At 34.0% G+C, this 72,089-nt stretch overlaps 2 protein-coding genes and 1 pseudogene across 2 annotated transcripts; 2 read left to right on the top strand and 1 right to left on the bottom strand.

The window, feature by feature from the left end:
* The first annotated feature begins 19,396 nt into the window (after positions 1 to 19,396).
* LOC120212361 lies at positions 19,397 to 55,540 on the top strand. Its single transcript, XM_039210699.1, has 23 exons — positions 19,397 to 19,407; positions 27,987 to 27,991; positions 41,982 to 42,222; positions 42,294 to 42,356; positions 42,460 to 42,629; positions 42,712 to 42,793; positions 42,877 to 42,954; positions 43,036 to 43,095; positions 43,183 to 43,287; positions 43,637 to 43,747; positions 45,050 to 45,091; positions 45,244 to 45,357; positions 45,433 to 45,620; positions 46,150 to 46,319; positions 46,395 to 46,516; positions 46,676 to 46,718; positions 46,805 to 46,896; positions 48,352 to 48,400; positions 48,900 to 48,970; positions 49,107 to 49,226; positions 50,166 to 50,266; positions 54,609 to 54,654; positions 55,156 to 55,540. Exons 3-23 carry the CDS (start codon positions 42,103 to 42,105, stop codon positions 55,198 to 55,200), a joined length of 1,992 nt encoding a protein of 663 aa, XP_039066630.1. The 5' UTR covers positions 19,397 to 19,407; positions 27,987 to 27,991; positions 41,982 to 42,102; the 3' UTR covers positions 55,201 to 55,540.
* Positions 55,541 to 57,816: 2,276 nt separating this feature from the next.
* On the top strand, positions 57,817 to 59,429 carry LOC120212314 (annotated as a pseudogene).
* A 397-nt stretch (positions 59,430 to 59,826) lies between these two features.
* LOC120212372 (cyclin-dependent kinase B1-2-like) lies at positions 59,827 to 61,931 on the bottom strand. Its single transcript, XM_039210705.1, has 3 exons — positions 61,224 to 61,931; positions 60,992 to 61,130; positions 59,827 to 59,971 (listed from the first exon to the last, which is right to left on the bottom strand). Exons 1-3 carry the CDS (start codon positions 61,913 to 61,915, stop codon positions 59,879 to 59,881), a joined length of 924 nt encoding a protein of 307 aa, XP_039066636.1. The 5' UTR covers positions 61,916 to 61,931; the 3' UTR covers positions 59,827 to 59,878.
* Positions 61,932 to 72,089: the final 10,158 nt, after the last annotated feature.

Genomic DNA, 72,089 nt, shown 5'->3' with positions numbered 1-72,089 from the left:
TATAAAGGTGCATGTCATTAAAAAAGTGTCCAAATCCACCAAATTATAAACCTCAGTAATCATATTTGTATTGTATTTTAACGAATATTTGAATTTATTTTTATTTATATTTGAATGAATATTTCGTTTATCTATTTGTTTTTTGAATGCTTGTGATGGATTTACGCATTTGATTTGAAATAAATCAAACAGAATTTGTATACATTAACTAAATAAAATTAAACCATCATTTGACTAAAGAAATTTTATTTAATATTAATTTTTCATACAAAATAGGGATTGTTTACAATTCTTATTGGTGCCAGAGTATTATGGAATGATAATGTCAAGATGCACGTCGATTTTGTAATGGTCGTTGTGGTTGCTTAAGAGTTTGGTATTTAACCTCTTCATTCCTTGAGGGCATATGGTATGGTGTCGTAAATATAAGCCTAGCACTCTACTCTCTCATCTTTGGTGAAAACGTAGAATGAAAAATTGTGATATTTGACATCATAGATGTCATTTTACCAAAATCATACATTGATCCAATTATGAGAAAGTATATGGGTAACTAAGGATGAATAAACTCAGGTATGTATGTCTCGACAACATAATCATCAAACGTTTGATGAAATGATTTTGCATCGCCTAAAGGTTGTGATGAGTTATTATCCACAGGTGTTATTTCCACTTCATGGTAAGATGAACTCCCAGTCCCATTCGATATAGATTTTTTTGGCTTTATCAATATTTTCTTATATTGTAATAATGGTCACATTTCTCTCATTGTTGTCAAGTACGACTTTCCACTATCATAATAATAGGTAAGGTATGTTGAAGTCTAAAAATCAAAGTCATCATCTTGAATGAGAGTAAGAGATGACAATTATGAAGCTATGTTGTTCTAAACATTAATGTAGTTCACATGCTTCTCAACCTAATTCTCATTTTGCTTACTCCATTTATCTAATTTGTAGAGGTCCGCATGGTTGTATGGAATTTGCGAAATAGGCTTGTGGAAGAAAAACTGCCATAACACTCTATTTGAAAACTGGAACTCAACAATAGCAAAATGGATCAACGATGTAACCGCGCACCAATATTGACAATCATCCCAAAAATATTGTGGCACACACGCAATAATTTATTTATCTACGTACGACCTTCAAATAAACTGTAAAATTTTAAAAATTATATAAATTAATTGTAAATAAATACATATAAAATAAAATTTATGGTAAATTATATATTTACTACCTAAACTATCAATTTTAGTCTATTTTAGTACCTAAACTTTCAAAACAATTACAACCATACCAAAAGTTTAGTTTTTATTTCATTTTAGTACATCATCATTAAAAACTTTAGTTTTTGTTTCATCTTAGTAACTTCATTCAAAATTTAACGTTAAATTTTGAAAAGATTAAAAGTTTAGTAACTAAAATGGACGAAAATTGATAGTTTAGGTACTAAACGTGTTAAGTTTTTTAACGACATGGTACTAAAATAAAATGAAAACTAAACATTAGGTATGATTTGGGAAAAATGAAAGTTTTGGTACTAAATCATACCAAAACAAATAGTATAAGTATTAAATGCATAATTTACCCTAAAATCCAAATCTAAATAATAAAAGAAGTTACTTTAAAATTCAATTCATCAAATTATATATACCTCATTTCTAATTTTAATGTCAATCTTCAACTTGAACTTTTTAAATATTATTATTATGCACCAACCCTATTTTTTTATTTTATGCATGTATCTGGATATTAATAAAAAAATATTTCTTAATTATTTTTAATCAAAATGAAACTCGGTGTCAAGACCATTATTGTAGTAACATCATAGATCAATTAATTTTCATTGTATTAGTATTATTTACGATTAATGATTGCTTGAACATTTCACAGTACAAGAACGCTAATATCATCAAGGAGTGTCACATGAGAGACGTATGGAGCGTAGTGCATCTCCAATTAAACCAAAGTGTTTCACAGGGAACACCATGCGTCTTTGGTCTGAAAAGGTGTGTTGCACCGACTACAGTACATTTTAAGTGTTCACTTAATATTCCATGCGTTCATCTGTGAAGTTGTAGCATGCATGATAACTTACATGGCTTTCATTGCAACAATAATGGTACCATTATTGGTCACCAATAATGCTGCAATAATGTAGCAATATTGTTGGTTAGTGGGTGGGTAGAAAGTTTTGTAATATATGTGAGTGTTATGAGAGGATGGATAACTGAGAAAATAAGAAAGAAGAGAAAATAAATGATACGAGAATAGAAGAAATAAGGGAAAATAGAAAGAAAGAAGAAGAAACAAGGTTGAAGGTAATTTTGAATTTTTATTTAAATTATTTTATTCAAACATTAATACATATAATTTTTTTATATTTTTGATTTGGTATATTAATTTTTTAAATTAATCCATGTTGAATTAAGTTTAGTTTTAAAAAATATCTTTTTTAAATGAAAAGGGGCCAAACAACCAAGTACATGAGACTAAAGTATTAGATAAGTTGGACCATAAAGTCTCTATGTATACAATCAACCACACGAAGGGGAAGAGTCAAAATGTGGCCAGTGGATCCATTTGGGTTTGGGGCTATTAGGAAATAAACGAGTAATTTCCCTATAACCTTATTAGTGAGAATACAAAATAAAAGCAGAAAAATAATACCTCAAATTGATAACGGAGTTCAGCCAATTATGCCTATGTCTCCGGACTGCTGCAGATCTTTTACTAAAGAGAGAAAAACTACAGGTGTTTACAAAACACTCACAACTCACAAGAAAGCTCTCTAGTATTGGGAGAAAGAAATGATTTGGGATGATTTTGAAGCTAAATGGGTAAGGGAATTTATAATTGAAGCTTAAGGACTAATCTTTGAAAATATACTAAAGTGTAGGGACTAAAGTGCAATATTCCCAAGCCAAAAAATAACAAAAACAACCACCGAAATTGGTGCATCTTTTCTTAACTTTCAACAATCTCCCACTTGAAGACTGATTTTAATATGTCTTTACACCTCGATTGATGCAGCAGCATTTCTGGTCTCGTTACTCTAACATGCCAAATGAAGCTGAACACAACTTCAGTTTGTCCGTAGTCACCGTCTTTGTTAACATATCTGCCGAATTTTGAGCTCCACTAGTCTTTGAAGGATTGTTCCTCACTTGAACATCCTCTGCAAGCCCCTGCTTCGACCCTTCTCTTAAGATGGTCTCTGAAACTATAGAACTTATTGTGCCACTGTCTAAGAGCTTGTTTTAAACTATACAAGCTCTTCTTCAACTTGCATACCAGGTTTTTCTAGTCTGCCTCTATGAAGCCTTCTGGCTGCTTCATATAGATTTCTTCCTCCAAATCACCATGAAGGAAAGTTGTCTTCATATCTAACTGCTCAAGATGTAGATTCTCTACATCAATTTTCAACATCAGTCTGATTATAGACAGTTTTACGACTGGAGAGAAAATTTCATTGTAGTCAATACCTTCTTTTTGTTGAAAACCTTTGACAACCAATATTGCTTTGTAGCGTTTACTCCCATCGTGTTCTTTTTTGATCTTATGGAGCGCTTTATTTCCTGGTGGTAATTCAGTTAATTCCCATGTCTGATTTTACATAAGCGAGTCCATCTCATCTTTCATGGAAGACTCCCACTTGACTGAATCATCCACTTGTATTGCTTCATCATAGCACTCTGGTTCACCATTGTCAGTCAGCTACAAGTAGGGCAAAGAAGGCGAATAACGCTGGTTAGTTTAGGAATTCTGGAGGAGCGTCTCAGTTCTGGTGTGCTTGGTTCTTCTTGAACTGCTTCAGGACTGATCTGAACATCATTTCCAGAATTCTCCTCAAACTCAACAAATTCTTTTGTTTTAGCTTTGGTAATGGAGTTACTTGATTCTAGGGTTGACATGTCTTTGTACATCACATTCTCATTGAAAATCACATCTCTGCTTCTGATGATCTTTCGATTTTCATAGTCCCAAAACCGGTAACCAAACTCATCACCACCATAACCAACGGTTTATTTCTTTCTTGCTCCAAACTTCATCTGGTATTCTACCATCCAAGGAAACTAAGGGCCCACGGTTGATCAGGTAAGCTACAGTTTTGATAGCTTCAGCCCATAGAAATTTGGGTAATTCGGCATGTATCATCATGCTTCTGGAACGTTCATTCAGAGTTCTGTTCATGCGCTCTGCTACGCCATTCTGTTGCAGTGCCATGGGAACTGTTGTCTCCATCTTGATCCCATTGTTTGCGCAGAAATCTATGAATCTCCTATATATGTACTCTCCTCCATTATCAACTCTCAACCGCTTGACTTTCATACCAATCTCATTTTCCACCATAGTCTTTCATTTTTGGAAGGTATTAAAGACTTATGATTTCTTCTTTAGAAAATAAACCCACACCTTCCTTGTAGAATCATCGATGAAGGTGACATAATATAGTGAGCCTGCAAGAGATGGAACTGGAGATAGTCCCCATACATCAGTATGAACCAACTTTAACTTTTCAGCCTTGGGTGTCTTGCCAATCTTTGCAAAATTGACTTTCTTTTGTTTACCAAAGGTGCAATCCTCACATAGTCCGACATCTATATTCTTTAGATTATGCAACTTCCTTTTTGACAAAAATGTCTTCATCCCTTTCTCGCTCATATGGCCAAGCCTTTGGTGCCATATGTTTGATTTTCCATCAGCATATGCTACTGCAATGATATTCTCTAAATTTGAGGTTACATAGAGAGTACCACTCTTCTTACCACTAGCAATAATGAGTGCTCCTTTGGTAATCTTCCATTCACAACCTGAAAAGGTTGTACTATATCATTCTCCATCAAGTTGTCCTAAAAAAATAAAATTTCTTTTGAGGCCAGGAATATGTCTCACTCCTTTCAGCTTCCAGGTGGTCTGGTTTGGCAACTTTAATCAGATGTCTCCTTTTCTGACGATCTTCAAGGTTTCATCATCAGCTAGATGAACCTTAACAAAATCACCACTGATATAGTTCTCCATGTTTCTTGGCATGGGGTGGAATGGAAAGATGCCCTTGAATCCAAGATCCATGGTTTAATCAGACTGTTGATGCTTAGAATCAAGGCATCACCTATCTCCTCTGTCATGTTGGCAGATTCCTGTGCGTCGATATCTTTCTTCGATACTCGGCAATCTCTTTTAAAATGACCCTCTTGCCACAATTATAACAATTATAATCTTTCTTTCCCGTTCTTGATTTTCCCCTTCTGGATTTCGATCTGCCACGATTTGAATTTCTTTCTGAAGTTCTCCCTCTAGACTCCGTGTGCAAGGCTGAGGAGCTTGATGCTTCACCTGATTCTCTCCGTCGAATTTCTTCACTCAATACTAGATCCCGAACATCGTCGAATTTCAATTTGTTATTTCCCGATGAGCTACTGACTACTGTAATAGTAGCATTCCAACTGCTGGTAGAGATGTAAGAGAATTAAAGCTCGAACTTGATCATCGAATTCAATTTCCATGGAACTCAACTGGGTTGTGATTGTGTTGAGTTCATTTAGATGTTGAGCCACTGATGCCCTTTCCGCCATCCGTGGCTTCTCATACATACTGGAGAAAACCGCCATAAGACCCGCCATGGTCTTTTCCTTTGCTATTTTGAAAGCAACATTACGGGATAACGTTAGTCGGGTAACTCCAAAGGCTTGTCTATCGAGAAGAGTCTGTCTTCATTCTTTAGGCCCTCTGGTTGCTTTCCTAAGAGAGGTTGATATAGATTTTTCTGGTACATAAAATCTTCAATCTGCATCTTCAAAAGCCAAAGTCCACACCATCGAACTTCTCAATTTTTACATTCCCTTCGTCTGCAGCCATCGCTTCCACTCGAATCTGGCTTCTTTTGGATCGTTTCTGATAATTCTTACGAACCACCATATATTAGAACACCTCTGTCGACAAACTCGTATCGCCGACCAAATTTTACTATTCACAAAATTTACTATTCATGTAAATAGTAACCTCGTAGAAAAACCAAAAAATATTCACAACCAAAACTTCTGATACCAGTTGTTGGGAAATAAACGAGTAATTTTCTTATAACCAAATTAGTGAGAATACGAAATAAAAGCGAAAAGATAATACCCGAAATTAATAACGGTGTTCAGTCAATTATGTCTACGTCTCCGGACTGCTGCAGATCTTTTACTAAAGAGAGAAAATTTACAGGTGTTTACAAAATACTCACAACTCACAAGAAAGCTCTCTATTATTGGGAGAAATAAATGATTTGAGATGATTTTAAAGCGAAATGGGTAAGAGTATTTATAGTTGAAGCTTAAAGACTAATCTTTAAAAATACCCTAAAGTGCAGGGACTAAAGTACAATATTCCTAAACCAAAATATCATCAAAAACAACCACTGATATCCCACCGAAATCGGTGCATCCATTATTGATTTTGTTGGTGCATCCTTTCTTGACTTTCAACAGGGGCCATCTTGGTAATGGAGTCTGTAGACACTAATTTTTCAGTTTGTTCTATTATTACTATTATTAATATACATTATTATTATTATATTATTATTATTATTAAATAAAAAATACAAACCCACAACCCATTTACAAAGGACCCGAGAAGGCCCAATGCATCTAGGGTTTCATCCTCAGCTCCCAGCTGCCTCAGTTCACAGCCGTTGGATCTGGTTATGATCCAACGATCCAGATACACCTAGACAAAACCCTAGGGTATCATAACCCTAGTGCTATGTTCATCCGCCACCTCCACGTTGACACTTCAGTTGCTGCCACACTGTCGCCGCTGCCACGATGCCAATTGAAGGCTCTAGAAAGCCCAGACGCACACGTCGCCCCAACGGTGAGTCACCACTAGAAGTTCGGTGACTCACCTGACTTCACCAATGGGACCAGTCCGAGGAGAGACTCTATGAGGCTATGAAAGCCTCATTGCACTTGCAAAGAAAAACAAATGGCAAGAACAGAACAGTAATCAAAACAACAACAAAAAAATCGAGAAAAGATTGAAGCCAAATCGACGACAAACCACCGTTGGTTCGAAGGTAAAAATTATAGATCTACGATATTAAGAGGTTTTTTTGGTAAAAATAATGTTGGATTTGGGTTCGTGTTGAAAAGAGGGTTATTTTGGGGTAACTTTAAAATTTACGGCCATCGTGGGTGGTGGCGGCCGGCCTTTCTCCGATTGGAGAAATTTAGAGAGAATAAAGAGGATTCTCTCTCTTAGAGAGAGAACCAGAAAGAAGAAATGAAGAAAATGGCCCAAAGGGGCTGGCTAAATAGGTTTATATAACCTCTCCCAAACGACCCCGTTTTTGAAAACCTTCATTTTGGTCACTGAAATCGACTTTTAATCATTTCAATTTAGTATTTAAATTTTATTTTATTATATTCTAGCCATTAACTATATATATATTTAAGGGTAAATATTTTATTTAGTTCCTAGTAATTTTAATAAATTTTATTTTAACCCGAATAATTAATATTAAGGCTAAATTACACTGTTTCTACATATCTTTTTAATAATTCAAATTAGGATCTTTAGGCTTTATATTTTATATTTTTGTCACTGATTTTTTTTAATAATTTTCATTTTGTCTATTAATTTATATATTTTATATTTTAATACTATAGTTTTAATATTATTTATTTCAGTCACTTTTTAGTTATATTTAATTTTATATGTTTAAAATATTTATTATTATTATTATTATTATTATTATTATTATTATTATTATTATTATTATTATTATGTAGTCATATAAACATATATAATAAATAATATTTGTTTACTTATTTTTTTATATAAAAATCCTATTTATAAATTTAATTTTATATAAATTACTTTTAAAAAAATAATCATATTTTAATATTTATTTATTTTTTAATATTAAGAAATGGGTTGTCTTAAAGCACCTAGAAGTCTTTTTTGATATTTTTAAATAAATAAATATCATATTTTTATAAATTATATATATTATTTTATTTTAATTATTTTTATAAAAATGTTTTATTAATATTTATTTATTTTTTAATATTAAGAAATGAGTTATCTTAAAGCACCTAGAAGTCATTTTCTGATATTTTTAAGTAAATAAATATCTTACTTATAAAAATAAAAATATCTATATATATTAATATATTTTCTTAAAATTATAAACAGAATTATGAATTAAATCTATTTTTGAATTCTTAAATTTCCAATAATAGAGACAATTTATAATTAATGAGTACCAATTTTGGGCATTGTGGGGGGTGCTAATCCTTCCCCAAACGTAACCGACCACGAATCCCTTTTTATTTCTAAAAAGAATGAATTTTTGGTTAAACGCAAACCAATTTATCTTTTAACTGATGTTTTCTTAAAAACTCTTTTAAAAGATAATTTTTACGTATTCGACCTACCTAACCCAAAAATGTCGATGGCGACTCCCAAAATATTTTTTTAAATCAGAATCATTTTTTATCCACATTATTTTTCCCGCCAAGTAAAATTTCGTGCCCGGGCGAAAACCGGTTACGACAGCTTGGTGACTCCTCTGGGGACCTGATCAAGCGTTAAAATCAATTATAAATTGTCTCTATTAATTAGAAATTAAAAAATCATATATTTAATTTATATTTTTTTTTCAAAATTTTTATATATACTTATTATTTTCATAATATTTATTTGTATATTATTTTTAATATTTTTATTTTATTTTCAAGTATTAAATTTCATTATTTATTTATTTGTCAGAGGTTTGAACATTTCTCCTCACACACAACACTTGCATTGCATAAACATAATCTCTATACTTGAGATTTGTCCCTTTTAAGTGGAAGTGAAAGTGGCGTCTTCGTGAGAATTTATTCTCCGTGTCAGACCTAGAAAACCTAGCAAGTAGCTTTCGGGGTTCATATGCTCTATGTCTTCGTGAGAATTTATTCTTCGTATCAGCCATAGAGAAATGTATCCCCTCGAATTGAACTCGATCCGTTTACGTCTGTGATGGACTAGGATTGAGGGTTTGGCAGCCAAGGGGCACCAACAAGGACAGTTCGAGTACCTTTACTCCTAGAACTGAAACCCTACATATAATAAACTCTAGAAATTCACCAGATCTAAGACAGTATTGAACCTCTGTCTGTAGGTGTACACAAAGGAGAAATAAGCTTTAGTTTTTAATTTTATTTTTATTTTCTTTTTCTGAATAAATGCATGTGAATTAGAAATCATGCAGTTAGGTTAATTTTTCCAAACAAAGCATGGAATTAGAAAGCAAGAGGCTAGGATTTATACTTTGATAGAATTTTTTCTTTCCATTAAGTGGTACTAACTAATTTATTTTTTCATTTCTTATTTTATTTTTCATACATGTTGTTTGCTCTAACTTGTTTATATTGATTTCTTTTGTTTGCATTGCATGATCATAGCATAACCAAAAGGTGTTGACTTGAAAGACTGTTCATCAAATTGGAAAGAATTCATAAGTGGACAAAAAGTTTTAAGATCGAACAAAATATGATGCAAACATGGAATGGCATCCTGAGGGAACTCCGAGGATAAAGGAGAGCTATGCACCCAAAGATCGTATGCCTGTTGAAGAACAAAAGGAGATACGATAAATAAGAGAGTAAATGTCCAAGATAATGGGTAGAATATCTGTTTTAGCCAAAGGAAAAAAGAACCCTGCACAAAAAGAGAGAGAGGTCAATGAACATAACCATGCCATCTCATATATACAAGGAACTTCTGATCCTAATCAATTTGAGAAAATACAGACAATCATCATTCGTATTCACAAATTGTCCGGAGATACCAAAGAAATGGTGACAACTGTAAAAGCTCATAAAGATGAGATGAAATCATGCAATCTGAAATCATCAAAATTTAATTTGCTCCCGATGTCTAAAACTCAAGTTCAATCCAAGAAAAAATGTGGTTCTCATTTTGATGTTATCCCTATATCATATAAAGAGTTATATGAGAAGCTACTTGAAGCGTAAGAAGTGGCTTCGTACTACATAAAACCATTCCAACCTCCGTATCCGAATTGGTATGACATCAACGTTTATTGTGAATATTATGCTGGAGCTCAAGGACATGCCATTGAGAATTGTTTTGACTTTAAACGTCGAGTCCAAAGTCTTTTGGATCATGGAACCTTACAATTTATTATAAATGATCGACCTAGTTTGGTAAATGAAGGTCCTGCTAGATTAATACCAAAAGTGGTCAAAGGTAAGAATATCGATAGGGGCGCCCAAAAAGAAGAAGATTTGCTAAGGTCTGAGGCTCAAATACGTCATTTAAAGATTGAAAACGATAAATTGAGCACCAAAATGGAAACCATGCATGAAGATTTCTAGAAGGTCAGTCAAACCTTTCAAAATGTTGGCTTATGATACACCCCAGAAGAGTGAATAACATGGGTCACCAAATTGAAAAAGAATTGCAACATAAATGAAAGACGAGCCAAGAAGTTTTCTCATGATTTATTAGTTGCAGAAGAAAAACGCAATACATCTGTCAGTGAATTAAAAAGATGTCAAGTCGAAAATCAAAGGTTGAATAGTGCTATAACCAACATGGAAGCATCATATCAGATCCATCAGCTTGAGATCGATACTGAATTAAAAACCACTATGTCCAAGAACAAGACATTGAAGAAATGTTTAGATTATTATGGAAATCTTGTACGAGAACTTCTTGAACATAAAGATTCTCTCACAAGAGAAAATGAACAACATTGTCTACAACTTCGAGAGTTGACACAAAAGATGAAGAAAAAAGACAATATCATGAAGAAGACTGTTGCTCAAGCAAACAATGTGGCTCATAAGCTGGTGGACTTAGCTGGCTTCACGAGAGAATTAAGGTAGATTGATAACTCCACACCTGAGCATGAGTGGAAGTTAATTTGGATTTTAAGGGAAATAGAGAAGTTAGGAGTGAAAGCTATCCCCTACATGTAAAAGTTTTGTTTGATGCACGGAAACTTTTGTGTTCAATGAAATCTGTTCTAAGATGATCACTCTTGAGTAACACCTTTTCATACATGCATTTGCATTTTGCATCTTTGCATTTTCATTTTGTATTCATATTTTTATGTTTACATCTTTGCATTGCACAATTTGCATTCTTATTTTTGGATTTATACATTTTCACATTTTTTATTTATTTAAGTATTGTTATATACATTAATTATAAAAACATAAAAATAATTCATGAAGGGTTTTGTAACAGTAAAATCGAGACCATTCATTCATATTATTATACATCATCATGAAAACAATGGAGCAATCTTATAAAAGACTACAAGATCAGTGGCTAGAATAATTGACAGGGTTACCTCAAGATACAAGGAAAGAAGCATTGGATTCAGTACCAGATGGATCAAATCAAATTACTCAGGGGATGGCATCTGATAAAGAAGAGATAAATGCTAAAGAGCAACCATGCTATCATATTGAAGAGTCGAGAATGATAACAAACCCTGTGGCATCCCACTTGAGCCCAAAGAATAGCCTCATTAATTATTCACAATATGAGGAGAGATTCAAAAGGAGTGATGAAGTAATCAGAAATATGAAAAGTGTTAATGCCTCTCACAAAGAACTAGAAGCAAGAGAGCTCAGCTTGGTTCCAGATTTGGTTATTCCCCATGAATTCAAAATGCCTGACTTTAAGAAATATGATGGCACCAGTTGTCCCCTAATCCACTTTAGAATGTTTTGCAGAAAAATGGAAAGATATTTAAATTTTGATGATTTGTTAATTCACTCCTTCCATGATAGCCTCATTGGACCAACAGTAGTCTAATACAATCATTTGACTCAAGAATAGATCAAGAGATGGGTTGATTTAGCTGATGCATTTTTGGGACAATATCGGTATGTTAAAGGCTTAGCTCCAACACGTATGGATCTTCAAGGAGTAAAAATGAAAGCCAATGAAGGGTTTAAGGAGTATGCCTTAAGATGGAGAGGAGTGGCAGCACAAGTTCAACCTCCCATGGTAGAAAAGTGATATCACATATGTTTTGAAATTTCCTTCCCGCTCCTTTCTTTGAGCTAATGCTGACAAATCTGACGAAGGAATTCGAGAATTTATTGATAAATGGAGAATTAATTGAAAATGTGATCAACAAAGGAAACTCAAAAGTCACATCCGAGAGCCCGACAGATCAAAGAGCGAAAGCTGATGATGTGAATGAATGTAGCATCTATAGTCTCCGCAATTGCAAAAGAAAAAGAGCAAGTAGTTATTCGGATCGACCAAAGAAAGTCACACGATCAAGAAATACTTTGAAGGTGTTCCAAACTTCTATTTTAGACTTGTACCCTCATTTGATTAAAGGTCAATACATCACACCAAGACCAATGAAGATGCTACCAAACCCTTCTGCTCATAGTTATGATCAAGATAATGTTTGTGATTTCCACTTAGGGGTATTAGGGCATTTCACAGGTAATTGTAGGTCACTGTTAAAAGAAATAGAGATGTTTGTTGACAAATGAATCTTAACACAAGAAATGATCAAGAAATGGGGGGCAAATAAAGATGAAAATCATGGGCCAAGTACACACCCAACATTCAAGGAATGATGAGGCATGATAAATAAATAAATGGAAGTTGTTATCTACCACTGTAGTATCTTTCTATTTTCAGCATCTTGTTTGAACTTGTCTTTTGTTCCTTTCTCTATCTTATTGTGCAATAAATAAACTTGTGTTGCTTTTATGGTTATTAAAAAGAAATAAAATTTTAATCTTGAAATTTTTTAGTATCAAATAGATTAAATATTCTTTTTCAAGAATTATAGATCTTTGGCAAGTGGTAAAATTATACCTTCTATCCAACGCCAATTACTTGACCCTTACTAAAACCAAATCTTGACCATACAAATATCTGAGACTCTGAAGTCATGTCTCTACCTGCTTTTGAGACACCAAATCCAAATGTTTACTTTCTTGGGTAGAGTTTATTGGTTTATAACATTCCACTACATTTTTCCTTCCAAATACAAAACCATCATAAACCAAAAGACCTCAAAAGAACCAAACTTTCAATCTTCCTGCAAGAAAAGACGAGATGAGGCATCATGGATCAACTTATCGAAGATAATTTTGAATGATTGGGGCATACTCAAAGAAGAAGAAAAAAGATTGATTTAGATAAATATATCATGCATTAATTATATTGTTTTCATGTAAATAAAGTTAATCCTGAATATTCATCCCCCTGGGGATGCCTCTTTTTACAAAAACTTATGTGTATGAAATGATTTTTTCTGATTCAACCCTCCACCTTGTAGGGCAAGAAGAAGGATATCTGCTCACAGGAATAAAGATTGTCAATTACGAAGGCAAATCTTCATGAAATGAAGATAGTTTTAAACTACAAGGTAGATCAAATGTAAAGTGCTTGAAGATCAATCCATTCAATAATAACGAAAGAATTTCCAAAATGAAAGAGGAAAATGAGATGCTCAAAGTAATTGAAGTCCTATACTCATCCATCAAAAAAAGGAAAAAATAAAAAAAGGAAAAAATTGAATCAATATGGGTGACTTATTGAGCCTCAAGCTACAAGGTTGATCAAGTGCAATCAATTCAAAAATTCATATTAAACAAGAAAAGCAAGAAATGATGAAGATGTGAAAAAATGGAAATGGGCCCATAAAATTGACAGTCTAGAGGGATCCAAAAGAAGAATGACAAGCAGCAAAGCAGATCCAAGTCAAGCAAGGCAAGATTGAAGGCATCAGAATAAATTGATCATTGGTTCAGTTACCCTTAAACACTTGTTTGGGCCTTCTTTCTTTCGTAACCATGAGCCCTGGCTTACATTACGTACCTGAAAAGTCCATTCTAATCATGCATGGATTTCTATGTGAAAGAGACTATCTTCAGATTTCATTCCGCCTCTCAGGATTGATTTTTTATTTGCAATTTTTTTTAATCTTGAATGCATGATATGAAAAATGATAAAAGGGGGTTCAAGATGTAAATTTTTAAATAACATCTTGGAACCAAAGGAGGATTCAAGTCAAAAATCTGAAAAGGCGGCTTGAATATCGAATGGTGCAACAACAACATAAGAGGCGATCTTAAGCTCTTGATAAAGCACCACACATCCCAAAGATTGCTGAGATTCTGGAACCAAGAAGTATCTCTATGAGATTAGCATAACAAATATTCCTTCAAAATAGTGGAAGCTCAAAGAGATATATATACTGGATCAACCTGAAATACCTTACTTTACCAGAATCAACCTACACCTTAAATCAGTCAATAATTTTGACACTTGCCTTAGGATTATGATTTTTTTATTTAAAAGTGTAGTTGATTTATTGGATATTCATTGAATTCATGCTTATGATTTGATTTTATTGTGAACCTGTGATAGGCAACATTTTACAAAATTCATTCATTCTTCGATGAAGAAAGGAGGAAAAACATTTTCAAACAAGAAAGTCTCAAATGAGAAAAGTCCTTGAAGCAAGTTTTTTATTCTACCTCTATTGAAGAGAGAAAATGAACGAGGCCAGAATAATGAAAAATTTCACTTTCTTGAAAGTAAGTGATCCAAGAAGTCAGAAAGTATGGAGAATTGAACTTATGACACTATCCTGTGACATTATTGGTAATCTATCAAGAAATATTATCACTTATCTCATGTTGATGGCTTCACCAGACAAATTATTTTCCCCAGTCATCAATCCATGTCTTTAGCAAATCCTCCAATCACAGATCTATAAGTCCCATTAAGGTGTATTATAGGAATGAACAAGTCCACTATTTGCACTATGGTTATACCAAGATGTTGGCTCAAGTCTTGATATATCATTGCAGCCTCTTCCATGCCAATCATTTTCTTTGTCAGGATTATATATTATGTCCTTCAGAAGATTATTGAACTTGAAATTAAGGACTTATGGCACAGAATAAGACATTGAAATAGATTATACACTTGTAGGCCTTTCATATTAGGTAACATTGGTTACATGATTCTAAAAGTAGATATAACCAGTTCTACTATCAACCAAACCTTTCCAGGGTTCAAGAAGAGTGGGATATAGCAGTGAGTATTTTGGAGCAACAGAAGAGACAATCATTGTACCAGTCATTGCAAAAAAATGCACCAACAAAAATCATCTAGTTCATACAGATGATGTTTATTTCTTCCAGTAAGATTATTACACGGGATGCCACCGACAAAAGGTCGAATATGTCAAATCTACTCATCAATTGCTCTAACCGATTACCAGTCAGTTCTTGCGCATCTATTTTCAAAGATATGCCAAGACAGTAGAAGGTAACCTTTGCATCACTGATCCCAGAGAAAAGAGACATGACATTGATATCACCGGGGAACATGTCTCTAGCAGATCCTCATCCTCGTGTATAGTTTTTAGGGAAACCTAAAAGCATTTCCACCTCATCAGGTTTAAATAGAACAACTTTATTCCTTCCAACCCATACCAGATTCCATTTTCGGCACTCATCAAGAACATACTTCTGGACACTCGAATGTGGCTCATCGTCATAAGCTTCAAGAGCCTTACGGATCATTTCTGTCAATTTGGCACTTCCTGTACATGTTTGTAAACAGTTAAACTTTGTTCTTGGATCCCAGGAATTCCACCATTTCTTTTTCAATAGAAAAACATCATGTATGATGCGTGGAGGAAGCATAATAAGAGGAATTTTTTTTCTCAATTGGCAGATTATGAATATAGCTCCTTTTCCGTACAACAGCACAAAAATACTTTGAATCTACAAATTCTAGCTCTACATCACATAAGTACCGTGATATTTTAGTCCAAACACCAAATAGAGCAAGTGCCACGTTCTCGTAGTAGAAATAAAGAGGCCCAATAGCATCTTCTGGAAGTATTCTTTGAGTTATCTGATCTGGTTCGGTAAGAACCCCAAAACCAATCATTGGATTTAGAAAATTAACTGCATGATCGTCTTCATTAGGAAGCTTCTTTTCAAGCTTCCTCTGCTTCTTCTTTTTCAAAAATCATAGCCCGAGTTTCGCTTTTTCTTGTAATTTGGGTCATTACATAATGGCTTCCTATCTTCTACCAGAAGAAGTGTGTCAGCAGCCTTAGCCATTTGAGCAGCACATATAAAATCTGTTAACTCTACAATTGATGAAACTGGACTACATCTCTCCATGGCTATTGAAGCCTCAGCCTCTGAGTATCCTATTTTCGTCAAGTATAACAGTTTATTCTCCTCATCAGAATCAGAATTCAGGATTTTCTCGGTATCAGAAGAACTATCAATATCTGTGAAATCATCCTGAAAGATTTCTTCATAATCAGATGAGTAGTTATCAAAATCAAGATGTTGCATGGAAAGTATATTCCAGAAATAGCCTTCACTAAAAACAAGGTTCACTATGTCAGCCTGGAATAAATTATCAAGCTATTTATACCACTCTGTCCGACTAGATCCCTCCAGATCCAAAAAGATGATCACCTCATTCAGAAGAGGCACATATCTCATACATTTCAGTCAGAATGATTGATTAATTCTTAAGTTCGTGACAACATGAAGAGAATTCCTCAAGTTACTTAACAACAGTTGTTTAGTGACATCAGAATGAGAGTATTCAAGATAAACATATTTGAGGCACGGATAAAGCCGCAAGTACCCACAACAGTACATTGTCAAAATTGGACCTCGTGTGGATCATGATATTGAAATCAAACAAACATTGAAAGTAAACCTTACAGTTTAGAAGGTTGGGGGCATTTTGAAGGCCCAATTCAGACAGATCCATGAGGGATATCTTGAAAGCCCATTTCAACCAGAAATAGAATGGCAGGGCATTTTGAAGGCTCATAATAATATGAATATTTGGGCATTCTTGGAGGCTCATCTCAGCAAGAAGTAATGTTGAGCACACTTTTGAATCTATATCAATAAATGTTGGGGCACTTTAAAGGTCACTTCAGACAGACCCATGTGGGACATTTTGAAGGCTCGGATTAACAAGAAACAAATGATAGAGCACGCTGAAAGCCCATTCCAATCATAATCAGGAATACTGACACTTTTTGAACGTTTGTATTAGCCAATGTTGGGGCATGATGAAAGTCCCATTTCAATCAGAAATTGAAATATTGGCACATTTTGAACGTCTGTATTAACAAATGTTGGGGCATGCTGAAAGCTCATTTCAATCAGAAATTGGAATAACATTTTGAACATTCATATCAGTAAATGATGGGGCATGCTGAAGGCCCACATCATTATATGTTAAAGATCATTACTTTGAGCAAATATTTCCAATAAGACAAAAAGGAATGAAGAATGAAAATAGTTAAACAGTGACAGTGGAACTGACTATACATAATTGCTTCGTTCATCAAGCAGTTGCATTAGGGTCATGTTGTTGAACAAATATTTATTCAGCAAGAATGGTTTCAAATACTCAATCTTCTTAACATGTATCATATGACAGCGTGTTCTTTGTTAAGCTACATCACAGTTTGCATAAATAAAGATGGTCTCCATGCAAATCATTCGATCCAGGGTTCAGTTCCTCAAGATCTCGACTTTGAATTTGGTCTTTTGTGTGTCGGTGATGATTATAAATATTTCTTTAAGGTTCCTGGCAGTTAATTTCAATCATACTGTTGGGGCTATGAAGATGTTTTTCACGACAGTTTTTGCTTACTTGATGACATTGAATAAAGAGGCTCAGCTTATGTTATTCTTATTCCCGTTGTTACTGGGGTTATCATCGCCAGTCAGACTGAACTGAGGTTTCATTTATTTGGGTTTATCATATGCGTTTCATCTACAGCAATAAGAATTCCATGAACCTCATTCTGTACATGGCTCCTATAATGGATGTGTTTCTACTTCCTACAACACTCATTATGGAAGAAAACGTGATCGATATCACACTTGTCCTTGTCAAAAATGATATCAAAATCAGTTGGTATCTTTTATTCAATTAGACACTAGCATATTTTGTGAATTTGACAAACTTTTTGGTCATACCAGCATCTCACTTGTATTCCCACTGAGTTTTGTTCTAAAATGGTCTTGTAACATCATACAAAAGCTTTGAACATATGAAAGAGCTTCACTGATGAGAAATATAGGCAGAAGCCACATAAAAGGAAGAATGTGTTGTCAAATGTTTTACTAACATCTGAGCAGAAACCACAAGAAATGATGAATGTGTTGTCAAATGCTTTACGAACATATGGGTAGAAACCATAGGAAATGATGAATATGTTGTCAAAATGCTTTACGGACATTTGAGCAGAAACCACATAAAAGGATGAATGTGTTGTCAAAATATTTTACGAACCAGTTATTCTGATGTTGAACCAATGTTGTGATCATATGGTTTCCATTTCTTGATCCAAGATGAAGTTTGTCTTCTTCAACCCCAATGTTAGAAGTGAGATGTGATGAAGATTTCTTTCCACAGAAGGGAATTTGAAAATTTTAACAACAAGAAACTAGTGGAGCCAACTAATGTGAACGACAGGTTATTGTTAAACATCTCGACATGATATGGTCCAAGTTGCCTTGTTCGAGATTTGATTAGATTTGGAGACACTAAAGCAATTAAGATAAAATCCTCCTTGTGATATGTTTCAAGAGTCAAATCAGAACAGACTCTACTCTCTTAATTAATCTCTGCTGAGTTTAGTATATCTACATTCTTCAAAAATGGTAGATTCTCTCTTCAAAGATGATAGATTCTCTTTTCAAAGATGAAAGCTTTATTGGATTTCTACACAAGTCCAGACTAAGAAAGCTGATGTTATCAAAGACAAAATGGGGCATCAAGGTCATAGTTCTGACTACGGCAAGAGTTCCATAAATGAAACATTTCTTCTGAGACTTAAATGAAGCAAAGAAAACACAAAGATACAAGTTGATCAAATGGTTCTTCAGCTTTATGGCATAGGTTGCTACACTGATATCCAGAGGTAACCCTGGAAATAAATGATCAAGTGAAGGAAGACCGAGTTCGCCACTTTGAAGTCAAATGAAGATTGCATCAACATTCATGCATTCATAAGAACATCATTTGCATAACAGAAAATGCATTACATTGCTACATTTAATTGCATTCAAACATAAGGTTTTGCAGATCTTCATATAAAAAAGAAGATTCATGATGAACAATACCTTACAAGAAGCAGGTAGAATTCAAAACCTCAAATGCAAGAATCACACAAACATCTGAAGAATAGATGGACGCAATCCACAAATGAAACATTATTTTAAAATGGGGCATGTTACCCAATCAACAAGTTATTTCAATAAGAAAACGATTTCCAAAATTTCTCATTTAATCTTTTCTGAAAATGAAATTGTTGAATAGTAAGAAAACGATTTTCATAGTTTCTTAGTTAGTAAACTATTTCCCACATCCATAAGACCTACAGTGTAGGATGTTTACAAAAAGCCTTCGGGAGCTTTTTGATTTTTAAAGCCTCCGGGTCATCTGTAAGACCTACAGTGCAAGATGATAAGACCTCAGGGTCATCCATAAGACCTACAGTTCAGGATGTTTTCAAAAAGCCTTCGGGATCTTTTTGATATTTTTAAAGCCTCCGGGTCATCTATAAGACCTACAGTGCAAGATGATAAGACCTCAGGGCCATCCATAAGACCTACAACGCATGATGTTTTCAAAAAAAACCCTTTGGGAGCTTTTTGATATTTTTAAAACCTCTGGGTCATCTGTAAGACCTACAGTGCAAGATGATAAGACCTCAGAGCCATCCATAAGACCTACAGCGCATGATGTTTTCAAAAAAAAAAAGCCTTCGGGAGCTTTTTGATATTTTCAAAGCCTCCGGGTCATCTGTAAGACCTACAGTGCAAGATAATAATACCTCATGGCCATTCATAAGACCTCTGGGCAAAATGTTTTCAACATTTTCATCCTACTCAAAAGAAGCCAAATGAAAAATTATTGTCTTTTTCGTCTTTTCTCTATTCTTGTTAACACAAGAATGAACAAAGAGGGGCAACTGTAGACACTAATTTTTCAGTTTGTTTTTATTATTATTATTATTATTATTATATACATTATTATTATTATTATTATTATTATTATTATTAAATAAAAAATACAAACCCACCGCCCATTTACAAAGGACCCGATCCAGGCCCAAACCCGAGAAGGCCCAATGCATCTAGGGTTTCATCCTCATCTCCCAACAGCCTCAGTTCACAGCCGTTGGATCTAGTTATGATCCAACGGTCCAGATACACCCAGACAAAACCCTAGGGTATCATAACCCTAGGGCTCTGTTCAGCCACCACCTCTATGTTGACGCTTCAGCTGCTGTCACACTGCCGCCGCTGCCACGACACCAATCGAAGGCTCCAGAAAACCCAGCCCCAGCCGCACACGTTGCCCCAACGGTGAGTCACCACTAGAAGTTCGGTGACTCACCTGAATTCACCCTTGGGACCAGTCCGATGAGTGTCTCTATAAGGCTATAAAAGCCTCATTGCACCTGCAAAGAAAAACAGAGGGCAAGAACAGCACAAAAACGAGAACCAAAATACAACAAACGGCGACAGAAGATAACAACAAATAAAAAACGAGCAGCAATCACAACCACGGTAACACCAACGACAGAAAACAACAAAAAACAACCGAGAGAATAGTGAAGAGACTTACCAGCGTCGTCGGAAGCCAAATTGACGTCAAACCACCGTTGGTTCGAAGGTAAAAATTGTAGATCTACGATATTAAGAGGTGTTTTTTTGTGAAAACAATATTGGATTTGGGTTCGTGTTGAAAAGAGTGTTATTTTGGGGTAACTTTGAAATTTCCGGCCACAGTGGGTGGTGGCCGGTGGTGGCTGCCGGTGTCGGAGCAAGACGGCCGACCTTTCTCCGGTTGGAGAAATTTAGAGAGGATTCTCTCTCTTAGAGAGAGAACCAAAAGAAGAAATTAAGAAAATGGCCCAAAGGGGCCGGTTAAATGGGTTTATATACCCTCTCCCAAACGACGCCATTTTTTATTTTATTATATTCTAGCCATTAACTATATATATATATAAGGGTAAATACTTTATTTAGTCCCTGGTAATTTTAATAAATTTTATTTTAACCTGAATAATTAATATTAAGGCTAAATTATACTGTTAGTACATATCTTTTTAACAATTCAAATTAGAATCTTTAGGTTTTATATTTTATATTTTTGTCACTGATTTTTTTTTAATAATTTTCATTTTGTCTATTAATTTATATGTTTTATATTTTAATACTATAGTTTTAATTTTATTTATTTTAGTCACTGTTTAGTTATATTTAATTTTATATGTTTAAAATATTTAATTATTATTATTATTATTATTATGTAGTCATATAAACATATAAAATAAATAATATTTGTTTACTTATTTTTTTAAATAAAAATCCTATTTATAAATTTATTTTTATATAAATTAATTTTAAAAAAATAATCATATTTTAATATTTATTTTTAATATTAAGAAATGGGATGTCTTAGAGCACCTAGAAGTCATTTTCTGATATTCTTAAATAAATAAATATCCTATTTTTATAAATTATATATTTTATTTTATTTTAATTATTTTTATAAAAATATTTTATTAATATTTATTTATTTTTTAATATTAAGAAATGGGTTGTATTAAAGCACCTAGAAGTCCTTTTATGATATTTCTAAGTAAATAAATATCTTATTTATAAAAATAAAAATATATATATTAATATATTTTCTTAAAATTATAAACAGAATTATGAATTAAATATATTTTTGAATTCTTAAATTTTCAATAATAAAGACAATTTATAATTAATGAGTACTAATTTTGGACGTTGTGGGTGCTAATCATTCCCCAAACGTAACCGACCATGAATACCTTTTTATTTCTAAAAAATAATGAATTTTTGGTTAAATGCAGATCAATTTATCTTTTAACTGATGTTTTGTTAAAAAAATCTTTTAAAAGATAATTTTTAGGTATTTGACTTATCTAATCCAAAAAGATCGATGACGACTCCAAAATATTTTTTAAATCTGAATCATTTTTTATTCACATTATTTTTCCCAGTCGACAGCAAAGTTAGCTTCAGGATGAATAAGGATAAACTCGACCATCCAGCCCCTGAAGGCCATGGAAGCAATCGCTCACACCATAAAAATCAAACTTGAATTGGCGTCATAGGAAGAGATGAGCTTATGAGCTTCAGCACAGTTGGTTTGGTATTGAAGGCACTCAAACCTAAGATTCCAAGTAGTGTGGAGACCGACCAAAATACCCCAGAGTTCTGCATGGAGAGGTTAAGGTATAACAATGAACTTGTGGAAACCAATAAGCCAATCACCATCGGAATTGCAGAGGAGGCCACCAGCGACACCATGACTCATATCAGGGTTGAAAGCGCCATCTGTATTTAACAATATCTAACCAATGGGGATGGGTTTCCATTAAATTTCTTTCGGTTGCATTAGCACCTGGTGACCCGAAGAGTAAAGAGGTGATGGACAGTAATGGGAAGCCCAAAGTATGCTATGATGGAGGAGAGTGTTGTTGGAGAGAGCATTGGTCGAGAAAATCGTTGAGTTTCGTCGTTTCCAAACCTGCAAAAGGAGAAAATAGAACATAATATTCCAATTAATGTTAGTGCCATAGAAAATGTTAGTGGGCGAAGATTTTGAATGAGTCAGTCTTGAAGGGGAAAAAAAATCAGGAATCTAGTGGGTCTGGGGGATAGATAGCTAAAGATTTTTAGTTATGTCACATCATCGGAGAATATGCAAGGTTGTTTCATCTTCAGAGCCACAAACATGACAAATGGGATCATCAGTAAGATGGCGATGCCAAAGGCTAAGGTTGGTGAGAATTTTATCCCTTAAGAAGAGCCAAAGGAAGTACCTGGTGCATTCAGGAACTGGGGCTTGCCAGATGAGATCCCATTTGTTATCCTGGGTGTCCCATTCACCAGAAGCCAAGTGGTGATAGGTCTAATTGATTGAGAAGCGACCTTTTTTGCCCAATCTCTAGTAACAACAATCATGACCAATGGAGAGGTCCAGATGATGAATATTCAGGATGTGATCAATAGTTTCAGGGAGAAGAAGATGGGATAAAAGATTTCAGTTTCAGGAACAATTTAGAAGGGTAACATCACAAACCAAGAGATCCTTATTAACAATGGCGTTGGGGTTTTGCCAGTTAAAGAGGAGACCAAGGTGAGGGATCTAATAGTCCGACCAAAAACGAATGAGACAACTATCACCAACCGACCAAGAAATAAACTCATGGAATCAAGGCCAAATGTTGGCAAGGGCTCGCCAAAGGTGGTATCAATTTGGATTGGCGATGGAAGAGGGGCAATGGTCGAGGACCTTGTATTTTTATCTAGGAAGGGAAATCTAGTAGCTATCAGGATTATCCACAAGAGCATAACAAATCTTCAAGAGGAAGATAGTATTTTGAGTTTAGGGTTTATATATTCCAAATTTACTATGGGTTCGAGGTTGAGTGAGGAGATCTCAACGGACAAGGGAGATACCATGATTACAATCATTATAGTTCCAAACAAAATTACGAATGAGTTTCTCGATTTCGTCACAAACATGAGATGGTAAGCGACACGACTGCATAAAATAGGTCGGGATGACAGAAAGAACAAAGTTTGCAAGGGTAATGCAACCAGCAAGGGAATGGATGTGAGTTGACCAACCTTCAAGTTTCTTGCAGATTTTGTCAAGAATGAAATTATAGAACTCATAAGTGGCACACTTGTGCATGATACAAATGTCGAGGTTAGTTCCTAGGTCGGGGACTTGTCTGATCCCAAGATAAGAGCTGATGGTATTAGCTTGACTAGGATTCGTATTATTGGAGAATTAGATATGGGATTTGGTTGTGTTCACCTTGTGGCCAAAATAAAGGACAACATCAAGAATCTGATTGATAAGATGAGCTTGGTTAGTAGAAACTTTAACAAAAATGATAAGGTCATCAGTAAAAAAGAGATGAGAGATCAGGATGCCGCCTCAAACCAAATTAAAGGGAGTTTAGGAACCTTCGATAATCGCTTTATTTATAATATGAACTAGCCTCTCCATGGCCAGAACAAAAAGGTAGGGAGAAAGGGGTCTCCCTGATGAATTCCACGGTTAGGAGAAAATGAGCTAGTGAGGGTTCCATTGATTTGAATATGCATGGTGGAAGTGGAAATGCAATGCGAAATCAAACGAATGAGGGAGGGGGAAAACCCAACTTCTTGAAGAGTGTCCAAGATAAAGCCCCAGCAGAGGCGATAAAAAAGGTAGGGAGAAAGGGGTCTCCCTGATGAATTCCACTGTTAGGAGCAAATGAGCTAGTGAGGGTTCCATTGATTTGAATATGCATGGTAGAAGTGAAAATGCAATGCAAAATCCGATGAATGAGGGAGGGGAAAACCCAAATTCTTGAAGAGTGTCCAAGATAAAGCCCCAGCAGAGGCGATCAAAGGCTTTCTCAATGTCAACATTTATTGCCATCCAGCCAGTGATCCCTTTTTTTGAGTTCATGGTGTGTATGACTTCTTGGTTAATAATCACATTTTCCATGATACTTCTACCAGAGATGAAACTAGTCTGATTGGGGGCTATGAGGTAAGGAGTGATAGGCTTGAGTCTGCAAACGAGGATTTTTGTAATGAGTTTGTAGAGGATCGTGCAGAGGCAGATTAACCGAATTTCTTTAAAATTCGAGGGACTAACGGTCTTGGGAATGAGGGCAAGAATGGTTTTCTTGAAAGATGGGTTAATGATAGTTCCAGAGAAAATGTCTTGGATCATTCTACAAATAAAGGGTCCCACAATCTCCTAGTGTTTTTGGAAAAATTGGCTGTGTAAACCATTTGCACCGGAAGATTTAACGGGGGACATAGCAAACAACGTGTCTTTGATTTCCGAAGATTCGGGAATGAGATCTAAGGGTCGCATCTCATCAGGAGAAAGGAAGGAAAATAACCATGAAGAGGGAATTTGCCATCAACTTGACCATCAGAGGAATACAGATCCCTAAAGAAATTAATATCTTCTTGGTGGATTAAGTCCATGTTGGAACAGAAATGAACGGAGCTAAGTTGAATAGCAGAAATACGATTCGCTCGTTTGTTGATAATGTCTTTTTTATGAAAATAGGAAGTGTTCACGTTGCCAAAAGGGCTCTAATCCGATCTGGATTTTTGTTACCAAATGAGCTCTTCTTGGTCAAGGGTTTGCTCGAGGTCAAGCTGAAGTCTGGATTCAAGGTGAGAGAGACAGGGGTTACGATTACGATCGAGGCTTCTCTGAATGCCACGGAGTCTAGCTATGAGAGATCGTTTGTGTCGGGCAATGGAATCGAAGACTTCGTAATTCCATGCTTTGGAAACTTCCAAGAAGTTTTTGATAGCATTCGGGAAAGGAAGGGTATTGCTCCAACTATCAGAGATGAGATGTTGAAAGTCTTCATGGTGAAGCCAACCAAAAAATTATCGAAAGGGGCATTTTCTACGATTGGGAGGGGGACCCATAGAAAGGGGAAATAGTCTATGGTCGGATTTCATTCGGAGTAAATGGATGACCATGGTGTCAGGAAAGTTATTGCAGAGGCAACAATTAAGGCGAACTGTACAGTTACCCTTGTTCTAAGTGAAGTCAGGACCTTGATAGATCATGGAGGCTTGTGTTGAAGAGGGTGTCAATGAAGTTTTTGTTAGGTTTGGAAGAGATAGAACAACCCTTGCGGTATTCAGGACAAATCATGGCGTTAAAATCACCTAGGGCTATCCAATGTTCAGTGATATGTCTAGAAAGACTTTTAAGATAATCCAAAAGGGGGCTAGCGTAAAATAAACGTTGCTAGGAAAGAGCGATTATTAGATTTAGAGTGGATCCTATAGTGAATAAATTGGAAGTGGCTAAAAAGAATATCGATATGGAGGTAGTCAAACCAACAAATCCAAATACCACTGGAAAAACATTTGGAATATAGAGAGCAACAATGGCACTATCAGCTGAATACTTGCTAATGCGAGTTTCAACCAGACAAATCAGGTCAGGCTTATTGTCACGGATATATTAACGAGCTACCCTATTGAAGTTGCGGTGGCCACAACCTTGGACATTCCAAATAAATAAATTGAGATTCATTAAAGTTATAGATAAATGAGTGAGAAATACAATCAGAGCTATTTGGTCATGGCTTCGGTTCCATGATTGAATAGATTTTCGATTAAAATGACTCCTGGAATCGGATGGTGGTTGTCCGATGTCTGTCTTTGGGATGAGAATATCCATCGATCAGCATTGGTTGGTCACGATCAACCTGCATGGAGTTCACGTTAGTTGCATGCAGATTACATACTGTTTTGGAAATAAATTACCAGGTTTTTTGAGCCAAGTGTGTTTTCATTTCTTGAGGATGACACCATGTTTCCCTCTAGATTTGGCCGCTTGGTTTTTGGAATGGATCTTCAAAGATTATGGAGCTTGATTGGTATTCAACTTTGACGCTGGAATGAGGGTAATAGGATGACGTGCTAACTGCCGAGAATCTTGGAGAGTTGAAGCATCTTCAAAAACGAGATTAACAATAGAAATAGTTTCCTTAGGCACAGCGGAAGTAGAAGGATTGACAATTGAATTTGTTTCCCTAGGCATAGCGGGAGCAGCAAAAACAGTGCCTTGATTCGTGGCCTTGGTTGCCTTAGAATTTCATTTCCTTTTTTTTACTACCATCCAAGGACCGAACTGGTCTATCGGAGTTGGGTTTTCAGGCGCCAGAGCCGGTGGAGGGATGTTGGCTTCTTGCATGGAATCCGAATGTGCGGGAGTGGAAAGTTTAGGGCATAAGTCTTTTAAGTGATCATAGATTCTAGAGTGATAACAAATTGTCGGTAACAACTCGTATTTGATGATTTAAGTATGACCATTAATCACGAGCTTAGAGATGAGAGGCTTCCAGAGATTAATGGTAACGACCATGCGAATGAAGCGACCAAGAAATCCCTTGTTCGTTTGATAGTCTACTTTGATGACAGAGCCAATTTGACTTCTGATGGCTTCAATAAGACTTCATTTGTATAAAGTAATGGGTAGTCTCGGAAGGCAAATCCATGCCATTATGCAACTGGGGGAGTCTTGAGAAGGTTGGAAGTCGATTACCACCGTTTGACAGTAATGCAAAGGCCAAAGATGGTTCATGACCCTTCAATTAAGACTTTCAGGTAATTTCCTTGAACGCTTAACTTAACTATATAATAATATAATTCAATATCCATAAGACTTCATTTGTATAAAGTAATGGGTAGTCTCGGAAGGCAAATCCATGCCATTATGCAACTGGGGGAGTCTTGAGAAGGTTGGAAGTCGATTACCACCGTTTGACAGTAATGCAAAGGCCAAAGATGGTTCATGACCCTTCAATTAAGACTTTCAGGTAATTTCCTTGAACGCTTAACTTAACTATATAATAATATAATTCAATATCCATCAGCTTGATCGGGTGAGATGGCTTTTATATGCCATATATCATGTTTTGCAAAGTGTTGTAGCTGACTCGACGACCAAGAATTTTAATAATCAAGGTAAGGTCCATGCTTTTGATGGCCAAGGATTGAACTTTTTCAGAAAAATCGATTGTGGGGATTCCATTCGAGGAACCGAAGCATACATCATCTTCATTATATTCAATATCATCATCATCAATATCAGCGAGAGGGTCTATCGAATGGGTGATGTTTCCACCTGTGACCATATCTTTGTATGAGATTGGTGTTTTTGGGGTCGAATGAGAGGTGTCAGGAGGGGGATCGGGAGGAACCTCCTCCTGACGGCACTGTTTTTTGGGTAACCTTAGGTCAGAAGGGTTACCAGAGTTGTTCTCAGATAGAGATTCAGAGAGGTTTTTCATTGTTAAAAATAAATTTCCTTTAGTTTAACTTAATAATAAATTAGATTAGGTTTAAAGAAGAAGATTCAAAGATAGTAACTTTTTGTCGTTATTTAGAGTAGGGAGAAATTGCTCAAATTAATAAAATTAGAGAGTTAATTTTATTTTAAACTAAATTATTTTTGTTTAAATTGATGTTTAGATTAAATTATTGTCGTTTAAAAAATTATTTTTTCCTATAGATTCATAGAAGAACAAAATCAACTATTGAGACTAAACGATCAACATATTTTTGTTTAAATTTTTTTATAGATTCGTTCAAATGGAAAAACAAAATTAACTGTTTAGATTAAACGATCAACATATTTCTACTTATTCGAGAATAGTGGGGTTACTATTTAATAGAATAATCTATTTTATTAGAAAAATTAGTATTATTAAATAGAATTTTATTTTATGATTAATTGATTAAAATCATTAATTAATTAATTGTAGGAAGATGAGCAACAAGTCTACCATCACCGACTCAATATTTGTGATAAGACACACCCTTTTATTGTAGGTAATTTGCAAGAGGCTAGATTTTACAATGTAACATTTGTTCGAGAGTATAATTTGGTCATCGATTTGATTAGTGCGTTGATTGAACGATGAAGACCAGAAACACATACAATTCATTTTTCGTGTGGAGAATGCACAATAACTCTGAAGGATGTGACCATGCAACTCAGAGTCCCAACAAATGAGATGTTAGTGGAGTAGAAAAATGATTATAAGGTGGATCAGATTTACAATGCGTACATTGGGAAGATGCCAGTAAAACCATATTTAAAAGGGTGGTGTATGAGGCTATCATGGTTGGAGAATGAATTTAAGCTCGATTGAAATAGTACCAAGCAAAAAAAATTTATATGTATCTCGAGCATATATATTACAGTTGATTAGGAGAGTTTTAATGTCGGATAAATCTGATAATCAAGTTCACATACAAATCTCCCGTTTTTGGATACTTTTGAGAATACTCATTAATATAGCGAATGATAAGTGATATTGGCATTCTTGCACCGTGAAATGTGCAATGCATCATTAATCATAAATAATATTAATAAAGTAGAAATTGGTGGATATCTGATGTTAATAGAATCATGAATTTGATACAAACTTTCAATTTTAACAACAATCAGTCGAATTATGGTTAACTTCCCTTTTACTGGAAGGTGATATTTCTATTTTGATTTAAATTCTTAATTAGAATTTATTTGTTTATTTTAACTAAATATAAGTAACAAATATTTTTTTGATTGATATACATATAGAGGCATAAAATAAGAAGAATGTGGTTGGTGCATAATAATATTAAAGAGTTTAGGTTGAAAATCGACATTAAAAGCAAAAATAAGGTATATATAATTTTATGAATTGAATTTTAAAGTAACTTCTTATATTATTTAGATTTAGTTGAGTTGAATTGAATTTTATTATATATATATAATTTATTTATATAATTTTTAATTATACAATTTATTTGAAGGTTGTACGTAGATGAAGAAATTATTACATGTATGTCATAAGATGTTTGAGATGATTGTCAATGTTGGTGTGTAGTTACACCGTTGATTCATTTTGCTAGAGCTTCAATTATTGGATAAAGTGTTGAGACAGTTCAACTTCTACCAGCCTATTCTACAAATTCTATACAATAATGATGATCTCCACAAATTAAATGGGCGGGGTAAGCACAACGAAAATTAGGTTGAGAAGCATGTGAACTACATTAATGTTTGGAACAATAGGGCTTCATACTTGCCAACTCTTACACTCATTCAGATGACGACCTTAATTTTCAGACTTCGACTTACCTTATCTATTATTGGGATAAAGGAAAGTCGTGCTTAACAACGATGAGAGAAAAACAACAATTTATATAATACAAGAAAAAAGAAGGTAAAACTGAAAAATCTATACTAAGTGAGAGTAAGAGTTAATCTCGCCATTAAGTGGAAATAACACTTGTGGATAATAGCTCATTACAACCTTTAGGCGATGCATGATCATTTCATCAAGCGTTTGATGATTGTGTTGTTGTGACATATATACCTAACATTATTCATCCTCGGTCACCCTTCTACTATCCCATGATTAGATCAACGTATGGTTTTTGATAAAATGACATCTATGATATCAAATATAACTATTTGTCATTCTATGTTCCCACAGGAGATGGGAGAACAGAGTGGTGAGCATATTTATAACACTATATCATATTCCCTCAGTGAATGAGGAGGTTGACTGTCAGACTCTTGAGTAACCACATTGGCCATAATGCAATCGATGTGCACCTCAACATTATCATTCCACAATATCAACAAGAATTGTAAACGATCAATTTTTTTTTGTATGAAAAATTAATATTAAATAAAATGTTATTTATTCAAATTATGGTTTAATTTTGTTTAATTCATATATACAAATTCTGTTTAATTCATTTCAAATCAAACATGGAAATCCATTACATTCATTCAAAAAAAATAATAGGAAAAACCAAACATTCATTCAAATAGAAATAAAAAAAATCAAATAGTCATTCAAATACAAATACAAATACAAATATGATTACTAAGGCTTATATCTTGGTAAATTCTAATATTTTTTGAATGACCTTCACCCCTATGTAATTCGCATATCTTCGGTTGACCTTTCTCTCTAGTATGAAAATTCATACTGATATGAATACGAGTGGACTCAGATTGACCCTTTAGAATTCTACGAAGCATTGGATTCGGTAGGCATTCATCGTGATCATTTTTTACCTAATATGATTCATTTGAGATTTGTCTGAAATCATAGTTGTAGACATTTAATATCCTTTATAGGAGAAAACACTCATCAACATAAGTGTACACGCTTATACCAACATGCATACATGTAGCGACTGCAAGAGCAGACAAATATCTTCATGCCTTAAAATGGCCACAAGCATATCATCTTTGCTGTAAATAGACTCTAATTTTTTACTCTCTCCTCATTCGTTGCAATGTACACATGTCACAACAAAAGTATGCTCAATTCAGTTGAAGTTATAAACAAACATTGAGGTTGTCAATCGCTCGTTTTCTTCAATTACTTCCACTACTGTATGAGCCCAAATTTTACCTTTATTTAGGGATAGACACTGGACCTGAACTTGATGGGTTCCGACCTGACCCGATTTGATCGGGTTAGAATTTTTTAGAAAAATTTGGTTCGGGTCGAGTTGGGTTTGGAGTTAGGGTGAAAATTTTTGACCTGACCTAAAAATATATAAAAATACCTTATATATTTAGGGGTAATTGCAAGAATACACCTCTTTATATTATTTTTTCAATTAAGTTCCTACTTATTAAATAAAATTAATAATTTTATATTATTTTGGGTCGAGTCGGGTTAGAGTCGGGTCGAGTTTTGGGTCAGGTGGAATTACTCTAAAATAAGGTTGGGTTAGGTTTTAGGTGGAGGTATAAAATTTTAGGGTCAGGTAGGGTTGGCCGGAAACCTGACCCAACTCGACCCATGCCCTTCCCTACTTCTATTTATGAGACACTCAATCTTTTTCCATTTATCAAACCAAACATTAACCAACCTAAAGCATGTCTCTTTCACCACACTAATTATTGAGAGATAATGTAACATCCTCAATATCAGGTTAGTTACTAGATTGAAAAATTTCAGAAATTGGTGATTAAAGTAGGATAATTGAATAGTTCAATGATTTATTGCAAATATATGATGAAGGTTATTTAGTAATTATGGAATGAATTAAAGGGTAAAATGGTTAATTGACAAGTAAGATTTTTATTCTTCTTTTATAAGAAAAGGGAACCACGTGGAAAGGGAGATATTTCTCCAGATTTCTCTTCTTCTCCTTTCTTTTTCTTCTTCACGTGGAAGCCAAGAGAAAAGGTAAGTTTGATTTAGCTGTTGATTTCTTGAATTTTTTAAGTTGGATTTGAGTCTTTAGGGGTTATATAAGCTTAAGGAAAGCTTATATAAGTTTAAAACACCAAGAAGAGAGAATTAGAAAGGAATTTCTATTAAGAGTTTATAAATGAACTTTTATGATAAAAAGTTTTTTGAAGTTCTAAGGATGAATTTGACTTGTCAATGGTCTAATTAAGAAGTTAGAAGCAATAGAATTGAATTTGGAATATGTTGAAAATTTAGTGTAATTCTTGAATTATATATGGAGAATAGGATTTTGATGTTAAAGAGGTGATTAATGAATAGAAATGAGTTTGAATATGAGTATGTAAGTTAAGAATAATAAAGGGGATGATATATGAAGTTATTAAGCTGAAAAGAGTGGATTTTCGGGCATAAAAATGAATTTGGGCTATGTGCATCGATGCACATTCAATGTGTACCGATGCATCAAGGGTATTTCCAGAAATTGTTTACCCATTAAAAATGGAAACATCGAATGCAATTAGTGCATCGATGCATAAGGAGTGCATCAATGCACCCCCTTAAAATGAAAACATCGAAGGTGATTTGTGTATCGATGCATGGGTAGTGCATCGATGCACATGTTAAAGAATGCATCGATGCACTGTAGAATGTATCGATGCACTTCAAGGGGAAATTGAAATAAACATTTCTTTTGGTCTAAGAAATGATAGATTAGAGTATATCAAAGGGATATTGATATCTATCAATGTATGATTTTGTAGATATCGAACATGAACAAGTTCCCGAATGATTATCAAGTTAAGATTCGATTGAAAGGAAATCATAAAAGCGATATTGACTAGTAAGGCCAGGTGAGTGCGCATTATTTTATATATGATATTTAATGGGAAATAAGACTTGCGACAAGTCTATTCTCTATAGTATTGTGCATGAAGTATGAACATGAACATGTGTTTGTTATGAGTGTTTGAGTTATATGTTATGATATGAGTTGACATTTATTGTATATGTATTTCATGGTTGATGTGAATATATGCTATGTTATGATGATATAAATTATATGATATGATAAGAAATTATATGAATATAAAAGAGAAGTTATGTGATAAGATCTTTGAGATATATAGAAATGGAATATAAGACTACGCGAATACATGATATGAGATAAATTAGATAATAATATGAGAGTATGGTAAAAAGCGAGTTTAGGAGAAATGATACGAATGAAGTAATCAAATGTAAAGGTTATATAAACAATAAGAATGTGAGTTGGGCAAGTACATAGTGGTATGATCATTTATGTGAAATAGTAAAATAGAATTATATCATTAAATGAGAATTGAAACAAGATAGATAATATTGACTTATATGATGATATGAGAATAGTATATCAAATAGGAGACTTGAACGTAAGTGATAATAGGAACATATAAGATAAGCTAGATGGGAAAGATACATATGCTTAAATAAAATTATGATATATGGGTTGTATGATAGAAATCTATGGAGTCATATTAAAAAGTTATAGGTACTATATGAATTGAATTAGGTAAATAGATTAGATTAGTATATAAATGAAATAATAGAAGTGATATATGTTTATAAGTATGATAGAGGTGATATGATCTAGGTGAATATCATAAAATAAGATATAAGCAATGTGACCAGAAATGTGAAATAACATGAAAAGTTGATATGAACTACGTGCTACGTGAAAGTGAACTACGTGTTTATGTGAAAGTGAACTACGTGTTTATGTGAAAATGTAAAATGACATAAATGATAACGCTCATGTTATGTGTCATGAGAGCTAGGGTATAGTTGGCATGCCAAGAGTCGAGGGTCTACGCTGTCCTTCGGGACATACATGTATTCTTTGGAACATGTGTGAGGTCTTTTGAGACACATACTTGATCATTGGCACATGTTTATGATTCTTAAAGAATTTTCTATGTGGTCCTTAGGGACAACCTTATATGGCACTTCGGTGCATTTCTACGCGGCACTACGATGCAATTCTACGTGGCACTTCGGTGCATTTATACGAGTTGTGGTGACAACATTAGTGGACAACCTCTATAGACTCACATATCTATAGTTCTCACATGTGTACATAGGCTAATAAAGAAATAACAACAAACATATAGTACATGTGACTTGTATGCTTTCGTGCTATGAATGATATTATATGATTTATATGATGATATGTGGATTGTATGATTAAATGAGTCAAATGTTGGTTAAAAGGCTAGGTATAAGAGGATATGTATTAAGTGATATAAACGATAATAATATTGATAACAAAATAAGGCTAATGATGGAAATGATGGGTGATGAGTATATGTGTGTGTATATGTTCTTATATGTAATGATATATTGCATAGATGTTATAGGGATTTGTTACATGAATAAGGGTATGTGTGATAGCAGTAATTGTTCATGCATGATTACAAGCTATAGTTTATATTATATGCTTATTTGCCTCACTAAGTCATAGACTTAGCGTGTGATTGTTTCACTCGTAGATTACAGAAGTGAGAAGAGTAAAGAGCAAAGTGGAGCAAGACAGATCAGTTACTTCTTACCGAAGATCAGATCAGAAAAGATGTTTTGAATTAGATGTATTCTGTACATTGAAATAGTTGGCATGTAATTAATGTTTTGAATTGTATATGCTCTGATCGGTTTTGCAAAAACATTTAAGCTCTGAATAGTTCTGGAAATCTTTTGAATAAGTTACATGTATAAAAGTTTTAAATTACTCACTATTTTATAAAAGTAAATATTTTGAAAAGTCAATGTGACACATCGGACTCGAATCCGGGTCGGTACGGGTTGGGGGTGTTACAGATAACATGTTCCTTTTAGTACTGAATTAATAATCTCAACAAGGTTTACTGTCATGAGTCCATATCACCGACCTCCATCGTATGATTACCGTTATTTTTATTATAAGATTTTTGATGCTCACTTCCAAACATGTTCATCATAAAATATCTTCAAATTCTCCAACTTCTTATCAAAATTTGGTTGGTGTAGTTCGTATAATGTTTTATAATATATATTGAGTTTTAAAAAAACACATAAATGGATACACATGTAGAAAATAAAACTCACTCATGATTACTATATTACTACAAATACGGGTGTTATGAAACTTATCGATAATATTTTTACCAATATGATGGATACGATATGTGGGGCATGTATGTAGAGATATCCAACGACTTCCTAGTCATTCAATTGGTGCCAAAATACTTATTCTTCGATCGAATATCTAGTAAACTTTATCTTCTCGAATGATATTGACATAGATTGGTAAAAAAGAAATCCCAAACATTTGTTGTCTCTCTTTCAACAGTGACAAATACAATTTTGAAGATATTTCATTAACCATATTGTGTAACTACTATCAACAAGATATGATTATATTGACCATACAACCACGTATCATCTATTTGGATCATACGTTTGCAAAATGAAAACTCTTCTATGCATGACTTGAATACCCAAAAGAGTCTATAAAATATTCTCTTCTCTAGAATAAGTTGGCATTCTTCCTTGTATGCAGACATGGTTTTAGAATTCACTATGGGTCCCAGGATAAATCGTTTCATTACTTGTAATAAATTTGGTAGCTCATTATATGATGTATCCCAATCATCATATGCCGACTTCATTACATTTTCATTCATATTCCAAACATTATCGTATTTTACATTCTATCCAACTTGGCTTCGAATAAATGCAGTTACCACTAAACAATGGATCATTGGATTTTTTTAACCAACACCTTCACTTATTAGCATATTATATCAGAGTCCAATAGTTAGTGGTATTGTTCGATGGAGTTTCACAAATATGTGTGAGGACCATTGCACCTTTTAATAACCCAAGTATTTCGCCTATGAATTTCAAACACTCTAATCTTCCACTTACACTATATGTCATATTTAACACACTTCGCATATATAGTTTTCTAGTTGGTCTTTGCAACATGGAACTCAACATAGCCTTTGATGAAATACTCTTTAATTTCCAACGTAGCTTTATTTTTTTCCTCTAAATTGCATCCCAAATGATAATTCACCTGAGCTTTTGAATGATTCAATCACGTGATATAGAGTTAAATATGACATGTATAAGAATTTAAGTGCCGTCATCGCATTATAATATATCTTTTACATACGAGGGGTAGATTGTTACAATGTTGAAACTTCATTAATAGACAAATCAGGTGCACCACCATCATAGAAATTGTCATCGTTAGCCAAAACAGGTTCCTCGGTTTCTTCATCTTTGATGGAATAACATATATTTCTCCTCATTAATTTTCAACTTCAACATCAACTGTCAATTCTGAATGATACATGTTTCTCGCCCCATACTCTGCTAATGTGAATGTTCTATCAACTTTATTTGCACTTTCCAATAGCGTCATAAAATTGTTTATCGACCTATATGTTGGGTCCTCAAACTCACTTCTGATAGTCATTTGAGATGAAATTCCAACCATATTTTTTATGATCCAAGAATATCATATATCTTATTCACCTCAACAAATAATTCAGTAAGTGTAATATTTGTTAACTCATATAATCCAATCATTATTCCAATATCATCATCTTCTTCAAGTGGTATTAGAACATATCTAATTGGATTGAGACATCATAAACCTGTACCTCAAACCATCAATTGTAGCTTGAATTTTTCTTTCTATCATCTGCTTTGTAACACCTAATCCAGTACGACCCGAAGATCGATGGATTAATATGTCACACGGGACCACCGAAGTGGCTAACCCAAAATTTTTCCTTAAAACTGATTTTAAAACCATCTGATGAAATCCATCCATAGTAAGATAAATTAGAACACAATAATAAAGTCTAAAAGTATAGGAGAGCTCCCAAAATATCCAAAATAATACAATACTGAGTTTAAATCAAAAGAGTTACGACTAAATACATAAAGGTCCATAAACAGTACATGCCTTCTAAGAATAACTCAAGACGTATTTTAAATGCCTCGATTGATATGGAACTACTCTTAACGATAATGCTTCGCTACTAGTCACCTAAGAACTTATGCACGGAAACACATTCTGAACATTGAGCTTCCGAGTTCAGTGCCACACTAACAATTGTACTATACAACATGCATTCACTAGATGAGCTGACTAATGGCATATGTAAGAATACATATAAAATAATGATAAGTACTGGTGAGATAAACATCATTGTGCGACTGAGGGTTCTGCATCTCAGAGCTCACACACCCCTCTAGCATTTCTAAGATACGCTTGTGTATCTGGGGTGAGATTTGAAACTGCATCAGGAAGTGTACGTCTGGCCAATTTACTCCGTTAAGTCTTGGGGCATCTACGCTAGTCAGCTACTGAAGTGTCTTGGCACTGACTGAGATATCCAACTGAATGTCGTATTTTACTAAAGAGACTCGTGTGTCCTGACTATTTCCTGAGTGTCAAACAAGGCTAGTTTTATGTTATCCTAGTTGTTACTGTTTCTAGTTGTTATGAGTTTATTATTGTTCTTATTTGTAGTTTCTTTTCATGGCATTTTTGTGTAATTGGATCTCTCAATTCTGCCCCTTAAAGCTCATGGGTTCCTTACCTAAAACTGTTCGTAGGTATCGATACTAAGCCTTCAGTATCGGTACTTGCCTGTAGGTATCGATACTAACATTTGAGTATCGATACTATTGAGTTATTTGAGACGAATGACAAAGGGTTGGTATCGATACTCGATCTAGAGTATCTATACTTTTGGTCTAGGGTATCAATACCTTCCTAAGTATTAATACCAAATTTGGCTTCGATGTTTTGAAAAATACCTACGTATCGGTACCCCAATAGAGAGTATTGATACTAGTATCGATACCCCTATAAGTATCGATACCAAAATTGTATACTAGAATCTGTTAAGTGAACTCAATATCGATACCACCTTGTGAGTATCGATACCCTACCTATAGAATTGATACCCATTGAAGGAGTATCAATATTTCTATCCCCAAAATCCCTTTATTTTTAGCATATGATGAATAATATCGATATTGTTCTTACAGTACCGATAATCATGCCCAGAAATACTCTGTTTTATGCACGAAAGATGATAATTTTCCTCCCCAAATACCCTACTAGGATTCCCAATTGTTATTCAAGTGTTATGTCTGAATATAAGGGTCATAATAAGGTTGTAAACATGTTGAAAAACCTAAATGTTGAATCTACCATGAGCATTCTCCATAACTTATACAACTTACCAAAACACATCTAATGACCTATATGTGGTAGAGTTGTGTTAAAAGTGAGTTACTTTAGCTTTCTAAGCTGCTGGAAGTGCCCAAAGCTCAACCAAGAACTAACTTCTCCTTATCCTTAGCCTTGGAGCTTTCTCCTACTTTTCTCATTGGGCAAAAATCAAACACTTGTGTTACTAGCTTAATTTAAATGTTAAGAAAAGATCATAAACCATTTCTAATGCTTGGAATTCTCAAAATGGGCTGACTTACTATGGAATTATAAACCCCCACTAAAACCCACATTTTTTTAATCATGGGAACATGAGGAGATTGAGAGCTTAAAATAATGCTAGGAACGATGGGATTACAACTCTTACCTTGCTGAATCAAGTTGGTGATGCTGGAAAATAATGCTAGAGTCTTTAGAGAAATCACAAAGAAGATGAAGAGAAAAGCTTTGAAGGAGGAAGAAGACAACTTTTGGGAAATAAGGGAATGACACATGTTGCACGATTACATCACCCTTAATGATTTTTAGCCTTTTATTCAAATGAAGGGTTATTTATACTTTTAGTCATTCATTCTTTGTCTTAAGATTAAAAATATCATTTTTATGTCCTATTAGACCCTACCAAGCCCAAATCTAAAACCCACTTGGTTCATGACTTTCTACAATGCTAACGAATTTATCCTAAGGCTCACTCGGGTTAATTCAAAACTACTAACCTAAGATTTGGGGTGTTACATGTTTAATTTTAACAAATGTGATATCTCTTTTAAACATTATATCTATAGGTTTTTCGGACTGAAAAACAACTCCGACCTCATTTTCCATAATCTATCCATTTAGGGATGTAAATAAATTGAGCTTGAATAAACAAGACTATGCTCGTGTTCGTTTGTTTATTTTTAAAGGTGCTCATTTTCGGTTCGTGTTTGTTTAATTTTTTAATATCATGTTTGTGTTAGTTTATTTTATTTTTAAAAGTGTTTGTGTTTGTTTATTTAACGTTCGCGAACGTGTTCATTTAATGTTCGCGAATAGTTTCGTTTAGCGTTCGCGAATATGTTCGCGAACAGCTTCGTTTAGCGTTCGTGAACATGTTCTTTTAACGTTTGTGAACATGTTCGTTTAGAACATATTCGTTTAGAGTTCGCGAACATATTCTTTTATACATGTTCAAAAATGTTACAAAAAAACAGAAAATAACAAATTAAATAGAATAAATACAAAGGAACCAGATTAAAAAAACAATTCGTTTATATAAGCTTTCAACCAGTCTGTTTGACGTTCAAAAGAAGAATGTAATTTGAAGAAATAAACTCAATTTAAGCTCTAACTAAATACAAGTGAAATCATGAGCTGATAAAGAACCCAATTTCAATTATGCAAAAACAAGTAAGATAAATAATAATAAATACAATTTAAGGAAGAAATGATGGAGAAATCAAAGAAAGAAAACTTGTGACCTCTCTCAATATATTTCATAGCAACAAACTACTTGGTTTCCTTGTGTTTGAAGAGTCGAGCAACCCCAAAATTGTTGACTCCCGAATCATTATCGTCTTTTTGTTTAGGAGTGGTAATTATTATATTGGTATTGTTATTCAGTGGGAGAAAAGAGATTCAAAGATGTAATGAACTAAAGATCCATACATGTATATTGAGAGATATATTTGAAATTCTAGCGAAACAAATCTTACCAAAAGAGAAAAGAGAAAAAGAAAAGAGAAACATGAATCTAATAAGGAAATTTTACCTTATTGTTACCATGGTCGAACAGAAAGAAGCATCAGTGAAACATGGGAAAATCTTACAAACCCAACAATGAAAACTCTTATAAAAAGATTAATAGAAACATAGGATTTGATAGATCTTAACACAGATGATAGTTTAAGGTTGATAAATATCATGAAAAAAGGGGGAAATGAAGCTTAGAAGAGAACGGCTGGAAAGGGAGTAGAGAGACCAGGAAAAGGGGTTTTGTCTTACAATTAGGAAACAAATGGTAAAAGTACACAATTGATAATTAAACTTCTTAAATTTCATAATTTAAACTCTAAATTTTATCATGTATTCAATTTAGTATGTACCTTCATTAATATTTAGAATATAAAAAATTAAATGAGCTTATAAAGTGAGTTTGTTCGTGAACATACAAAGTGAGATTGTTCGTGAATATAAACAAATCAAACACACCAATGTTCTTGTTCATTCGTTTATTAAACGAACATAAAAAAAATTGTTTTGTTTATTAAACGAACATAAAAAATTTATTTATATTCGTTTATTTAGCTTAATTAACAAACATAAACGACCGTTATGCGAACAATTCACTGAACACTCTGTTCTTTTACACCCATATGTCCATTATAACCGACAATCATGAAAAATTTGTTGCTCATTTTCTCTACAAATTAAAAGTTTTATTTAGAATAAAAAATACAAATATATAAAATAGTTATAATATGATCATATCATGATAACAATAAATCGTAAAATGATATTATAAAAATAATATTAACATAACAATAAATCGTATAATACAACTATAAATATTATAAAAATGATATTAACATAACAATAAATCATAAAATACTTCAAATAAAATTTCTTCGTACTTACATGATTGTTTCTTTCGATAACTTGATTTGAAAAAAAATCTTTCGATCACTCTTTTGTCTGCAAAAAAATTAATATATTAAATAAATAATATTTAATAGAATGATATGAGAAAAATATAAATAATATAAATAAATTTACCATATAATACTTAACAACAACAACAACAACAAAACTCTATTCCCATATGCAATGGGAGTAAGGGGAGGTAGGGTAGTAGGTTGCCCCCAACGTCAGGTTGAGAGCAGCTTCCGTGAAAGACCTCCGGCAGTTAGAAAATAAAAAATAAAGATAAAATGCATTGCATGTATAAATAAATAAATAAATACATAGTTGAACAGTCTTCATATACGCGTCTGTAATAGAAAATAATCCCTGTAAATAAATCCTTGCGTAAAAATCTCTGCATATAGACAGTACCATATAATATTTACTCAACTCAAAATAACGAAAGAAAAAGACGTATCAAATTTTTCTAAAATGCTTCCTCTATCAATCTTCTCTGCAAATGCTAATTTTATCAATTATTACTTATCTCAATCTTCTGCTTCTTTTTTGGTTTTATGATATCCATTTTTGAACTTATTCATACGTACGTACGTATATACATATATATACATATATATATATATATATATATATATAGCTAACAATTTTATGAGAATCAAATTTTCAACTGCTCACCTGTGCTATAGTCAAATTGAAGACGCATTGTCCTCCAACACCTCTTTTTAGATCGAAGACGTATGACGTTTCGTGTGACACACATCGATTAAATTAGAGGCGTATTATGCTGTATGCGTTTTCCATGTGACGCCATGATTGCTATGCATTTTTGCCACATTACTATAATAGTCATCCTAGACTAATAAATAATTCTATGGGTGCATTATCTCATGATTTTTTTCAACCCGTAGTTTAAGTAATTTTGCTTGTGTTAAGATTAGAATCATTAAATTTGTGAGATATTTGATTAATTATATGACATAATAAAATAAATTTATAATTTATACATAATATCAGGATTAATAATACAATTTAACAAAAATGAAAAAATTGCAATTTTGTAATAATAACCGGGAAATTATTGTCCGGTGAATCTATAGTTTGCCTGTTTGTAAAGTCTTAGTAAGCACACACACTTTGTCCTTCCCCTTCTCCTGTTCCCCACTCCACTTATACTCATTTCATTGCCTTTTCCCCATTTCGTATATTTTATTTTAGTTTTTAGGTTAGGGTTCTTTTGGGGGCTAAAATATTTGCATCAATCGCCATCGGCATAATCGAGATTGGGTTTTGAGATTTTGATTTTTAAGAATCGTTAAATCAGGGGAGGGTTGAGAGATAGGGGCATGGAGAATGGTCACGATCGGAAATTGGCTGAAAAGCTATCGGGTTTGGCCCTCAACGACGATAGCTTGTTTCAGGTCATGAAAGCTGTTGAGGCCGCCGAAGCCACCATTAAGCAACAGGTCTTCTTCTTCTTCTTCTTTAGTTGCTATGATAGAAGAAAAGTATTTATTTTTTTTGCATCTATGCTCAGGCGGAAGAGAATTGTCGGTTGAGGTCCGAGCTCCAGAAGAAACTTGAGCAGCTCGAAAAATATGTAGGAAAATTAAATCTTTTGTTTTCATTTTAGTTATTAATGAAGCTCTATATTTTCTTCGTGCTTTGTCCATGCCTCAATTTACTTATATTTTATGGAACAGAAAGAGGAAAGTGTTAACAATCAAAATGCTTCTGCAAAGGAAGCTACCGATACCATCTTAAATGGTACTTTGAAAGCATTTTCTGCTGCTGCTGCTTCTGATAGTAATACGGGTCCTGCTATTTCTCGTCTCTCTTCGCCCTCTACGGCTACCACTTTTTCGCCAACCAGGTTCTTCTTACATTGCATTAGTCCTTGCATTGTATTTACATCAAACATGGGATTTTCTTATTCGTTTCTTTTAAAATGTTAGGTACCAGTTAGAAGAAGAATACAGTTCTAGATTGCCACAGGGTCTCATACCAATGGCTAATTCCAATTCCATTTGGAAACAGGTTCCTTCGTGTCCTTTTGTAATATGCTGAAGTATTTTTTCTTTTAGATTTTTTATGGACTGCTAGCTTCAAGTTTTCTTCAGGATGCTTCTATCAAGGGTCGAGAAAATGAGGAAGTGATTTTGCAGATGCGCAAACAGCTTGCTGAATTTTCCGTCAAGGTTATGTCTTGCTTCTTTTCCCCCTTCTGTTTTCATTCATGTTAATTCTGGATTTTTAATTATTCATGGTTATTCTTGCAGGAAGCACAAATTCGTAATGAAAAATATGTTCTTGAAAAGCGAATTGCTTATATGCGTCTGGTAGGCACTAGCCTAGTGTTCCCTTCTGTTCAGCTCCTTGTTCATGAAAGTAAATATATTAATAGGTTTTTGAGTTTTTGTCACCAGGCCTTTGATCAACAACAACAGGACCTTGTTGATGCTGCCTCTAAAGCTCTCTCTTATAGGCAAGACATAATTGAGGAAAATATTCGTCTAACATATCAGTTACAGGTATTTTTCATTTCTTAATGTTATTTATTTTTTCACCTTGAGGGATAATGTTTTTCTTTTCCTTTTCACATTGATCCTTGTCCCCTCATTTTCTGTAGGTCGCAAACTTGCAATGTTCCTGGATTCTTTTTGGGTGTTAAAACTTAATGCTCAAACTATTTCAGATGTGAAATCACTTTTTCTTTCTTCACTAAATTCATTTTAAAAAGAAAAAAACTTTTGTCACGATGATGAACTTATGCATGTCTGCCAATATATTGTAATGTTGTATATTATTATGATGATTAGGGTCATGTTTGTTATTAACGATTTACACTTCAATGTTCTATATCTGGTCCTCTTTTTTCAGGCTGCGCAGCAAGAAAGAACAACTTTTGTGTCCTCTTTGCTTCCACTATTGGCGGAATATTCCCAGCGGCCAACAGTTCCTGATGCTCAATCCATTGTAAGCAACGTCAAGGTCAGTTTCTAAATGCTCTATCTATTTTTTTATGCAAACCCTTTAACAAGTTGCAAGAAAACCAAGATGCATGTATTATGTATCTATATTGATATGATTTTCCCCCTTATCTCAAATGAAAGTTCACCATTCAGTCCTATCAAGAATAATATCATAGTGCAGCTTACATACATCAATGCTATTTATAGGGGTAGATATGTTCCTTGCCAGATATTAAAAAATGATCATAATTGGTATGAGCATCTTATCTATCCAAATAATCAAAGTTGTGAGGCGCAAAAGCGCAAAGGCTCACTGAACAGAGCTTTTTCAACACTGAAGCAAGGCACGTAGCCTAGGCGCAGCGAAGCTCTAAGGCGCGAGGCGCAATTGAGGCGCGATGTGGGCTTAAAACCTTGTAATTATTACTGGAGGGCCTTCTGTCCTATGGGCCGACCCCCTAAAACCCTCAATCGACTGTCAATCGGCCTTCTAATCCACACATACTAACCTATCGATCGACCGCTTCCTCCTTTTCTTCGACTAGCGACGTTGAACAAGACAGCAGCAACACTTCGATTAATCGATTCACACATTCAATTCTTCTCGTAAGTGATTATGTTCTTTGATTGATCCTTCGATTTACACTGAAGAAGAAGACATTGGGGATTGTGAGACGGATGAGGAGGAAGATGATGATGAGGATGAGTTTGATGTTTGATGATGATTATCAGTGACTTTATTTGATGTTTTGTTTATGCATGTTGGATGTTTTTGTTAAACTTAGTACTTGATTATGCTTGTTGATAGCTTTTATGACGTTAGGTTGGTATTTTGAGTTTGAGAATGAACTCTATTGAAGCCTAATATTGGGTATCTATTCTATTATTTTTTTTTTAATATGATGAAACATCTATATTGACTGGATTATCTTGACAGTATTTTGGCTTAGTTATGATGAAATATAATAAAATAGGAAGAATAAAAGGTAGGATTCTTAAAATATTAAATTAAAAAAATGCATGTCTTATGAACTTCATTGCCATTGTAATCATTAGACAACAAGATGTCATTTTTGTTTTCGTACATTCTTTTTATTTTGCCATTTTTGGAACTTTCTTGTGTTTCTGTAGCACAGTATACAACATAATGTACCTGTATCTATCCACTTTTATCCTTGATATTTCTGAAGAGTGTGTAGAAAAATGACATATATTTGATAAGGACTCAAAACATAAGAGTGAAGAATTATTTTGAATGAGTCGAAACATCCGTTTCTTCTCTTTAAATCAGAGTTATGAAGTTACTACTGGACTCTTGCAGGTTCTATTTAAACATCTGCAAGAGAAGCTTCTTATCACTGAGGTATGTTACATTGAATAAGTTTATAATAACTGGAGGCATTTTCTTTTCCAGTTCTGATGGAGTTAGCCTGTGCTAATCATGGTTTGAGATTTTGAGCATCATGGTGATTATAAATACTTAATTATGTTTATGTTTTATTTTCCTGGCCTCAGTCAAAGCTAAAGGAATCGCAGTATCAGTTGACACCTTGGCGGTCGGATGTCAATCATTCCAATTTTGCTCCCCAATCCCCGTCTCATTCCCTTGGTGCAACATTGACAGCTTCAGTATGCTTATAATATATTCTTTGGATATGTACTTCTATTCCAGTACGGTATTCTTATTCCTATACTTTCTTGCAGAACAAAAATGGTCTCGAATTGGTTCCGCAGTTGGTTTTTTCCCAAGGAAAGGCACAGATAATCTCTGATGCTCAAACAGACTCCAATTGGGATCTACCTGGTCAGCACCAAGGTGGCTTGGGTGGTGGCATTGCTTTAACAAATTTGGAACCTGATGATTTGGGGAGGTATTCACCCATAGCAAGCAGGTGAGCCTGGTCAAATAGAAACTGCTATTGTGAACTGAATGTACAAATTACAACCATCTTCTTTTGTTGGTGGATTATGTTTTCATTGAATTCCTTTTGGTGCCTTGTATGCATAAATCATTTCAAAAGCTAGATTTTCAGGATGAGCCAATATGAATCTTCTCTTGTGACATTATATTGCCTCTGCATTTTGGAGAAATAGTCAAACGAGGATAAAGTAGTCGATAATCCATATGAATAGTTTTTGGAGTGGACATTTTTTTTACTTGTAATCTCTTGCAGATTTTGTTTGAAGAAAGAAACATACTCTTTCTAATAAGGACAGGTGCTGAGTGTTTTTGTTTGACGAGGACATGGCAGCATTCACGTATGTTATACTGAAAACAAAAATGTTTTATTTTAAATGGTTGCCAGGACTTCTACTGCTATTGAGGCACCAACACAGCTTGCAGAACTCAGGGTGACATGAATACTATGCGATATGGTGAAGAAACTATTAATAAACAAGTTAAATTTCGTGACCTGTCAGCAATAGTGAGATGGATTATCCTGATACTGAGGGACCCCAGATTGAAAGAGAATCTCCCTCCAATTGGGGTTCAAGAAACTCACCTTATACCTCACATGATGACCCCAGTTCCTCTTATCCTTCTTATCTGCCACCAGTTCTTGAAGAGCCTTCGTCTTCTTTTTCTGAGGGTAAGGGATTAAGTGTGCTTTATTGATTGTAAACCTTAAGATTGACTGTCTTATATTTTGTATTGCTTTGTGCAGCTGTTGAAGATGATCGACTTCCAGCTATAGAAGGTCTCCAAATTTCAGGGGAAGCTTATCCAGGAAGGGAACTTCAGGCGTGTGGATATTCTATTAATGGAACAACCAGCTGTAATTTCGAGGTTCTTTTTCAGGATTTTTTTCCTACCCTCTATTTTGAACATCTAGTATTTTGGGTATTGTTATTTCTTGGATGTATTTGAAGATGCCTCGTATTAGCTAGCATTTCTCTTGATTCCCAAGTATGTATATATAATGTTGTAATGTGCTTGCCATGACAGTGGGTGCGGCATATGGAAGACGGATCTGTTAATTACATTGAAGGTAGTTTCTTGAGGCTCTTAAACATGTCTTCAAAATGTAACCCCTTTATTTATTGAACATGTTTCTAAAAGGGTTCTGAGTAACAGGAGCAAAGCAGCCAAACTATCTTGTTACCGCCGATGATGTTGATACCTACCTTGCTATTGAAATTCAGCCTTTAGATAACAGGAAGCGCAAGGTATTTACTTCAATATGAAATTTCCCATATTTGGAACCTTGTGTATTCAAGTGAAGTTTGTTGTCCTTGGCTTTTATTTTTAATTGCCTATGAATCTGTTATGAGGTCAGTGTGAATCTCATAAGCATCAATATCAAGATGAGTGTGGAAATGAGAAAGAAAACAAGTTTCATGTTGAACTATTTACCAGGGAAGAACTATTTAACAATAGACAACCATGTTGATTCATGTATTTGGTAGTTTTGCATTATGAAGTTTTCATATTTCTTTAATGTTTTGTACATGTATCAGTTGTTGTAACCTCATATTAGCAAAAAAAAAAAAATGCTGAAGCCAATTATTACTTGGCTCTTATATCTATTCCACTTGAGCGGAAATGATTAGTTCATCTATTTGATGGCTTAGCCTTATAGTAGAAGTATGTAGTTGGAATAGAAATTATGAGGCAGAGAGAATTCCAACATTGAGAATATGGGATGGGAGAGGGCTACTTCCTACTCTGTATCCTGAGATTATATTTACTGGGTAAACAGGATCAAGAAGTTAACATTTTGCGTTTCAAACATGAACCTTCAAATGGAGTGAGCATATTACATCGTCAATTGATGGCCATGTATTTGGGATTTGGTTGTATCATCACTTCATTTCTATCTTGCAAGAAGTATTTCCAGACTTGTATTTTGTTAAGGTCACGAGTTATGAATTGAGTCAGCTGGTGATTCAGGGAGAAAACTTGCTTCCATTGATAAAGCTTCAATCTTGCTTTAATTCCTGCCTTGTGAAAAACCTGTGATTAATAATATATGTAACTTGATGAAGGGAGCTCCTAACCTTAAAACTCATTGAAAGGAATTAATCTTAGACTCGTTAGGTTGAGAGAGTCTCAAACATCTATAAGTTGGAATATTTGTCTTATTTTATTACTAAGAATTGTCCCCTTAATAGAGGTTAAAGAAGGTTTTATTCTTTTAGAACAAGAAACTGAAATTAACTTGTAGAATAAGAAACTATAATTCGAGAAACTAAAATTAAGGGCTTTTAATTTAATATGATATTTGCTAAAATAGTTTCTAGTCAAGAATATTACTAAATAAAACATATTTTCTTTCTATTTTTGGTGCCTTTGACTTCTCATCTTGGCCACAAGGCAATTTTAACATATGTGCTTTCTTTTATTCCTTGCCTCATAGCACTTCTTACCCCATCATTTATCTTGTTTTGATGCTTAAAGTTTCGCATGCTCATACGATATCAGCAGGTGCCAACTGTTGAAGAGTAATTGGCATCTTAAAGATGAATATGATGATTATTTTTTGTAGATTTTGCAGTTACTTTTTTCGGGAATACTGTAGTCAGCAGTTTCCAAATATGCTCGAGGCACCACTTGCTTTGCACTTGGGAGACTATCTGCTTATTGTTGCCAATTTGAATAACTTGTTTTATGTCTCAATTCAGGGAGAGCTGGTGAAGGTCTTCGCCAATGAGCACAAGAAGATCACATGTGGTATTGATACGTTATGTTTCTTTAGCCTACCTTTTCACTTGTAATGAATGTAAACGAGATCTTATGAAATCAGAGAAAAATTTAGTAAGCTCTAGCTGATTGTAAGAGCAATTATTGTTCTTGCATTCTTTATTTTTTCCATGAAGAGTGCTAGATAGACAAAGAAGGATTTATTGATCCTTTTGTCTGATGGATACTTGCTCGATAACAGTACCCATGGCTCTCTGTCCCTCCATTACTCTTGTTGTCCAATCTTTCCAGTACACCTGTCATGACTCATGACTATCCATAGAAATAACCGAGTCCCACAGAAAAAATTGGTGATAATGGGTGTGTTGGAAATTAATTACAGAAGGATCTCTACCTGTACCGGATTAAGTTTTTGTTGCTTTTTTCTTGGACGTTTTCTTTGCCTTCTATCATTTGAGATGGATAGAATCTCTGTCTAATCCCTTTTCAACTACTTTTTCTCACCCCATGTTCTCTTTACTTTTAACAGATCCGGAGATGCAAGCCCACATAGAGAAGACTCTTCATAGTGGTCAAGCTTCATATAAAGTTTCATTTACGGTATGACTTCTGCACTTTTATTGTTGTTTATATTTGCCCCCCCCCCTGGTGTGGTAATGCTTCCATTTAGTTTTCTAGTGCTTATTAGTTTAATTCAATTTAAATGATATTACTCTCAAGTCTTTTTATATCACAGACAAGATATCTTGATATATGGGAACCAGCTACGTTGACCATTAAAAGAGACAGTTACAGTATCAAGTTTAATGGACCCAATGGTCCTTTGGTGACTGAAAAGTTTCACCCGACCACTCAGGTATGTCTAATAACTTGATTATTCTTTTGAATTCTTGTATGAGTGATATAAGACATCCAGGATGTTAAGATTTATAGTAATTTTCAGATTTGAATTGATTGTGGTCCTTGAGAAAAATAGGGATAGTAAATGATGAAAAGATAAGAAAAAAAAAACCCCTAAAGCTTCACACTCGTTTCTTGATTTAATAGCTAGCCTTCATAACATTAAGCTTTACATCTAGATGCTCTGTTCCCGCACAAGATTTATGCTCTATGGTTATTTTATTCCTATAATCATTCCAATCGATTTGGAAAAGCAAAGTTCATGATTAGGGAACTTTTAGAGACTTTCCTCTTTGGTGAGGAGTTGCTCTAAGCACTATGTGCGGTAACATTTCATTAAGGTTCTAATGCACATTAGCATAGAGGTAAATACCTTAGTGTACTAAGTTTCCCTTTGTTCAATTTATGAACCAAAGAAAAGTGGAATAAATGAATCTATCACTGTAAAGTTGGATCATTGCAGAAAACCAAATCTCACCACAGATCTTATTTTTGTAATGATGGGGATCCAGGATTATTCTAAGCTTAAACATGCAGACTTGGAGATAAATTCTCTGATCCAAACAATAATTAATATTCGCTTTATGAAGTATCACATCTTATTCTGTATATCTCGTCCTTAAAGTTCAGAAATTCTTTAATGCAGTAAAAAAATGCCTCAATGTATTTCCATGTATAGGTTTCTGATGCAAATAATAAAATTTATTAGTTACTGATTTTGATATATTATTTTCTCCCGAGGCATGAGATGGCAAGTGCTCTCTTAATTTTTTTTGTACATTTATGTATCTTTTTGTGTATTTATTATTTATTGGCATTACTTGGCAAGTGCTCTCATATTTTTATTCTTGTATATTTTATGTTGGTATAATTATGTATTTATTGTTTTCTCTAGATTAAAATTACATATGAAGAGCCTACAGAATTTATGATTATTGGATCAAATGGTGTTCAGCGCGTGTTACGAGCAGACAGTAGCCCTCAAGATAATAGCCGGTAAGTTCAAAATTTCTCTCGTAGATAAATAAACAATTGTTGATTACACATCCATAAACATAGTATATTTGAGAATAACATCTGAAAAGTTAACAATATTAACAGGATTCTACTAATATCACACAAAGTACTTTCATATAGTTCTAAGGAGACATCTTAATGTTTTGGACATGATGTTTTATCCTGAAAGTCTTGATGAACTGGATTTTGGGATGGAGGGGATTACTTCCCTTTCGGAACCTAAAACCCAATGCGCCTAATGCTCAATTGCTCATTGTACCGTTTATATTTTCACTCAGTTTCTAGAATTGCATCAAAGAACAACAAATTTAATAAATCTGGATGATATTGTATATTGATTCGCACTCACATAGGGTAAACTTTGATGTACACTATCGATGGAGGCTCACAGATGGCACACTTATAGGCTCAATTTTATGTGAAATGGATTCAATGTTTGACTGTATGATCCTCTTCTGCTTTGAAATATGAACTGAAAATGGATGCTATTCCCCAATTTTGGAAGGTTCTCTGAATCTCTTCTGCCACCTCTTTTCTCTATCGTGTTCGCTTGTGTGCGTGCATGCAAATTTAAATCCCCTATTTAAGCTACTCGTGTTTACCATTTTTCTCTCACTGGTATTTTGCATTCTGAGTTCATCGGGTAAAACCCTCAACTTTTTCCTTTTGAACTGAATGATATTGATACCAGATGATCACTGCAGTTGATTACTTGTTAAACTTATCTGTGTAATAATTATGTTAATTGTTTCAGAGGTAAAATCTCTATTATTTTACGTAGTTATAAAAAAGATTTTGTATAAAAATGATAGTGTTATAATCTAAGGAAGAGGGAAAGAATAAAAGAGGTAATGAAATAGAAATCTGTTTATTGAATTTAGGAGATTACAGTAGTTTAAATAAATTGAGCTGTTAACTTCTAATAAAACGTTTCTATTTAAGATAAAATTTGAGAGATTACAAAGACTCCTAAGACTTGTCAATTAATAGAACATTGATTTTAAAAAGAAAAGGAAAGCTTGCCATCTCAACGTATCAGAGTTTTAAAAAACGCGTGAAAAAAGTAAGTGCTCTAACCCAGGAGATTTCAAAATTCCAGGGCAGAGGGAGAGAGAATATGAGTGATGTTTAACAGCCTTCTCCATCGTCATCCGTCGCTTGCCGTCCGCTGTACTCCGACCACCGTCCGCTGCCTCACTCCGACCGCCTTTTGACACCGTTTTTCGCAAGGATCATCGTCTATCCATAGAGTTTCCTTTTTCCTGGTTTATTTTGATTGATTCCCCTTCAATCGGAGCAAATCTAAACGCTTTTCTTCTTCGATTTTTCCACCAGCAGTCCTCAAAGTTCGTTCCAGATGTGCACACCGGAAGCTCGTGACAAAAACCCAAGTATTAATCTGTGAACACCCACTGCCGTTCACCGGAATTTTACTGTGCAAAATTCCGTCACTGTTCAAGAGCTCTATTTCCAGAACGCTGCTGCTAGCTCTGGGTTTTCACGCAAGTTGGCATAAACTTATACATCTCTGGTTTTTCTCGTCCAAAATTAAACAGTTCGGAAGCCTCTGCATTCAAAATGACGATCAAGAATCGCGATGAAGCAACAGAGAAACGGGCTGAAACCTCAGCTTGCCACTCGCCAGACTAAGAATCGTCGTCAGTCCGAGATAGAGGAAAGGGAGATCGTAAAACCTTTGAAAAAACCAGATATTAAGGCAAAACGGGTGGATTTTATACTGTCGAAGGTGACTGAAGTGGAGCATCAAAATCAGAGAGATAGGCAGCATACAAACACTGCAGAAATCAGAGGAGGCGAGGAAGAAGCTGAGTAGTACAGTGGCAGCGGAAGAATATGAGAGGACGGTGTTGGTGACAAACAAGAATATGAGAGGTTTCCAAGGGCCTTTCAAAGGTTAGCCTGAGTAGTACATTGCGCAGATTTCTGAGGCGGAAATCCTACCACAGGATTCCCATGTTTTTAACTACTGGAGGAAGAAAGATTATCCAATAATCAACAATGGGTTTAGAACTGGCTGCTTTACGTTATACATTGATAATTTACCAGAGAAGATCCATTGGAAGCGGTTTGGATCGTTATTTTTCCCATACGATCAGGTTATTGACTCCTTCATTCCAACTAAAAGAAATTCAAAGGGGGGTACGTTTCGGTTTCATTCGCTTTGCTACAATTGGAGAAGCCCGGAGAGCGATCTCAAAAATGAATGGCGCTTGCATTGATGGTAGTAAAATTGGAGTCTCTTTTTCTAAATACAACACAAGATATTCTTTTTGGAGAAAGTCTTCGCCAGTTGTCCACCAAAAGCCCGAGAGGGAAAATGTTACAAGAAATCATCTCTATACAGTAAATGGTGTTGTTGACGAAGCTAAACTTCAAGTTTTGGATAACTGCCTAATGGGGTGGTGCAAGAACTATTCCAAAATCAACGATCTTGCTAGCCAAATGCAAGACAAAGGACTCAACGGTTTCTCGTTAATGAGAGCTGCTGGGAATGTAGTTCTCATGATATTCGAGGACTCTGATACGATAAGAAGGGTTAAGAATGAACAATCAGAGACTCTTGCAGGGTGGTTTTCTAGAGTTGAAGCTTGGTCGGAGAGTCTAGTGGTAGAATGCCGTCGAGTATGGGTAGTTTGCGAAGGGATTCCTTTTCACACGTGGAATTGGGGTATTTTCAAGAACATTGCGGAGGTGGGGCAAATTAGTATCAATTGATGAAAGCTCTTAGTTTCCTTCATCTTTTGATCGTGCAAAAATTCAAATCCTCATATAGACTAAAGTAAGGATTGATGAGTCCTTGAGTTTGAAGGTCGGTTCTAATTCTTTTGAAATCATGGAGCATGAAGTTAGCCTTCTTTCAAACCAAACTCTTGGATCCCTGAGGAAGTCGATTATTCCCCAGATCTGAATTGTTCTCTCGAGGCAACGTTGGAGAATTCTCTGTCAGGATCGTCAGTGTCATCCCCAGGTTTAAATTGCCCTGTCGAAGATGTTGCAATTGAAGGTCCCCACTTAGAAAAGGTTTCACTCATAAAGAGTGTCAAAAGCGATGAGAATCTAAGTAACAAATTGGGGTTGCACACAATGGAGGCTGTGGGTCATTTAAAATTAAATATCGTGGAGCATCTAGCTAATAAATCAGTTGATCATTCTGATGGTGTTAGCCTCAGGGCCTCAGAAGATGCTCTTATGATGGGTCTCATTACTTCTCATGGTTCATCTAGTGACACATTTCAATTAAAGGAAGATACCCCAGTGGTGCTCCCTATCCCTGCGAAATTAAGAACTAATCGTGTGGCGAAGAAATGCAAAACAGAGAAAATATTTCTGAATTAAGTGGCAAGGAAACATTGATTGAAGGGAAGTGTGGTTTTGGTTCATTGAAGATAATTTATCGAGCTGACTTTTTTGGTGATTTTGATACATGTTGGTATTTTGTGGAGTTCCCTTCAGAGGTGGATGCTCTTGGTTTTATGGTTTTAGGTGTTGCTTTCATGTATGTTATGTCATTAAATGTTGGGTTGTTTTCCTATTGATGGAGGTTTATCTTAGGTATAGGGTGATTGCCTCTTGATTTTTGTGGTCGAGAAGGCGAGAGTTTTAGGTGATTATGTTTTTTGTAATGGCGTTTATCCTTGTTTGAGGGTATTTCATGTTTTCATATGTAATGAGGTGTTTTATTCAATGAAATATGAGGTACTCTTTTCTTCCTTCCTATGTTCGTTAACATACTTCTTAGTATGTGGACGAATACGAAGGGAGTTTTTAATGAGACCTCCAACTTCTATAAAAAAAAGAAAAGAAAAGGAAACAATATAAATTATGCTGCTACTTTCCGTTGTAAAGATGGGTTACCTATAGATAGGACTCATTTGTGCACTACCAACTAGTGAAGCTCTTAACTACAACCCATTTTAGAAATGTGCTTAATTAAATCCTGCGGCCAAGAATGAGCTCAGGCTAACCTGTGAAAGGCCCTTGGAAACCTGCTTCTGCATACCTCTTCATATTTTTTTTAAAGATTAAGGAGGGATAGATGTCCAAAAGTTGTATATCTGTCGTCAGTTTCAAGAGTGAAAATCTACAACGGTGTTTTGTGTGATTCTGGACATCGTTTCAGCTGTGACTGATCTTCTGTTCTAATATATAATACCAATTATTGCCAACTTAGTGTCCGTCTTATTTTAATTTTCAAGATTGTCTTCATCTATAATTTAGACAAGGTGTACTGTGTTTATTTGCATTCATGGTGGTTGTGTAGAGGTATAAGTGTATCTATATTTGCATTTCATTTGTGCAGCTCAAGAGATACAATTGTGCTCACCTTGAGATTATTTATAATACGGGTATTACTCTCCACTTTCTATACTTGTATTTTTACACTCTGAAAAGTGAGAATTGTTATGCTCACATGCACACACCTACATAGAAGCCTAATCCTGATTAGGAGCTTCAAACTATTTTCTTTTTGGCATACTGGATATGTGAGTATGTCAATATTTTAGTATGGTTTTTGGCATGTATAATCATATGTGAGTTTCACGTCATGCTGGGCATTGAATTTGACCCATTGTTACCCAAAATGAATAGGAATGGGTGCTTTTTCCTTATGTTTTTGCACTGGGGTTGTAAGTTTGGTTGTGGTTAAAGATAGAGAACCATTAGTTGTGGGCTCCATTAAATATTTGTTAGCTTTCGGAAGAATATAATGTGATAAAAGAAGCTGGATAAGCTGTAGGACTGAAGTTAGTGTTTTGATAGGTTTCGTTGGCTGAAATTTTAAATAATTCTTGCATTGTTTTAAACCCTCGTGTTCACAAGAGGATCTCTCTTTTTAGCTTTTGCAGGCTGGTGAGAGAAGAAAAGGGAAGAAGAGAGGAATACTCTTTTAACAAGGCATACATGGTTCATTCACCGTGCGGTTGAGTTAGAAACCTTGGTATTGAGATTGTGTAGAATATATATTTGAGAATGCCCCCTCTAGATTAACTAGTTAACTTGTTGGTAGCTAGCTTTAGTGGTCTAATATTCTTTACAGGCAGCAATGTTGAGTTGTAATTACATTTTGATTCGATAATTTCCATCTTCATTGCTGTCTTATCTCGCTTAATCACAAGATGGTGTCCGGGAGTTTTTTTTTTTTTTTTTGTATTACTTTCCGACCCCTTTAGAGGTCGTGTTTACAGGAATGGTTGGTCATTTTTGTGATATATACGCTGTGGTTCTTTCCTTTTTCTCATTCATAATCAGAGTTCTGGCAAATATGATTGCTCCTTTTTTTAGTCGATTCTGAATCAATGCGGTGGGGGTTACATTACTAGTAGATTTTTGGTTTGGTTTTTGGGGGGGGGGGAGGATCTAATTATATGCTCCTAGTCTTTAAATTCATTGGAATTTTGAGATTTGTCTCTACTTTTAATTCTAAGTGGGTGTTCTTAAAATTGCTTATGTGACATTTTAAATGTTTTTATTATAATGTTTAGTGTAATTGCTTACGTACAAGGAATTTTAATTATACAAAAAGCTCATAATGTTTAGTGTAATAACACAAAACATCACTCGATTACACAAGTATTACTATCTTAATAATATTTTAGTGTTAAAATTGTTTTGGGTGGTAAAAAGAATGTTATTCTCCTTATAAGATTCGCATTCCGGTGGTAAAGAGTGTTGTTTTCCTTATAAGATTCGGGTTCGAGCAGTTACATTTATTGTTATTGTTAGCATTATCATTTTAGAAGTCTATGTTAGTTCAATCCAACATTGTTATCTTTCGCATTTCACAAATCACAACAGTATTGTTTATAAAGAGAAAACACGAATGATGCCGTAGTTATAGCTCCTGTGTTCGGCTGCTGCCATTTTGGAGCGAGAGATAAAGTCATGTTCTTGGTGGTGAATATTTCCATGGCTACTTCTCTTTGTTAGTAAATAATATTTATAGTATTGACTAATAAATTTAATATACTGATAAAAGAAATAAAATAATTTATTGTTCTGTAATAGAAGATACTGTCTTATAAATAATTTCATTTAGATTAGTATAATTACTATAATGGGATATTACCCTTTAAGATTAATATAGTTTTTCAAATTACGTACATTCGCAACGATGAAGTGGAACATATTTGTATGGCTTTCTTTTACAGATTTTTTTCTTCCAAAAGGAACTTAACCAAAATTATATGTATCAAAGAGGGAGAGTAACTATCTATTTATAATAATAGAGAAATAAAATTATCAAATGATAATTACTCGCTCCAATCATTCTCTAAATACGAATAACACACTTTTTAAATTATTCTTAATATTTACATTAGACACACTGAAGAATTCACCGTCAAGGCTGGATGAACTTCTAACCGGATCTGAAGACGAGTCCAAGTTTATAAGCCAAGGCTCCTAGTATTAGGTGAACATTCAGTGGCAGATCCACTCCTAGTTTAGGTAAGTATGTGCCCATCCTATTACGTGAGCATCTATTCTATGGACGGTTCATCTTAAAATTTTATTTGTGATTATTTCTACATAAATTTTTCACATAAATATTATATTATTAATATATATAAATTCACCTTAAAAATATTTCTAAATCTACCCGAGAAAATCCTCAAAACCATCAAACAGTTGGAGATAACTAAGTATTGGCCATGCACCACCTACTTTTGGCGCAGATTTTCTGTTATCAAAGTTGAACGAATTTACGTGTGTCAAATTCGGTGCATAGATGCAGGATTTCATATTTAATTATTTATATTATAAATTTAAGGTACGAAATTATAAAATTTTAAAGAATAAAATTAATTTAATAAAGAAATATAAAAAATTAACTAAATTATATAAAAATTTAAAAATTATGAAAAGCAGTCCCTATCACCTTTAGCCCATCCCTAATTGTCATAAGAAGAAGGCTCTAAGAAAAAGTTGACAATATAATAAAAATATATATTTTAGGAGGCAAATGGATGATTAAGCCTTATCGACGTTGGGACATGTCCTCATCCCTTGCTCCCTAACAAAGGTCATCAAAAGGTAGGTCAAGCTTGGGGTGTTGGACCATCATTCAATCCCATTGTTATGCGTATCCAAAACACTATGAACCAGATACTACTACCATCTTTATGACAATAACGAGAGGCAAGACAAGGAGTTTTCATCTTTGTCTGTATAAAAATTGCAAAAGAAGCAACAATTTCTATTATTTACAGCACAACCAAATAGATTTGTGCTTTTATCTGCCCTCAGCTTCATCATCTCTACTAATGCAGTATACAATCTTGATGGCAAAAACCATAGAAGACTAGCCCCGTTGAAATTCACAAGCACAAATAACATGAACAAACAGACAAAACCATAACCACAACAAAAGCATACATAGTATAAGCACATATTAAATGATCCAAAATGCGTGTCAAAACATTTCTAAATTTTGTTCATGTTATAAGCAGAACACAATCCCGTCTTCTCCTTCTGGAGTATATCCTGCGTTTGGGATAAAATATTTGCAGATGGGGAAGGCTAGTTTCACCCTTTTACTTGTGGGTCTTATGGATATGCTCGGGAGTATTGTGCCACTACAACTGCTCCATAGGATATAATTCGGATAAAATGCTAGAACGATACGAACGATGGCTGAGCCGACATGAACAGAAGTACAAGAACAAAAACGAATGGGCGTTGCGGTTCGAGATTTATAAGTCCAATGCTTTGTTCATAGATTGCATCAATTCTCGGAACCTATCGTACAAGTTGGTTGACAATAAATTTGCAGACAATGTTAAATGATGAGTTCAGAGCTTGTATTTGGGTTACCAGAGGTTAAGGTTTCAAGAAGACAAATATCACGATTTGCCAAAGAGCATAGATTGGAGAAAGAAAGGTGCAGTGACTGGTGTCAAGGATCAAGGCACCTGTGGTATGACTTATTTGCTTTGCCGATGAATTGCCAAATTTAAATTAATGTGTTTCATTGATGCCAAGCATGATTTAACATCACCTACCTTGTGATGATACAGGAAGTTGTTGGGCGTTCTCGGCGGTGGCGGCCATAGAAGGGATCAATCAAATTAAGACCGGAAAGTTGGCATATCTTTCTGAACAAGAACTTGTTGATTGTGACACCAGCTCGTTTAACGAAGGCTGCAACGGTGGAGACATGGTCAAAGCATTCGAATTCATTATAAAGAGAGGTGGAATTGCCGCTGAGAAAGACTATCCATATGAGGGAAAAGACGGCAGCTGCAAGTAGAGGTGCACAAAAAATCCGAATATTCGATTTTGGGTAAAAAATATCTGAAACCGGATTTTGAAAAAACCGGTTTTTTTTAAACCGGATCGGATATTTAAAAACCGGATAGTATAACCGGTTTGAGAAAAAATTGAACGACCGGTTTTTTTACCGGATTAAAAACCGGTTTTTTTCAAACCGGATAAAAAAACCGATTTTTTATCCGGATAAAAAACCGGTTTTTTTAAAAAACCGGTTTTTTAACCGAAAAAATCCGGTTTTTTTTAAAAACCAGTTTTTTGCAAACCGAAACCGGTTACACCGGTTACACCATCCGACCCTCCAAACCGGTTAGGATCCGAACCGGTTTTTTTAAAATCCGGTTTTTGGGTTGGGAGAAAAAACCGGATCGGTTTTTATCCGATCCGGATCGGATTGAAATCCGGATTCTATGCATCTCTAGCTGCAAGGACAAAGAAGCTAGAAATTATGCACCTACGATTAGTGGATACGAATTAATGCATAAAAACATGGAGAAAAGCCTGCTAGTTGGAGTTGCCGAGCAACCTGTATCAGTTGCCATCGACGCAGAAGGGTATGAATTTCAATTCTACAGAAGCGGTGTCTTCACCGGAGATTGTGGATATCAACTCAACCATGGAGTTACAGTAGTCGGCTATGGAGAAGATGGCAGTAAGAAGTACTGGCTGGTTAAGAATTCCTGGGGCACCTCCTGGGGCGAATCCAGCTACATAAGGATGGAACGTGAAGTCTCTGATGAAAGAGGTATTTGCGGTATTGCTATGGACTCTAGTTACCCTGTTAAGTGAACATCATTTCAGCGAAATTGGCTTGGTAATTCTGTTTGTTTTTAAAATTTTCACTTTTTTCATATTCTACAATAATATTTTAAGAATACATTAATAATACATGCTGAGAAAATATATAAACTTGCACAATATATGTGGCTTTGCACTAATGTAATATAGAGGTAGATTTTTTTTCATCTTATTTAATTCATTTTATTTACTTCATTGGTTATACACATAATAGTTGATATATATATATATATATAAACAACTTGAAAACATCCCACCCTAAGATGCTCAAAATGAAAAGATTCAAACCACAATAAACCAGTATGAAGCATAGCTTCACATTTATCAAGAACTTTAACAAAAGGCAACACAATAGCCAATCTAAGATTCATTTGTAAAATATTGTTTGGATCACCTAGCTGATGACAACAGATTTCCGAACACACATTTTGAACTCAAGGATTCAAGCATCCAGTGAATAGCAATATACCATTGCAAGAAGAGTAAAATCCATATAATGCAAAATCAAAATTGGGACTTGTCAAGGCTGTCAAAATAAGGATGATCCATTGCTGCTTTTGCTGATATTCTCTCTGCAGGATCATATTTAAGCATTTTCTGCAATAACCAAAAAGCAGCAAGTTATTAGCCTCCACAATGTGCAAGTAATGCAGAGGGAAATCAATAAATCATGAACATGAAGATTTATGTGTTATAATGTTAAGAAATCATTTACAACTTGAAACTGACCTACTTGCAAGAGGCTAAGGAAATAGAAATTAAACGAGTAAATGGCAGGCACGAATGCAAATACATTCAGTTCCTTCCTTCGCTGTGCATATACCTATGCATAAAGATCAGTCGACAGATATAACTGACAAATTTAGTGTATACTGCTAATTGTTTGTTCCTATTCTTTAAATAGTCTTTTACTTTTGAATCACTTAAACCATTGGTATAGTCCTAAATAACATGCAATGAAATTCATTCCCTAGTGGATTCTAATTTGCTTCAATGATCTTTCTATCTATTTTCTCTACCTTTTTGGTCCTAATCACAGGGCCGGAATGTTAATATTATGATAGAGTTCATCCCCCCCACTTTCAACATACTTATTACTTCCCCGTTGCAAGACTGCAACTGTGAGTTGAAGACCCTTTAGGCCTCCTGAGAATTTAGACCTTATACTCGGATAAGTGTCAAACACAATTATCGTCCAACACGAATGAGCTTAATTTTCTCTAAACTTTTTCATATATTTTGAGGATCATATTCAATTATCTATATTCTATACTTGTAACCAAATCTGTTGGATATGCATATTTTAAGAAATATAAAGAATACAGCAAACTAACAAACTTTTTTTTATAATTATATCGGATATTAATTTATAGAATCATAACATGAACACTTAATGAACTTTATTGGAGTTTGGTTGTTAGCAGCGTAATAGAAGCACCAAAAGAATTTCTAATCTTAACTGTTTTTCTTCTTATGTAGCAATGTTGATGCTAAAAGGAGACTACTTCACCAACTATAATTTGTATGAAATAAAGAGAAGAGACAAAAACAAATCTAGACTAGACAAAACATGAGTATAATATGATGTTTTGTTACAGTAAACAAATGAGAACATACGGAGAGAAGATCAACCCCATCAGGAGACAGGGAAGGAACAGCGCGGTCCAAGCTCTGAGGCTCCCATCGTGGGTACACGTGCCAATCCCTTAAAGCGGTAACCCCAGGCCACAGCTGTTCAGTCGGAGTGCCCAGCAACCTTTTCAGTTTTGATCCATTGAAACACACACACAAAAATAAGTAAGAGAGCAGTTGCTAGAGAAGGAGAGGCAATCGGAAGAAACAAATATACCTGAAAATGTGGAGCAATTGCTGGAACTCAGAATCCCCCTGGAAAAGTGCTTGTCTTCTAAGCATTTCAGCGAAGATGCATCCGACGGACCACATGTCGACGGCGGTGGAGTAATGAGTGGAACCAAGCAGAACCTCGGGGGCCCTATACCAGAGCGTTACGATCTCATGAGTGTAGCTCTTGAGAGGAACAGTGAAAGCACGGCCAAGACCCAGATCGGCAATTTTGAGAATCCCCTTCTCCTTGTCAAGGAGAAGGTTCTGGGGCTTGAGATCGCGGTGGAGAACGCCGTGGCTGTGGCAATGGGCGACACCTTTGCAAAGCTGAAAGAGAAAGGATTGAATGAGGGAGGGAGGGAGGGGTCTGGGGTTGGGACACTTGCGATGGGAATCAATGAACTTCTTGAGATCGGTGTCGAGATACTCGAAGACCAAGTAGAGGTTGGCCTTGGAGTCACCGTGTTTGTTGGTGTCGACGTGCTCGACGCAGAGGAGACGGACGATGTAGAGGGATTGAGAGAGCATTTGGAGGAGGGAAACCTCTCGGAGAGCGGTGGGAGGGACGCCTTCCTCGTCCATCTCCAGACGGGTCTTCTTCAGGGCCACCAATTGCCCGGTTGCCTTATCTTTCGCCTTGTAAACCTTGCCATACGTGCCCTCCCCTACCTTCTCTAGCTTCTCGTACTTGTCCATTTTGATTTTCTTTATTTTCTAGGCGTGAAAAATGAAATCAAACCAGAAATGGATTTTATATTATGTTATTTTGAGAGAGAAAGAGAGATGAGATCTTGTTTGAATTTCAAACTTTATAAAAGGAGGGAGTGAACACCAGACGCTCCCCTTTCTTTCGAATTTCGAAATATGCATCCTTTTCTTTAAGAAATAAACCTCACTATTATGGAAATTTAAACACCTACCATGTCCGTGCAAAATAATAAAATCTATCAAAAATATCATATTTATAACATTTATTTATACAAAATGAGAGTCATTAATTATTTGTTCCTAAGCTTATTATTTATATAATTTATGAATCAAATTATCTCATCGGTTAAGAGATTATTGTCATCTTATATGAATCAAGGTTTTAAATTTGAGCACTGTATATAATCATTCATTGTAAATACTATCCTGTATTCATCTCCAGCTAATAAAAAATATTAATTATATGTTAGATATTTAAGTAATAATTTTATATTTTATTTTATTTTTTAAAATTATATAAAAATAAAAATATTGTTAAAATATCATTATATAGTATATGTGTCATCATGTCATTGATAAAAAATAAATTTAATTTAACAGTCATATTATTTATTATTATATTATTTATCTTAATTTAATTTAATATATTTAATATTTTAATAAAATGATGATATGTATCATCATCTTATTGATAAAAATAAGTAAAATGTGAATAAATTTAGGGGAAAAAACTTATGACATGAAATAACGCTTAACCGTTGTATCAAACTCATTAAAAGTTTGTTTGTTTCACGTAAAATATTTTTTGAAAAATGTTTTCCTCATTTTTCAGTCTTTGTTTGGAGAAAAACTGATTGGTCAATGTAAAACATTTTTTAGTCAACAGAATTTCCTTTGCATTTTCTGGAAAATGACTTACGATGTGATTTTCTGTAAGTAATTTTATGAAATTTTCACTTCAAAGAATAAATACTCAAAATAATAATTTTTAATATATTTTTTAATCAAAATATTAATTATTAAAATATTTAAAATATATTTATTAATATTTCTAATAATATAATATTATATTTTTTAATATTATTATAATATACTCAATTACATTATAATAATATAAGATATTAAATTTCTATTTTAATAATATAGTATATTATTAATAAATTTTATATTATTTATTAATTTAATGACAATAATATTATTAAACTATTAATAATGAATAATATTATTTGTGTATTTGATATTAATATAATAATATTTTAATAAAGATATTTAAAAATATATTAATTAATAATTTTAAAAATATAATTATAATACTCTTACTTTAATAAATAGTTTATAATATTTTTATTTCAATATAATATATTAATTTTAATTTTCTTTATTTATAAAATTATCAAAATAATATATTAATAATCATGAGTAAATTATTTTAATATTTCAAAAATAATACTATTTAGTTTTTATGATAAATAATATTATTTATTTTATTTAATAATTGTATTAAATCATTTCTAGAAAATTCATCAACAACTAGTGAAAAATTATTACACAACCACTTCCAAACATCTCGTAAAACGTTTTTTAAAAAATATTTTTCAAAACAATTAATTTATTTTATAAAAAATATTTTTTTAAAAATATTTTTTAGTGATACAAACTACCCGAAATATTATATAATTAAAAACAATATTTAAATTAAACTTAGGTCGATACAAAATTTTAGAAAAATATATATCCAATTTAAAGGGATTAAGCCAAGGGTAAAGCACTAGGAGAATAATAATTACTTTTTATTTAATTACTAAAATAACATCTAAATACTATTATTTACATAAATACATTTTTTATGCGTTATTAGTTTAATAACCGAAAAAATTCATTTTTTGGACCCTCAAACAATTTTTTTTTGGAAAATATATGTCAAACTACACACGTAGGACTACCTCGCGTCCTACAAAACGCATTTAAAGGTCTCGCGTTTTATAAGGTGCAAGTATTCTCCAACGTGGATACGTTTTTCAAAGAATGCAATTTAATATTTCAATTAATCACCTCATGTCCTGCGTAACGCGAGGTTCCCGATATATTGAAATGTTTTGGCAAATTATCGCGTGTGGTATTTAGCATACTTTGCGTTATACAAAACGCGATGTATGTAGTTTTCCAACCCAAATCGCAGGTGTTTATAGACATGTTCGATAGGTATTTTTAGGTATTTAATCTAAAAATTTTCGTAATTTATAAGATTAGAGGCGTAGTATTGGAATTTATCTTTCAGTTGAGACAAATATCGATACATACGAGATATTGTAAATGGGTTAAAAATTGCATTGAAAATGGTTTTAAAGCTTGTTTTGTGCATGAAGAAAATGTTAAAATGGTTTGATAGGCATATTCAAGGGATTTTTTTCAAATAGTTAATCTGAAATTTTTCGTAATTTATAATATTAGAGGTGTATATTGTAACTTATCTTTTAATTCAGGTTAATATCGGCACATACGAGACATTGTAAGCGGGGTAAAAATTACATTCAAAATGGTTCCAAAGCTTGATTTTCTACATGAAGAATAAGCTAACATGGCTTGATAGACATGTTTGGGGAGGGTAAAAATCATATTGTTGAAGGATAAATTAAACAAATTAATAATTAATAATTTAAACAAATTTTAAAATTATATATGATTCGGTGATATATTTAAAACATAAAGAGCTACATTTAAAACAAATTAATTGATATGAGAGTGTGGTCGATTATGATATTTGTTCTTCATGTGTTCAGGATTCCTATAGATACTGCATAACTTCGGCTGTCCAGTTCTTTCTTGATGTTCGACCAAATCTTCGTCACGGTAAATCCTCGTTGATTGTAGATGACCTTTTTTCGGGTCGTAGTGCAAAATCTGATCATATTGTAGGTTCATCATCAACTTCATCCGGATCCCTTTCATTTCCAAATGGAGGAAACTCGTATTGATAAACATTGAATACAATTTCAAAGTATAAGAGATCAAAAAATTACATTTAGTCAACCCATACAAAATAACAAGCAACAATGACGTATGTAAACATGTATTTGATTGTTTGGAATACTCTATAGTTGCAGGTTCTTTCGCGTGGATTAACAACATATGTGTTGCGTTGTATGCCTTTCAATGGCCTCGAATATTCTGAAACAAAGAATTTATTTTGTTCGCGAGAGACACATGCCACATTCATCGCATTTGAGTATTGCATAAATGTTTTCAATATTGTGTGAGGGTCTGGGTGGATTGTGTGGCCACCTGCAATCCAGTCAACTAATTACTTTCCAATGTTGCAAATAGGGTTGCCAATTGATAATATGTTACTTTGACAATAGAAGTGATAGGAAAATATCTCACTTCCTTTAGTGATAAATTGATTGTCTCAGCCAAGTTTGTTGTCATGTGACTATATCGTGTACCCCATTAAATGATCGAAGCCATTTCTCCCTCAGGATTTTAGCAAGGTATAGCCTTCTTGATTCCCATGTCTCAATTCTTGAAACAACTCTTCAACCTCACATACAGAATACGAGTGACTTATCTATTAAAAATGCAACAGTTAATTATAATTAATAAATAAAAAGATATCTTAAACCCAAAAGAGTGAAAGACATACCTATTCGAAGCACCATTATAAGTTCATCTTCATTCTTAAACTTTTGTAAATAATTTACAGCAATATGGCATAAAAAATACCATTGATAAATATAGGGAGGTTGCAAGACGGTCTCATACGCTTGATTGCGTATTTTATCTCTGTCTCTATCATAAATAAGACACATCCCACCATTTCTATCTCGCAAAACATGTTATAGAACATGTTTGTGCAAGTTCTTAAGGAAGAATTCCCAAGAGTCTATTTCTTACTTTTCGACTATTACAAAGGTGATGGGAATGGTTTCCTATAGACGCATTGTGCAACCGCCAACAACAGTATTTGTGTGTATCTTTCATACAACTAAGTGTCGTCGATCTGAACCATAAGCTTGTAGTGGTAGAATACATTAACTCACTGCAGATATGTCTAAAACAGCTTGTAGAATTGGTACATACCTTGTATGACACAATCATTTTCGTACGCCCGTATAGTTTCTAATTTCACAATAGTTCCCGGTATGTGTTTCTTTATCAATTTTAGTCATGGCCACAACTTTTTGTACGATCATTCCCATTGGTCATACACTTTTTGTTGAGCCTGATACCTAGCATACCATGCTTTATGGTAGTTAATTGTTTAACCATATTGAGATGTAATTATTGCAATACAACTAGCAAGTGTTATCATGGATTTGCTTTGACTAGTGGTATGAAGACATCATAAATCACGTGGACATCTAAGCTTGGATTGTCACACCCCAATTTAATTTGGATTTTAAATTAGTTTTATTTAAATTATTTCGAGGTCTTATTCATAAGACTTTGAAAACTTAAGCCCGTTTTTGAAAACCCTAAAAGTTCATAAACCTAGCTCAGGATTTACTCCTTTCTTGTTTGTAAAGGGGAAAAAGGGGAAAAGTGTGGTTAACTTGGTTTGAAATCGTGTCCTATAGAAAACATGGGTACCCATGCCTTTGCCACTAAGCTAGGGCACTCTTTGTATCTTAAAATAATACAAATAACTTTTGAATTTATAGATCAGGTTATAAGATCCAAAACCCACTCTATTTTCTAGTAGAAAAATCATCCCAATGTTTCTAATCTTCACAAAATAGTCCCTCTAAACTCGATGTCACCGTTTAACATCGATTCATCGTTGTCCACCCATCAGTGACCAACATCACTCCTACCAAAGTGACAACCGCTATTGTGCAACCAAAACCAAAGATTTCTCTTATCGAAAATTGGCGTTGATAGCCGTGGAGAACTATTCGAAAATTCACCAAAAAATAAACTCTCTCGTCGTTATTTTCTCATTTTTCGATCACGTCCAATGTCTGATCAACTCACTGTCCTCACCATCATCATCCTCATGGTTTTTTAACAAAACCCAGTCAACAGATTATCATAAAGATCACTATTTTTTGTGAATTGACTTTTGAAGTTTCGTCAAAAGCTACCGGTCACCATTGAAATCCTTTAATTCGAGTTGATACCAAACTCCGGTGACCACGCTGCCTTTCCCGTCATAATCCTTGCGTTCGTCCAACCAAAACTCGACCATCATGGTCCCTCACCACCGTAGTTTCCTCCGTCGCCGTTGTGGGGAAGTTTTTATTCTCTTTTTATGTTATTTCGTTGCATTTTAGGTTGATTTTTGGGTTGATTTTGGTTGATGTTGGTGTTTAGTTGCATCTGGAGTAATCGACCACCCAAACTGTCTCCGTCGTCACCCTACGCGCCACTACTGTGCGTGGGGCTTTCTTCCTAACTGAGTCTTCTACAAGAGTGAGTTGACTGAGTCAACTCATACTGAGTCAACTTAGCTCGAAGCAAGTTAACTCGAACCAATTGAGTTAGCCTAAATTGGTCTGAACTGTTGGCTTTACTGAATACTGACTTTGACTAGTGTTGACTTTGACCAAAAAGTTAAATTTTCTAAAAAGTCGTATTTTGATGTTTTCGACATCTTGAGTATGTTTTTGGGGTCTATTTCACCAAAGTTTAATCTGGTAAGCTATTTTCAGCATTTTATCTCCTGATTCGATCTGATTTTCACGTCTAAGTTCTGTTTCTAATGTAAATTGTTTTCACATGTATCCGAGATATTTTGGGACGTCGAATTCAAGTTTAAGGGCAATCAAATAGAGATTTAATGGTCTATCAATGAGCTTAAAATATAGGTAATACTTTACTACCTCTTTGTTTGCTTAATTGAACATGTCGGTACTAGATAATACATGGATGAATATGATTGGTCAATTATGCATATATGGTTATGGATGGACTCGAACTGAAAGCAGTAGAAAATAATAAATTGGTTAAGACTTGATTAAATCGTACAAGAAAACTGAAAGATTGGTTAGAAGTAATTCAAGGTTAGTGATTATTCTACAAAAGAATTAGCCTTGGAATCCTTAAAATTTGAATATTATGATGTCGAAAATACTTGGATAAGAAATTACAAAAATACCCTATTGGGTAAAATTATGAAAATACCATTGTGATAAAAAAATGACAAGGATTGTTTCTAAAAGTGGAAAATAACTCTGAAAAGACATTGATTCGATTAATCTATCAATTTACATGGAAAATGCTTGTTTTGCTTAGAATAAACACATATGACGTAATTTTAACCATCGAGATGGCAAAGTACTTAGAATTTTTGGTTTTTGGAATATGCACCCGATAACTAAATTATTAGAATGATTCATACGACTGAATCGAAAAAAATGACCGATATACCTTTGAGCATTGAAACGATCAAAATGACCTTGAACTCTAAGAGGGATTTAATAAACAAATTACTAAGAAGACAACCATAAACTAAGGTTTCTACATATTTAGACGGGACGTTGTTTATGGTTTCTACTAGCTCAGCAAAAACGATTTGTGGCAAATTTATTTTCTTTTTATTTGGGATATAATGTATCCACCAAAGGTCTAGTACTCTAAGCGTAAAATATCTACCTCCGGATGGTCTAAACCACCAAGAGATGATTAAGTGAAGAAAACGCTTGTGACGAGTTAACAATGTACTTGCACTAGCCTTGGCTCTATAGGGAGTAGCCACAATCTCTCTCTCTCGTTATCTAAACCCTCGTTATCTAAACCAAAGGTGTTAGCGATTGTGTCGGAGTCAATATAAACGAATTGACTTAAGAGATAAGATCAAATTCCTACGGTGGCAGTTCAAGACTAGTTTTGGACACAAACCGCGTTGGAATAGAAAATGCGAATGAGTTGGTGATAAACAATAGGTTTAAGCTGAAACAGTTTATCAAATTTCCTATATTTAAGGGTAGAAAGATATTGAAATTTCATATCGACCATAGCTTGGATTGATGGGATACGTTCTTCCCGGATTTTATATGACTCAAAAAGATTATGGAACCTATGGAAAGATTTTCTCTACGACCAGGCTCATTAAAACAGGAGTTTAAAATGGCCATTTCCAGTTCGTTTGGGTTTGGAATTGGATTGGGGGTGGAATAGGAGGTCGGTCTTGTGGTTGGTTAGAACAACTAGATGAAGACCTAGGGTGTTTTGAATGAGACATGGTTTTGAATTGAAATAGATTAAGGGATACCTGCAATTTAAAGCATATGTATGCAACAATATCAATCCCAAAACTCAATATGAGTCCGCAATATTCAAGGTTCTCTAAATAATATCCTAATAGGCAAAAATTGAAAACTATTTTGAAAGCAGTGTTTGAAAAATCATAATTCTTATAGTTTTCATTAAAACAACATTAATCAATAACAACAATTTTAGAAACAAAATTTTTTTTCTTTCAAAAATTTAATTTTTTTTAAAAATAAAATGTGTTTTTGATGAAATTAGTTGTAGATTATAGTTCTAGACTACAATCTAACAAATACCTGATATATACTTCAACCTAAAACTAGTCATATGTTCAAAAATCAAAATAAAATGGTTTTAGAAAAATTACCTTGAAAATTTCAGATTGAGTGGAATGTAGTAATATTTGCACGAATTTGTTGAGTGTAGCAGGTTTATAAGTTGAAAAAAAAAACAAAATCCGAATAGTATTCATTGATTTGAAGCAAAGTGGAGATTTGGGCGATTTTAGAGAGGAACGGCGGGAGTGTTTGGTTTTAGGGATTTTGAGATAATAAGAAACTTTTAGGAATTTAAGCCTAAAACCTGACGAGTGTATTGGTACACTCTTGAGTGTATCGATACACATTCAAAGAATACATCGGTACACTTTCATAGTGTATTGATACATAGCGAGGATGTATCGATACATATGTATCGATACACTTTGCACAAAAATGTCAAAATTTTGTTTTAAACACTTAGAATTCTAAATTAATTAGCTCTAGTGGTGTTGGCAACTCACATTTCAAAAATTAACAATGTTCAATCAATCAAATCTATCTTTAAAATTTATTTGAACATATTATTAATTTTCATTAAAGATCATAAACTCCCCCTAACTATTAGCAAAGAATGCAATCAAAAGTGTTATTTTTATAAGCATTTTTCAATTCTAATTAAAAGTGCTAAAATTATTTTAAACACTAAGTCAAGGTAGGTTTGTTAAACCTAATTCTCTCCTACGTGTCCAAAATCTTTCTTTATCTAAAGGTTTTGTAAAAATGTTCGCTAATTGATGCAAAGTATCAATATGTTCTAGAGCTACATCTCCTTTGATGACATGATCTCTAATGAAATGATGTCTTATTTCAATGTGCTTAGTTCTAGAGTGTTGGATGTGATTTTTAGTGAGACAAATAACACTAGTATTGTCACACTTGATAGGCATGGTACCAACTTCAATTCCATAATCTAAAAGTCGGTGTTTCATCCATAAAACTTGTGCGCAACAACTTCCGGCTGAAATGTATTACGCTTCAGTGGTAGATAATGCAAAACTACTTTGTTTCTTTGAAAACCATGAAATCAATATATTTCCTAGGAATTAGCAAGTATCGGAGGTGTTTTTCCTATCTATTTTGCATCCTCCATAATCCGCATCAGAGAAGGCATGCAAGCTAAAGTTAGAGTCTCTAGGATACCAAAGTCCTAAACTAGGAGTGTCCTTAAGGTATCTAAAGATCCTCTTAATGGCTTTTAGATATGATTCTTTAGGACATGATTAAAATCTAGCACATAAGCAAACACTAAACATAATGTCCGGTCTACTTGTGGTTAGATAAAGTAAAGAGCCAATCATAGACCTATATAATTTAACATCTACACATTTACCTCATTCATATTTGTCAAGCTTTGTAGATGAGCTCATTGGAGTGGGTTGGGGTTTTCCATCTTCCAATCCAAACTTATTGAGAATATTCTTGATGTATTTTACTTGATTGATAAAGATGCCATCTTTTCTTTGCTTGATTTGGAGTCCCAAGAAAAATGAGAGCTCCCCCATCATGCTCAACTTGAATTCACTATGCATTAGCTTAGAAAAATCTTGGCAAAGAGCATCATTAGTAGAACCAAATATTATATCATCAACATAAATTTTAACTACTAATAAATATTTACCTTTTCGCTTTAAAAATAATTTAGTGTCAACCTTCCCTTTTGAAAAACCTTTTTCTATTAAAAAATTTTGACAATCTTTCATACCAAACTCTAGGAGCTTGTTTTAAACCATAAAGTGCTTTTGTCAATTTAAAAATATGATTTGGAAATTTTGAATCTTCAAAACCTGGAGGTTGTTCCACATACACTTCTTCTTTTATAAAACCATTTAAAATGCACTTTTAACATCCATTTGATATAATTTAAATTCATTGAAACATGCAAATGCTAATAATATTCTAATTGCTTCCATCCTAGCTACGGGAGCGTATGTCTCATCAAAATCTATACCATCTTCTTGAGTATACCCTTGAGCAACAAGTCTAGCCTTGTTTCTCACTATATTACCACTTTCATTGAGCTTATTCCTAAATACCCATCTAATACCTACAGTAGATTTATTACTAGGCCTTTCAACTAATGTCCATACTTTACTTCTCTCAAATTGATTTAACTCTTCTTGCATAGCCATTATCCAATTTTCATCATTTAATGCTTCTTGAATATTCTTAGGCTCTATGCATGAGATAAATGCAACATAATTACATATATTTCTAAGAGAATATCAAGTTGTTACCCCTTTGGATTGATCACCAATAATCTCACCATCCTTGACATAGTTGTACTCTCTTGGGTAAGTGACTTCTCTTTCTTCAATGGTTGGATTCTCGAGAACATCGTGAGTTTCCTCATCTTTTACTTCTTTATTTGAGGATGATTCTCCAACGTCATTTCTAACGTCATGTGTGTTTATAATACCTACGTCATCATCAACACAAGAATCCTTCCTCAGAAGCAGATTATCATCGAAAACAACATGTATAGACTCTTCTACCACTAAATTTCTTTTATTAAATACCCGATAAGCTTTAGAATTTAAGGAATAACCCAGAAAAATTCCTTCATCACTTTTAGCATCAAATTTGTCAAGATTATCTTTATGGTTGTTTAAAATAAAACATTTACATCCAAATGG

Source organism: Hibiscus syriacus, unplaced genomic scaffold (genome assembly GCF_006381635.1).
Source record: "Hibiscus syriacus cultivar Baekdansim isolate YM2019G1 unplaced genomic scaffold, ASM638163v2 tig00000731_pilon, whole genome shotgun sequence".
Taxonomy (NCBI): Eukaryota; Viridiplantae; Streptophyta; class Magnoliopsida; order Malvales; family Malvaceae; genus Hibiscus; species Hibiscus syriacus.
The sequence above is the reverse complement of the archived record's forward strand: the minus strand, read 5'-3'. Positions and strand labels throughout refer to the sequence as shown.

Coding starts and splice junctions, on each gene's coding strand:
- LOC120212372 (XM_039210705.1), bottom strand. CDS start 61,915: ATGGACAAGTACGAGAAGCTAGAGAAGGTAGGGGAGGGCACGTATGGC. Junction 61,131..61,223: donor CAATTGCTCCACATTTTCAG/GTATATTTGTTT, acceptor AAAACTGAAAAG/GTTGCTGGGCACTCCGACTG. Junction 59,972..60,991: donor ATGGGGTTGATCTTCTCTCC/GTATGTTCTCAT, acceptor TGGTTATTGCAG/AAAATGCTTAAATATGATCC.
- LOC120212361 (XM_039210699.1), top strand. CDS start 42,103: ATGGAGAATGGTCACGATCGGAAATTGGCTGAAAAGCTATCGGGTTTG. Junction 43,096..43,182: donor GAATTGCTTATATGCGTCTG/GTAGGCACTAGC, acceptor TTTTGTCACCAG/GCCTTTGATCAACAACAACA. Junction 45,621..46,149: donor TATTCACCCATAGCAAGCAG/GTGAGCCTGGTC, acceptor GTGACCTGTCAG/CAATAGTGAGATGGATTATC.